Here is a 71,032-nt window from a genome sequence, read left to right as displayed (position 1 = left end):
AGTAAATTAAAATAATAATTAGTTTGATTGAGTTAAATACACTATTAATGATCTTATTAAACTAAGATAAAAAATGACTTAAATAACATAATTAACATGACAAATTGTAAAACAAAAAAAATAATATAATAGTAAGCTTACAAATAAAAGTCATATATTTAATAGATTAATTAATAGATATTATATTATTTAGTAATATGTATTTAGCATCATATATTGAAAATTGATTAAATAACTTAAATGTTTGCAATGAAATCACTTACATACAAACATTTTCTCACAATCACGTATTTTGTTGATACATAAGTAATCTATATATATCTACCTTCTAAATGGGAAAAAATGTTTTATATGACCTTAATATTTATTAATAATTTAATTTTATTCAATCACACTCATCTCTATTTGTTTTCTCATTATTACATTAATGTTCGTAACATTAACAATTTATTTAAATTTATAATATTATGATAGTGATTTTCTGTGAATTTGATGTCAATGTAAATATTAAAATAAATAATTAAATTTAAAAATAAAAATATATTAATGATTATTATTAAATGAATAGATGAAAAAAACAAAAAAAATAAATATGTAATTATGATAGTGATTTTATGTGAATTTGATGTCAATGTAAATATTAAAGTATTTAATTTTAAATTTAAAAATAAAAATATATTAATGATTATTATTAAAAGAATATATGAAAAAGAAAATATGTAGTAATTAATTTTAAATTTTAAAATAAAAATATATTAATGATTATTATAAAATGAATAGATGAAAAACAAACAAAAAAAATAAACATGTATTTATGATAGTGATTTTCTGTGAATTTGATGTCAATGTAAATATTAAAGTAATTAATTTTAAATTTAAAAATAAAAATGTATTAATGAAATGATTATTATTAAAAGAATATATGAAAAAGAAAACATGTATCAATTATTATTATTAAATGAAGGTAAGAATATTTAATTAAATTATTATTATTAAATGAAGGTAAGGATATTTATGTAAATTCACAATTCACATTCATAATAAAAATGTATTAATGAAATGATTATTATTAAAAGAATATAGGAAAAAGAAAACATGTATCAATTATTATTATTAAATGAAGGTAAGAATATTTAATTAAATTATTATTATTAAATGAAGGTAAGGATATTTATGTAAATTCACAATTCACATTCATATATTTAGATTAGTATATATAGATATAAATATAGATTAAACATCGACATATAAATTTATAATTTCTTATTTTCTGTTTTGTTAAACATAAATTTTTTTTTTGTATTATTTGTAAAAAAACTAAGATTATGAAAAATATAATTAATACATAAATTGTAAAAATAAGTTCGAAACCTCTGTTAGCATAATTTTTTGTATTATTTATTTTAATAAAAGAATGTATAACACTATTACTATTATTTGTAAGGTATTTTCACAAAATCAATTAATTTTATAAATAATATTATTACATATTGTTTCGAATCATTAGTTGTTGAATAAATACTTTGATATTATTTGTAGTCATGCCATGAAAGTGAGTGAAAGAGTAATAAATAATAATCAGTCAATGGATTAATAATTAACTAATTACATAAAAGGAAGAAAAAATATCATTAGAGTACAATTTTAATGAGGATAATAGAAGAAATTCACAATTCAATCCGTATATTTATATAGATATAGATATAAATTATAACATTATGATAGTGATTTTTTGTGAATTAGTATAGATTAACAATTTATTTAAATTTTTAACATTATGATAGTGATTTTTTGTGAATTTGATGTCAATGTAAATATTAAAGTAAATAATTTTAAAATTAACAATAAAAATATATTAATGATTATTGTTAAATGAGTAGATGAAAAAATAAATAACCATGTATTTATTTATAATAGTGATTTTCTTGAAAAAGTGAGTGAAAGAGTAATAAATAATAATTAGTCAATGGATTAATAATAATAATTAACTAATTACATAAAAAGAAGATAAAGTGTCATTAGAATACAATTTTAATGGGGACAATAGAGGAAATTCACAATTCAATCCATATATTTATATAGATATAGATTATCTATTCAGCTTAAAATGATATGTGTATACGCAGAGGTATTAAAACTTATCTTTAAATGTCTATACTTTAGTTACGGATGTTTGCTTAGCCACGTTCTTTGTGCATTCCGGTCTATTTTCCTGTAACTTCGCAAGAGAATTTCAAACTAGAATTGAAGCATGATAGATTGTATTACACATGGAAATCAATAAGACTCTTGAAATCTTGATAGGATATTGTGACTCTCTGCCTTTTTAAGATAAAAAGTCATTTTGGTCAGAGTTATACTAGGGAAATGGGGTTTGCCAATGCTACCCCATCACAACTCTCTTCCCTCAGTCCTTGTGATGCATATAGTCTGTACCTTAACATCTATTCTCACTACCACTTAACGATTTATTGAAGTTCATCAATCCTAGTATGCTAGTTGAAATGATCAGCTCAAGAGATTGGCTTCCAAGTGATTATTAATATCTTCTTTTTCTAGAGTTAGTTCCTTCGCTCTGCTGGCTTGCTGCTCCCAGTTTGTGTAAAACAGAGTGCAAACCATCATGCATGTACATGAAACTTCTGCTGCTGCAAGCCCAAACCACAGCCCAATGAAGCCCATATTAAATCTGAAGGCCAACAGCAGTGCAACTGGTAAACCAATAAGATAGAAGGACAAAAAATTTATGTTGCATGCCATTTTTGGCCGAGCACATCCTACTAAAATCCCACATGCTGTTGTCTGGGGGCTGTTACCTAGTTCACAAAACCCCAATATAGGAAGAGTGATGGACGTCAAATAAAGAATCTGTGGTTCACTAGTGAAGAGTTTTCCCCATACATCTCTTACTGCAATTGTGAAAAGGAAGGCCAGAATTCCCCATAGAATTGCTAGAGTGAGTCCAATAACTGTTGTCCGTTGAGCCTGTCTTGGCTGATCAGCCCCTAATTCGTGGCCTACCTGTATTGAAAGACCTGTGCTCAAAGAAGAAGGAAAGATATAAAGCAAGCTCGTGGTTTGGATTAAAATTCCCATTGCAGCCACATTGGCCTGTGGATCATGTAATAGACTGCAAAGCAGTAACAATATTTCGTAACACCACCACTCTAGGCATACCGACAATACACTTGGCACTGCAAGTGCTAGGAGAGGCTGCCAACCTTCCAAAAATTTGTTAGATATGTCTCTGTCCCAAGGTTTTAAAGAGGTTTTTGATAGGAGAAGGTAAATTAGCAGCCCCAGATTTACATTTAAAGTGTTCCAAGCGGAGGCTAGGGCAACTCCTTTCACACCCATGTTTAGATGAACAACAAGAAAGTAGTTGATTGGACAGTGAAGAAGCATTGCACATATTACTGATGTGGTTAGGGGTCTGTTAATGTTTTGGGTCCTCAAGAATGTTCTCAGGGGATGGAAGTGAGCCTGAACAATCAAGTCAGGAATGGAATACTTTATGTAGATCTTGGCCACTGCGGCAATGCTCTCATCTTGGCCTAACCATAAAAGGATAGGTTCTATGTTCAACCACAAGAAAGAGATCGGAATGGCTGCAACTAAGAGAAGAAAGAGAGTCTTTCTGTATGTTTGACTTAGAATTCCCCATCTCTTTGCTCCATAAGCTTGATAACATATTGGCTCCATCCCCATGGCCAGTCCCTTGAGGACAGAGTAACCTGTTATATTGGCAAAGCTAATTGACAGTGAACCACCAGAAAGTGCAATGTCCCCAAGATATCCCAAGAATAGCATTGATATGAAAGACTTGGAATACATAAGCAAGCCTGTTATAAGAATAGGGCCTGCAATACTTGCTACTGTTGCTAGCTTCTCTGCGATCTGCATTGTGTTAATATATTTAGTTAAAAAAAGATATCCATATCTTTCCAGTATTGAATATGTGAATATGGTAAAGTATATTGTGATTTCTTTTTTAGCTGTTGCATGCAATTACCAAGAATTTGAGCAGCATGATGATTCTGTATTGTATTTGATCTGTCTGAAACTCCTCAACTTTTTTCATCAAGTACACTCCGTTGTGATTGTTGTATCATGATCATTTGGCTAAACTTATATATAGTCTACCTGATAACTGAGTGCTGAATAGTCTTAATATAGATGTTTATGCAACTCGCAAACCCCATAGAGAGAAGAATGAAAGGGAAACCTCACATCATGCATGTGTACAACGTGTAGTGTCTATGAATATTTGGGATATATCTTATTTGTCATGAATGGCAAGGATGAGTTATAGATATCCACGGAACACAGCGTCGTACAACAGCTTCTTTTAAGAAACTGATGCCAGTTGGCATTTTGCATGCTGCAAAATCAATTTATGTTTATCTTTGCATCAAAGTCTCCTGTTTCTCCATTTGCCATTTCTACTATGGGAAGAGGATAAAATTAGGTATATAATCTGATTTGAAAATCTAAATGTTACGTTAAATTATTTGGTGTTTTGTCTGCTTTGATAGATATTTGATTTCATTTGCTGAAGTTAAGTTTTCTTATCAAGTGTGATAAGAAAAAACAAAATTGTTTAACAGACCAAGTAAAATGCAGTTTCCAACTTTTGTCTTGTGGCAAAAACACGTGAACTGCTCCACATTGCATCTTTTTTCATAAAAAGTTATCTGATTCCTTGATGTTCCTCTCTGTGTGAGTTTTATTTTATTCGCCAAGTTTATTCAGTTTTGAAATATCAATCATAAGTAACCAATAAAACTTATAAAGTCTTGTGTTTTCTTGCATATGAATTCCACGATACTTAATTATTCTCTGGCTAAGTTGGCTAACGTTCCCGTTTGCTTTTAAGTTGGTCTCGTGATGAAATTTGCATTAATGCACGAGCAAGAAACGTGCTTTGTGCATATTACTCTTGACCTCTGGATTATTTATAATTATTATTATTCATGTTTAACTTTCATGTACTGTTTCACCTGTTTGGTTAAAACCGGATTTATAAAATTTAGAGTTCGGTAATACATGTACTTGATTAGATTGGCATAAATACTTGCAACCTAGTTCAGTGTTAGAAATGAAAATCAAATGATCATTGCATGTGTTTTAAATGAACAAGTGGACAATTTTTTCTCAATGTTCTTCTACCTTTTCCCCTGTGAGAAGAAGGATAAATGCAGAGTGGCCAGTTGTAACTAATGGATGAAGGGACTGGGAGAGAGTATCTTGTATTCATAGAAGGACAAGGAAAGATTTGTTGCTTTTGCTCACCTGTGTATATCCAAGTTCGTTATATATTCTATCTCATCTACTTTGTGCTGTTATGTCTAGTCATTTTAACAATCAAATTGTTTCTTTTTACAGTGGACAATCTATGAGTTTTAACTTTGGGATTTTGAATAGTTATTAACTTTTGGGTTTGATTTTTCAAGATGGAAAGGGAAATAACTCAAATCCCTGCCTGTTGAATTTTTTTCAACGTGAAGGCAAAGGGTTGTTGTATAACTTGTATCAAACTTGATTTAAGTTTAGCGCTTACGGCTTACCTGCTTCAACCGGTGAGTTTTATAAAACGTGGTACTTTCTCCATCCCATCCATCATGCTCACATTGTTCTTCGTTGTCTGTGAAATGAAAGACCTCTGCTTTGTGGGACTCACATGTATAGTTCATTGTAGGCAGTGTTAAGCGCAGAGTAACATTTCCCATGGTAACGATGGTAGATTTGACTCTTGGCTGGAATGAGATTGAAGTGTTTTGAATTTGTTTTCATGCCTCCTATTTAAGCTTGGAAAAGCTTCGCAGTGGGAGATTTTATTGAGGTTGTCTTTGTGTATTAAGTCACAATTGTCGTCATTACATCGTATCTTATTTGGTCCAAGGAAAACATCTATGGGTTTTGGATATATTAGTAGGACAAAGTATGATGATGTAAAGCTTTGGTAAATAGCAATTGCTCGTGATACTTCTGATAATGTAGTCCTGGAGGCCAAATTTCTATTGCCTACATAGAAATCAGTATAATTAGTGAGTGTGAAAGAATCCAGTCTGCTGTCATTTGAGGGTTAAATTTACCATATCCAGATACCCTTTTCATATGAAGCCCTTGTCAATAAAGTGATGCATTAACTCTTGATTATTGAAACAAATTTTCCCCAATTATTGGTGTTTTATTTTCTGCCATTATTGGTGTTCTACTTTATTTTTCAGGAACCAGATGTTCGTCATGTAAGTATGTTACGACGTTTCTCAAGTCCTAAGAAACCTTTTATATATTGGATGCATAACAATAGTATCCAGTAAACGTAGCAAATGATATAGTATCACATCCTGTAGCTACATGGAAAGGCGCTCACTGATGGTGACTACGTGCAAGCGTCTCCTCAACATGACAAATGATTTAACATCTAGTGTTGTAAAGGAATCGTGCCGAACTTGTTCCAAATGTGTAAGAGAACTTGAAGAGACAAAAGTAAGAAAGAATTTTGTCATTCTCTTACAAGCCTCCAAAAGTTTTTGGGCATTCAGTGTGAGAATAAGGCAAGGTTTTCTTGGAATTGCCTGTGTCCATTCTTAGTGTGGTGGTTGTGTTATTTGGAATTACATGGTACACTATGCTCAAGCTTTGTTACTCAAGCTGTCTCAATAATTTTGACTATTTCTTCATCATTGTTGTTCACCATCATCACAAGACTATACCATCTATATATCCGAATCACAAGTTGTGCCCTCATTCAAGCCAATGGGAACAAAAGGAAATATCTAGGCCTTGGATGGATTTTTTTTTTATATCAGGAAAATGGTTAATGAGATGCTACATGTAGGTTACGTTATATTCAATAACTATCATTGATCCAAATATATAAGATCGATATTTGAAATCAAATAAACGTTAGATTTATCATGGGATGTTACTCTCATGTGAGTTGAACTCAACCGGGGAGAATAGTTGTTTTGGGGAAAAGAATTTGAGAAATTGTAGCTAAATTGTGAAAGTTTTTATTTAAAATATGATATGATATATTAATATGGTATTTTTTAGATATGGTGCCGGATAAGTAATGATTATTTATTACCAAGTTGAGTTGGTCTCATGTGAGACCGTCTCACGGATACTAATCTGTGAGACGGGTCAACCCTACCCATATTCACAATAAAAACTAATACTCTAAGCATAAAAAATTATACCTTTTCATGAATGACCCAAATAAGAGATCCGTCTCACAAATTCAACCCGTGAGACCGTCTCACACAAGTTTTTGCCTACCAAGTTTTAGCCTGATCTAGACAAAAGCTTGGTAGGTTTGGTATGACCTTATTTTTAATTGCAAAAATCACCACTATTTATTTTGATGAGTATCATTTCACCCTTTAGCAATAAGTCCATTATTTTTTAAAATTCAAGCCGAAAACTTCTAGATATTTTCGAGCCAAGTAGTATCGCTCACATTTCTTTTAAGATTAGAAAGTAAGCTTATAGTTTTAAAATTATATTCGTATATAAATCAATTTTGTTTTTAAAAGTTTCGTTTAAGTATGAGTTTTTCTTCTGTATCATGTTGAAAGTACTATGTACTTTGAGTAATATTAAAATTTAACTCGATATAGGAAAGATTTCATAACTATGATATTATGAGCTATTACTCAGTGAGATTATAATCATTATATTACATCGTTCCCTTAGAGAATTAAAATTAAGGACTGATATCAGTAAATCATAGAAAATAAAAGAATTTAACTGTTTATTATGATTTATGATATGACGTCAAAATTACATAGTATGATGTGTTTCATAATTCAAGTTATGAGATGTTATGTCAAGACTTCAAAATTTTATATATGTGTGTGTTGTTATATATTTCAAACGACTTCTACTTGTTGAGTAATTCACAAAATACTTATCTTTTTCATTATCACTTTAGATAAAGACGAAGAAGAGATTGAAGAGGAATAATACATTTGCTACGGTGATGAACCCATGTCCCATCAAGACCAATATTTCATTTCTATTATTTGAATTAAGTTGTAAAGTTTCTGCATTCGCATTGGCATTCATTTTGGAGTTTTCAATTGTAAAAAAATATTATTTTATGTTATTTATAAAATAGACTGATTTGATTTACATTATACTAGAAGGCTCGTTGATTTTTGATTGTGTTACTATCCAAAAACACCTACGTTGACGTGCATGGGTGGGCGTCATAGTTTACCCCTATTTTGCAAATTACAGTGGTACTCGATACAAATTTCCCTTGTTTAATTAGTTTTTATATTCATAGGAAGATGAATCAGATCATAATCATTAATGATTTGGTTTTCAATTTCAAAATAAAATAGGAAAATAAACTAATAATTACAAATTAATATTAAATTGAGGTTAATGGATTATCATTTTATATGGCGATGTCCTAATATTTTATTTAGAAAAACTAATCAAATTCGCCCCTCTATGTTTTCCTATTTTTGTTCTTTTTAGTATTTTAAGTATTTGAAATTGAGTCTTGGTTGTGTACTTTTTTAAAGCTTTTGGTATTATTCCGTCGAAGTGCTTGGATGAAAATTTTTAACATGACAACAAACACATTAGCACTTTTCGATACCACGTCAATGGTTTCAGTTTCCTAATGAATAGTGTAAGGATAATTCCGTCCGACAGATATCAAAATTAATCAAAATATCAGAATATGATGTGAAATAGTAAATTTGTGTTTTGTCAGAATTAGGTGTTGTTCTAGATGTTACTACATCTGAGACAACATGCAGCGGAACATTATATTTTGTAACACAAATTCACTTTAAATAAATAGATGGACTATATTAAATATGCACAAGTATAAATACTTGTGCGGTATAAATACTTGTGCGGTGCCTTATGGCAAAAATTAATCACTAGAAAACTTAACCGTTCACAAAAACATATCACTAGTGATTTTTACAAAAATCAATTTACTCAACATTTTGAGAAAATAAACATTTCTAAAAACAACCAACAATATTAAAACATGAATAAGAAAACAAAAACGAGATCCCTAAAAACACGAGCAGCTAAACACGATCTTCAGCCAACATCGTTACGGATGTTGTCTGTAGATGTTGGCAACATTCAGGGCAACACGAAAACCAGCACTCTTCAAAACAGCAACGTCTCTTGAATAAAGTTTTCTCTTAAATTCTGAACGTGCACATGTGAGTGAATATTAGACCGAGGAAGAGAGAGCCACGAAAATCTCCCACGAAAAACTCCCACGAAAATCACCTCCACGAATAACTATCTCCACGAAAATCTCTTCCACGAAAAATCTCTTCCACTAAAACTCTCTGAATTTTTCTTTGTCTCTCTCTCTATTCGCCCTCTTCACCTCACGTTGATCACCTCTTATTTATAGCTTTCATCTCTCCTAGAGTTTATCTTCCATAAAGAAATCAATAAGATATGATAAACAAGAATTATATTAGAAACAAAATCAATAATACCATATCTCATTAAATCATTAGCATAAATATTATATCTAGAAGATCTTTATCGTAGAGATAATATCTAGAAAGGTAAAACAAAATATTTCACGTAATCTTATCAATATGAAATTAAATTTAAAGAAGAAATTATATCACAATAAAATCTTAACATAATTATCTAGAAAGGTAAAACCACAATAAATATTATACTCAATTAAATCAACAAGGAAAAAATAATATTAAGAAGATCAATTTAATATGAAAATTATATTTCCTTTTCTCATGAGCCAAAAATACCCAATTTGCATGGCAAAATTTGACTCCAAAATATCTCTGATATCCATTATTATTTAGCCAATTATGCACTGCTGATTGTGGTAAAACCAAGCCCAGAAATCAAAACATGACACAACAAAGCCCAGAATTGATATGTCAAAACTGGAGGCCCATGAATGTCATGAAGTCCATAAGCAAAAGACTGTAAAACCAATAGATCAATCAGACCTACCTAAAAGGAGAATGACAAAAACTTGTGTGAGACAGTTTCATGGATCGTATTTTTTGAGACGGATATTTATTTGGGTCATTAATGAAAAAATATTACATTTTATGCTACAAATATTACTTTTTATTGTGAATATGAGTAGGGTTGACATGTCTCACAGATAAAGATCCGTGAGACTGTCTCATAAGATACCTTACTCATAAGGAAAATGGACCTCGTGGCCGGTGGGAGTTATGTGGCCTAAACAAGGGAAAACCCAGCCAAATTTATATTGAATAGGGAATACTTTAATACATAATATTAGTTTAAAATATTTATTATTGAAATAATTTTATTTTATTATAATATGTTTAATATGAAAATTATGATTTTTTTGTTATGCTTTGATTACAAATTAATAAATTTTAATTTGTCATATTTTTTCTAAAATATTATTTATATAAAGTTGAAAAATAATTTTGATTATTTATTAATTTTTATTATGTAGCGATTAAAATAAAATATATATAATTTTTAGCGAGTTCAAATCAAATGAAACTCAATGAGTTTGGAGATAGGATGGATCTTGAGTTTGATTAAACCTGCTCCAAATCTATTTCGTTGTCATCTTTTATAAAAAAAGTTGTTTTGATTATAATAAAATAATATCACTATTGTTTCAATATTTCAATTGTAGTTTGATATTAAATAAAAATATATATATATATATATTTATTGATGATTTATAGACCATCTGAAATCTAAAATTTGAAAAGATTTCTCAAATTCGAGAATGAGTTGTAATAAATCTATCTCCAACTCAAATTTTTACATAAAATCTTTCTAAAAAAATCCATAAAATCTATTTAGAATATTATTAATAAACTAATTTAAAAATTCTATTTTAGAAATAAAATAGGAATCATATAAATGGTAGATGATCCAGAGCCAAGGGGGGCATAATCGTCCTTTCGTGGCGCAAAAGATTTTGTATTTAAGTTTCATCTGGTTCACCTCCTAGTATTCTCTTCTCAGATTACTTTCTTTTTCCCCAATCTTTCTTTTATCTTTTGTTCGCTTCGCAGATAATTCTTTATTTGTACTATCTCTACGATTTTCTTGGCGTTTTCCCACCAAAAATTAGGGTTTTGGGGGGTTAATTTTCATCCATATAGTTGTTCGTTTGCCAGTTTCTCTCAATCTGTTTGATTATTTTCCTGAGTAATCATTGCAGTGAGTGGTTCTGTAAAGATGATGATCAGAGTCCGGAGCCGTGACGGGTTGGAGCGGGTCACGATCGACAACCCGGTTGCGACTGTCGCTCAAATCCAGGCGGCAATTGAATCCCAGCTTCGGGTGCCAAGACACGCTCAAATCCTGTCGACTAACCAGAACTTGCTTCTAGCAAAGGTCGCCTCCGATTTGACCAGATTTACTGATATGTCGAACCCGAACACCCTGATTTCGTCCCTTAAAATTGGGCATGGGTCAATTGTTTATCTTGCTTACGAAGGGGAACGCACCGTTGCGGGCCCTGCTTTCCAGCCAGCTGGGTCGTTCGGCAGGAAGATGACCATTGATGACTTGATTGCCAAGCAGATGAGAGTTACTCGCCAGGAGAACCCGCACTGTGAGCTGGTCTCGTTTGATCGTGATGCGGCTAATGCCTTTCAGCATTATGTGAGTGAAAATTTGGCTTTTGCGGTGAAGCGCGGGGGTTTCATGTACGGGACAGTGTCGGAGGAGGGCAAAGTAGAGGTAGATTTCATTTACGAGCCGCCGCAGCAGGGGACGGAGGATAATCTGATGCTTTTAAGGGATATGGATGAGGAAAAATTAGTTGAGGCTATAGCATTGGGGCTGGGGATGAGGAGGGTGGGCTTTATATTCACACAGACTATTAGCCAGGACAAGAAGGATTACACATTGTCGAATTCAGAGATTTTGCAGGCAGTTGAGTTGCACGCCGAAGGGGATTTGAAGGAGTGGGTGACTGCCATGGTGAAGCTGGAGGTGAACGAGGATGGTGCTGCGGAAGTGCATTTCGAGGCCTTTCAGATTAGTGATATGTGCGTTCGGTTGTTTAAGGAAGATTGGTTTGAGCGCGAGGTGCAAGAGGAGGTTGATCCTAAGCTTTCAAGGATGAAAAAGGATGTGATGGTGGGTGTAAAAGATACTAGGGAAGTGGACAATGATTTCTTCTTGGTGGTTGTCAAGATATTTGATCATCAGGTCCGTAGCATGTTCTTCCTTATTTTAATATTAATTATTTGATACATTGGAGTTTTGTTTTGTAAAAAATCAGTCTTTATTAAGTTCTAGTTTGAAAAATATGATGAGGTAGAAAGATTGTATTATCTCAAGATCCGTCTCTTTACAATATTCCATAGGATTAGGTCGCACTATTGTCCAACTCCAAATTTGATTAATTTTGTGTAAAAGTTGAAGTGATAAACCATTTCATACCTGTGTTATTTGTTGCATTACGTTACTTTTGGAAGGCAAGAGAACACTAGTGGTTCAGGAACCTTCGGCCGGTTATTGTGTATTTTATTCCACAAAATTCAGACTTGAATTTGATGCATGAATGAATTTTCTGCGAGAGACTGTTCGCGAGTGGCTGGTTATAATGGCATGGTTTTTGTTTACTGATTTCTGTTAAACATCTATATCGCAAGTGGCGTTAGCTTCCTCCAATTAAGCCCTGTTGTGTACCATAACTGGTTGACACTGCATATCTTTGACGTTTCAATGAAATACTAAGAAGAGACCTTGATTGCTTATCGTACTCTTTTGCATGGTGATGCATTTTAGTTACCATGAAATATGAATTGCATTGCATTTGAATTTTGAAGTGTGATGGATGTTGGCTGGTGCTTCTAGATCTGGGATTTGAATGCGTTTTCAAGAGATTCGTTTCATTTACCGTTACTCCCTTCTTGTCTACAGCATACTCTCGCAGGCAGCTATCTTTGATTGTTTCCTCCTGAAATTGCAAGACTTCTATGAATGCTTCTGTCTTCTTATATGAACTTTTTGTGTGATTGCAGGGCCCTCTCACATCAACATTTCCCATCGAGAACAGGATGTCACCGCTAACAATGAATGCCCTAAAAAATCACCTGGATCGAACAAAAAGCCTTCCCTTTGTGAAGCGAATCTCTGATTTCCATCTGCTGCTCTTGGTCGCCAGGGTTTTAGACATCAAAACTGATATACCTGCATTAACCGGCTGCGTACTGGCACAAGCTACAGTGTCTGAAGGATACCAGCTGCTAATCGAATCCTTGGCTGGTGCCTCTTGATCGAAACCGAAGCTCATTGCAGGCCTATGGATTGATGGGGAATGATCTTTCTATGAAAACTAGCCTATTTGGAAACCTGAACACTTTAACTTCTGTGCTCTTGATTTGCAGTGTAATTTAAAACCGAGCTTTATATATTGCCTTAATTTGTTTTATTTATGTGATATTTATACTTTGTTTCTTTAAATCTCCTGGTTAAGGTACTCTGCATTAGTTCCGAATTGCTTTGGGATATATTGTTGGGCCAACTCGTTGTTTGAAAACTTCATTTTTTATTAAAAAAAAATTATGTCTTTACTATAAAACTAAAATTTAAAATTAATGATATAATTAGTTTTAAATGTATAATTGAGATAGTGACATTTGTTATACAATCGAGTGAATTTGATTTATTTATAATTATAAGCTTTTTTATTATTTTGAACATTATTTTCATAAGTTCATTTAAAGGTCTCGAAATTGGTTACTTTGTTTTCTTTCTTAATAATAATATCTTGTGGTATATATTATACGATTGTTTTTGATTTTGAGGATGATGTATATTTTTTAAATAACCACAAGTTTATTTTGAGCTTCCTTCATCTCTTGCGACCTTTTTGTATATGACAATCAAAGGGAATGGTAAAACTTACTTTTAAATTTTAGATAATAAATATTTGATTGTATACAATATTTTGACGACGACAAATCTTAAAATTAAATCCCTTCCGTCTTTCACCCAAAGTTGAACCCCAAAAGCTCAAGCCCTTCCCCTACATTCGTATTCCTGAAAAAGAGTCCATTATTCTTTTGGGAATGAGACACCACACATCGGAGCAGCTTGTGGGACGACTAAATTACAATTTTAGTCTTCTATTTTTTATTTTTTTTAAAAAAAATTTGATCATTTTTCATCAAGATGTTGATGTGATATTATAGAGTCAGTACAAACACTTATTCGTTGTCACGTCGGAAAATGCCAGAAATTTTTTTAAAAAACTTACAAAGAGAGCCGATTAATACTAAAATGTGACAAGATATATAATCACAGTCATAAAGAGACAAATATACAATACCAAAATCGCAAATTTTCCAAAATATTTTGTCATAATATATTCCTCATGGATTTAATTCTGTGAGAAGGTTCAACTTTACCGATATTCACAATAAAAAAATAATATTCTTAGCATAAGAAGTAATATTTTTTCATGGATGACTCAAATAAGAGACCGTCTCACAAATACGACTCGTGAGACCGTCTCACACAAGATTTTGCTTTTCTAACCACCTCTTGTCCTAGAAAATCTGGACTATTTAATATTTATATTTTTTTAAAAGGAACATTTATAAATGATTTTTCAGCTCGTGTTCTAAATTTATGCTACGATGATCATTAAATCATTTAATCTTTTTTGAATTTCAAAATCCATCTCTATTATTATTGTTGCTATTATTATTATACGTATTGGTTTACTAAATGATAGATAATTAAATTTTACAAGTTAACTAAGAAGTCTATTTAAAACGAAGCTGTGATTTAATTAATTATTACAAGGTTTTAAAGAATAATAATCCTATATGAAAATTAAGTCTCAAGCTCAAAATTATATTTACTGATTCGTACGTATATATTGTCTTAATTTTAAAACACAAATTATTTGCATACAAAACACATATCAACTAATTGACAAAAAAAAAAAAAAAACTTGAATACGCATAGATTCCGGACCATAATGTTGTCTTTGCATTAAAAAATATATCAAATTATTTTAGATGAAAATTAATTTTTGGATTTGTGCCATAAATTTATAATGTCTCTTTTTCAACTAAAAGCAGGTATCCTCAATTAATGGCTGCTCAGGCGTTTCAACACTAACCTGCCCAGGTTTGGCGACTAGTGACATCTACGTGAAAAAGAAAATTCAAAATTAATTAATTTTTAGGTAACTGAACACATCCGTCGTTTACCAAATACACAGTCGAAAAATTAATAATTTCGGATTCCTCCGCATCCAAAAAAACTGAAAATCGATTGATTTTTCATATGATCATTCATCAAATAAATTTTCAATATTAATTCCTAAATATTTCGCATCGGTCTAATTCGAAATATGCATATGATCGTGATTTTTATACTCAATTATATGCATGTATAGGAAATTCAATATTATATTTTCTCAAAAAACCTAATACATATTGTATTTCAAAATAATCCAAGATTTATGTCAAAAAAAAATCCAAAAAAAAGAAGAAGAATTGATTATTATATATCATGGTTGGTGAAATAACCTAAAGATATTGTGTTAATAAAAAAGAAATCGAGGTAAGAAACTTTGTGACAATACGAACATCATGTTGATTACAAGATCAACAAAATTATACTTCAATTATGAGTTCTTATACGGAGTTTATTTGAAAAGCACATATTTACTCACTTTTCACTATCACCAAAAAAGAAAAAAAGAAAAAAAAAAAGAATGAACAAATTCCAAAAAGGGAAATTCAACCCCGACCATAAAATCGAAGCAAATCGAGATGAACCATATATAGTTTTCCTCTATCTCTAGTTGTTGTCATCGTTGATCCTCCGGCTCGGACCGGATACCGGCATTTTCCCCTTCGGCAGCATGCTCATGAGTAATGGGGCGTATCCGACTCCATGACTCTTCACAACGACTCGGAACTCGGAGGTTCTTTCCGAGGAATTAATAGGATCATCGAGGCCAGAATTCGATACTTGGATAGGATAAAACGTCGTACTTTTACATGGTCGAGCATATGTTAGTTGAAAACTGAATAAGGAAACGAGAAGAATCGTGGCGAGGAGATGGGGAAATCTTGATCTTGCCATGAGAGGAGTTGGTGTGAAATTGTGTGAGAAGTTTTTTGTGCAAGAAAATGAAGGGAAATATGGGGTTGGACTAGGTTTTTATAGAGCGTGGATTTTATTAATTTTGTAATAATTTATTGTGTGCCGTTGAATTGCTAAAAAGTCAGCTTATGAATAAAAAGTCGTAGGGTGTTAAAAACGGGAGTCTGAACGCGTTGATTTTCGGTAACATTTGCCTGATTTTAAGTGATTTTATATATTTTTTTTTGCCTTTTGCAAATTCACTTAGTCTGGTCAAATCTTAATTTTAGTCTCGTTTATTACATTTTATAACTTTTAGTCATGAATCATTTGCTGGATCGATTATAATATGAGTAGGTCTCTTATGAGACGGTCTCACAAATCTTTATATGTGAAACAGGTCAATCTTACTGATATTCACAATAAAAATTAATACTCTTAGTATAAAAAGTAATATTTTTTCATAGATGACCAAAATAAGAGATTTGTCTCACAAAACATGACATGTGAGACCGTCTGTCCGTCTCACATAAATTTTTGCTTTATAATATATAACTTATTAAGTTTAGTTTTGTGTGATAAGTAGATTTACGATAATATAATTTTGTTTATCAACAGTTGATTATTGAATAAAAATAATTAGAATTAAATAAAAAATCGTACCATGAAACTAAAATTTAGTTAGTATAAGAGACTCGTGTTTAATAATATAGTATAGTACATAAAATGTATACAATATAATTTACTATTTATAAAGTGTATAGAAATCAGGTTATGTTATTACAACATGAACTGAATTTTATGAAATCATGTTATTTCAAATACTTCAACCCAATTTCATATTTTTACAATATATACTATTTACCTATAATATATTCGATATCATTTACTACTTTTAACTCTATTTTATAAAAAGAAGGGCTAATAATTTTTCCCTAAAATAGTCCACATTTTTTCTTTTGATTTTAAATTAAACAGAGAGTTTTCACAGATATTTTTTTTGTCCACTTTAATTTAATTTAAATGGTAAAATACACAGTTATTCCAATTCCAAAAAAAAAAAAGGTATACTAGCAAGTGAGTGAGGCAGAGCTGTTGAAATTTGAAACTCGAAATTAATTTAATTGTAACCCCACGGGATGGCCAGTAGCGCGTGGGCAGTATTCTGTGGAAATTCTTGGGCATTTGACGTCATAGCGTGGCGAAACCGCAACTGAGTGGCTTCACCCATAATCTACTACCCGTGACGGTGCATCGCCGGATCCAGCTTCGAGCCCCCTAACTTGCTGTACAAGTACGCCACTGTTACCGAATTACATTTCTTCCAATTCTCATAAAATATTTTAGTGGATATATATACAGGAAACGTCCTCCCGTGGAGCTAGTGGTCCGGGTTAGAATTTTAAACTATAGAATCTTTTAATATTTGAATTGATTTACCCATTCTAATATCATAGTATTCCAAAATTATACAAAATTTACATATAAATTTATACAAAAAATACTTATTGACTATATCTAACAAAAAATTAAATTCTATATGTCATAAACGATAAAGACAAAACTTGTGTTAAACGTCTCACGGGTCGTATTCGTGAGACCGATCTCTTTTTTGGGTTATTCATGAAAAAATATTATTTTTTATGCTAAGATTATTAGTTTTTATTGTGAATATGGGTATAGCTGACCCGTCTCACAGATTAAGATCCGTGAGACGGTATCACTTGAGACTCACTCAACTATAAATTATGAGGGGGTCTCATTTGAGACCGTCTCACGTATCATAATCTGTGAGACGGGTCAATCCTACCCATATTCAAAATAAAAAGTAATAGTTTTAACATAAAAAGTAATACTTTTTCATGGGTGACCCAAATAAGAGATCCGTCTCACAAATACGACCTGTGAAACCATCTCACACAAGTTTTTGCCATAAATTATATAACTTTAGAAATTGATCTATAATATTTCTCCAGAAGTTTCTATCCTCGAAAGAAATAAGAACCCGTAGTTCATACAGCAAACAACGCAAATGGCCACGACCCAACCTGTTCCCCGTGTGTGTCGTTCACATTAATAAAAAATATTTTAAAATTAAATTATGATAAAAATTAAATATATGAATTTATATAATAAACCTCACATGATCTATTTACTGATCAACTTTCGTTTTCTACATCAACTCAAAATTGTTGTTGATGTATTACGTGATTTTGTTGGGATTTTTCTGATACTCGAGGCGTTGCGAAGTGATTCTAATAATATTCAAAAAAACTCCTGTGAGACGGTTTCAGGGTCAATTTTGTGAAACATATATTTTATGTGAGTCACCCACGAAAAAATATTATTTTTATGTCAAATATTATTAATTTTTATTGTAAATATAGACAAGATTAACCCGTTCTCACGAATAAATATATATGAGACTGTCTTACGAAACATCTACTCTTAATCTTTATTATTAGGGAGAATCGATTGCTTCGGATCCAAGATAATTCGTATAATTAATCAACGAAATGACGCACGGATCGAGGATATATCTCACGAAATAATATTGATAGCAGAATATGTTTAATTAGTTACGTTTAATTAAAATTCCCACCCCATCGTAAAAAAAAAAGTTACTAATATATCATTTTTATATATCCTATAACATTTATTCAAAATAAATGTTATGATATTACATTCAATTTCTTGACAAATTTTTTTTACAAGACTATATCAATTTTGTGAGATATTTATCCGACTAACTCACAAAAAATTATCTTTCACTTTAGATATAGATCAGATCGACAAGTCTCGTAGATTGTATGATACAAACTGGTAATATTTACAAGAACCATATATATGTAGGACATTATTTCTTGTCGAGGTCTTAATATAAATCCAATAAGTACGTGCATGTTCTAATGCGTCGTCACATAGTTATGTATAAAACTAGAGAAACTCGTTTATCTAATATACGACTTACCACGGGAAACGTCACTAAATAAATGGTAATGAAAACATGTGAACATTACTCGCACAAATCAAAAAAGCAAATTTGACCTAAATTATTAAGTACTTGGATGAAGATATTATGTGATGTGTGGCAAGAATTTTTCATAAATGACAAAATAAAGCATGCTTATTGCACGAAATAAAGGTTACTTTATAGCTACATATCAAGAAAATTCAATCAAGCAATAGTACTAGACTAAATGATGGTGCTTGACTTGATTTTCATGTACATGCTGGTTAATGGTAATTTTTTGAAATGACAAATTAAATAAATATAAAATTTTCATACCCGCGAGACGTAGTTTAGTGCATGCGCACGAGGTAAATATTTTCAATTTTTTTTATATAAAAAGATAAAATTATTTTTTTATTGTATGTATATCTATCCTCATAAAGACAAAAACTTGGGTGAGACGGTATCACGGGTCTTATTTGTGAGACGGATCTCTTATTTATATTATCCATGAAAAAATATTATTTTTTATGCTGAGGATATTACTTTTTATTGTGAATATGGGTAAGGTCGACCCGTCTCACAGATTATGATCCGTGAGACGGTCTCACATGAGACCAACTCCCTCGTAAAAGTCTAATAGCAAGGAACATGGAACGTCCGACAATACATAAGTAATATTAATGATGATAGTGTTAACACGACAAAATAAAATTTATAGTTAGAGCAACATCATGAGGGTAACTTGAAGTCAACACTTTTCAAGGAGGGGACTGGACGTATAACGAAAATCTTTTTATAGAATTTGATGAAAATATTTATATTTTGGAAAAAAATTAAATCTGAAAATTAAGATATTTCCTCGAAGGGGAGTGTTCGATCATCCATATTCGTGACTTTGCTGTCTGAAATCGTTGGGCTCGTATCGGATTCTTGATACACAACTAGTAAATATTGGCATGTCATGTGAGCAATTTATATGGTTTGACTTTGTTGTGTGAAACCGTTGGGCTAGTGTCGGATTTTTTAATATACAACTAGTAAATCTATTGTCCATTTAGAATATATTTTAATATCAAATATAATTTATATGTTGCAAAATATATTATAAATTTGATGTTTGAGTTTCTAATTTTTCCGTTATGCATGTGTGTTTTTCTTAAACAATGGTATTATGGGGTACCAACTTTTGGTCTCACTTTTCGTAATGAAATTTGTGTCCCAAAATATATCTTCTCCATTAAGGATGACAATTATATTTCTAGCGAACTTGATGGAATATCCGATACTCGGCTCGAATGGATGATATTATGAAGACACAAAAACTCATTTGAGACGATCTCATTTGTCAATTTTGTGAAATGTATATTTTATATGGGTCATCCATGAAAAATTATTATTTTTTATGTCAAATATATTAAATTTTATTGTAAATATAGACATGATTGATCCGATCTCTTATGAAAGAGGTTTTATAAACGGTTAAATAAATGATTTTTCGGCATGCTGATATACGTGGAACTGAAAAATTAAGTTAAAGATCTTATAAGGCTTTCGGCCCAAGTACTTTGGAACAGATACTGGGCCACGCCCAGTCTTTTCTAGCATAGGCTCCTGAGTCCGAAGCTAAGGAAACCGACACAATGGGTTTCGATTTATTACATAGTCCGTGTCTATTGGCCCACTCCACAAATTTTTTTCTTCCAAATATAATAATAAGATATATCATTATCATTTTAAAATATATGCTCCATTTGAGTAAATAATTATATTTGAGCAATTTCAACATTAAAAAATCTGATTTTTTTTTTAAAAAATGAAACGAAAATAATAAAATAAGAATCTCCTAGCCATTACCCTCAAACATTTTCGATTAACAATAGTTATATATCATTAATACAGATCCATCTATTAATACATTTACAAACATATAATAAAAGATAAAAAGTGAAGTAATATTTCAATTTTATATCTTCTGGTCGAAATTCCAAGTATCATGTCCTTTTTTTATATTTACACTTGTAATGATAAAAAAATCGTATAAATCACAAATTTTACACAAAAATTCTTATGAGACCGTCTCACGGAATAAAATAAGAAGAATTTGGAGGAAAATCGTGTGAGAATTACTAATAAGCTCATACTATCAAAGCCGAATACAGATTATGTAGTGATAAACTAAAATAAACTTCGGTGTCACATTGACGTACCGAAGTGATTACTATGTGAAGCTCGAGAATTATTTGCGTGGTAATATGGTAGGCATTTTGATCTCCTAAAAAAAATCCATCGTTGAAGCTTATTTGGTGTTTTGTAAACAAGACTAGAAAAAGTTTGGATGAAATGAAAAATTGGGGAGTAAGTTGAATCACCCATAGATAGTATTTTGGGTTATTATTTTGAATAGGCGAGCAACAATTATTGAGTTAACCCTACATATTGCTATTTTGACAGGATAATTACAAAAAAATATTGGCATTTTGATAGGATAACTTAGGTCTACAGAAACCAAATTTGACTTTAAATAAATAAATACATTAACAAAATATTTCTACAAATTAATACAAATTTTTTATTTAAATTAATAAAAAATATTTATTTGGTAGAATATTTCTACATAAAATAATATTTTATGGTAATAGTTATTAGTTGTTTTATTTAATAATATATATCATTTAACTCTATATATAGTCAAATACTTGTGTGAGACGGTCTCACGGATCGTATTTGTGAGATGGATCTCTTATTTGGGTTATCTATAAAAAGGTATTATTTTTTATGCTAAGAGTATTACTTTTTATTGTTAATATATATAGGGTTGACCCGTCTCACAGATTAAGATCCGTGAGACGGTCTCACATGAGACTCACTCATATATATATATGGATAGGGTTGACCCGTCTCACAGATTATTATATATATATAACTCTACCCATATTCACAACAAAAAGTACTACTCTTAGTATAAAAAGTAATATTTTTTCATGGGTGATCCAAATAAGAGACCCGTCTCACAAATACGACTCGTGAGACCGTCTCACGCAAATTTTTGCCAAAAAAAGTTATATTTTTCGCACCTTAGGAATACCGAATACCTAATAGATCTAAAAATAGACTCTTCAAAACTCATTGACAAATTCTTTTACCAATTTTTTTCCAATATATTTGAAAACAATGTCTGTTGAATAGGTGAACTACTTTTTTTTTTCAATATATTTGAAAGCAATGTCCGTCCAATAGGTGAATTTCTGACAAGCCATTGATGAATTCAATTTTTTTTACCAATAATTTTTTTTTTATTACCGCAGCTACGGTTCCATCCTCTAAATAAAAGTTGAATTCCGCTGTCTTTTATACTGATATTCACACTAGAAAGATTCAGTTTTTGAAATGTTAAATCTGTGAAATCACAGCAAAGAAGATGAAAATGAGGTGAAAAGAATTAAAGCAAGAAGTGGGCTACCAGCACTGTACAAAAAGTTGATAGAGTGGGGGTCCATGTAGAATCACGTGATGCTGCGTCCTACGAAAAGGACACTCAAATTACTGGTGTTTTTCGAACTTTTGCGAAAAATCCTACTTTTGTTTAAGACCTTTGTTTTGTGATTCAGTCCCATTATTTCTTGCCATTTTTTAGTAAGTGGGAAAGTGGGTAGCAAAAATTGAGGGGGAAACAGGGGAAGAACACATTTTTATGAAAGTGATGGCATTTGTTTGATACTTCGATTGAGCCATTTTCAACTTTTGAGCTGGTTTACATTTGTAATCAATATGCTGGGGGTGAAAAAGTGGAGTAAAATTTTATAATCTTCACTTTTTTTTTTATTCTTGATTCAATCCAAATGGGCACGTTTTCTTTAGCCCGTTCATTATCTCTCCGTAATGTGAGCTGTGAAGTGATTGAATTTTGTGTTTGATTGTATAAGATGCAAAAGTTATATCTGTGAATAAACAACTATTCCCACTAATATAGGCTGTTGTATAATATACAATTCAGGAGTATCTCTCGGGCATTGAAAAGCGGGCATTTTCTTGAATAAAATAGCTGCGGGATTTACTTTAAAAGTGTAAATTTACCCTTTTAATTTAGCTTCCAGTCCATAAAGTTGGTTGGAATGTGTCATGTCATTCCTTAAAATAAAGAAATGAAATAGAAGATGCTAAACTTAAAGAAATAAAAATAAAGATGATCAACAAATGTGTATATGTGTGTTTGCGTGTGTGTTGCGCGTGTGAGTGTGTGTTTTGCCGGAATATGAAATTAATATATTAATGACCTTTAAATCGCCTTTATTCTTGTGGGCTCAAGTTGGGTGACGGATATGATAATGCAAGTGTTGTTGAATCATGTGATTTTGGTTTTCCTGCCACACTCATTGTACATACCTTCTTCTTTCTTCACTAGACTTGTGTGTTATATCAAGATATTTTTTTAACAATTGTTTACAGTAATGCAACTCTATGAGTGAATACCGAAAGATTAAACTGTAAGGATTAATAGGGTGTTTGTTTACCTTTTTGCACTCTACTGGGGTAGCACATTTCGTATTGCTTTCTTGATTTGCGTGTTTCAGGGTAATTATACTTGTGGTGCTTCCTTGTTATCTATCCATAAAAGAAAGAAAATGCAGAAGAAATGGGATTAGTTTCGAATTTCAGTTCACTTAGTACTCACGTTTTCTACATGATTAGGATTGGAAAAGATTCATGTTCTTTCAAGTCTCCTCATTTCTTTTTCTCGCATAGTGCAAAACTGTCACTTTTCTGGAATGCTGAAGGGGTGGATGTGCCAAATGGATTAAATCAGAAGTGGGCAAAAGTTTGGTGTTTTTTTTGTATATATTTTTTTTGTTTCTGGTTGGAAATTAGATTTATGAGTCGGTGGCATTTAGTTGTTTGTTTCATTACAGCATCAGCTTATTAATTTTATTTTTTGTTTGTTTACTCTGTTAATGTGCGTTCGTTCTTGGTTTTTTCCAATCTGGATCTGCTCCTAAGTTGTAAATTTTTCAGCAACTTAACACAAGATTGACATTCAAGAAATATGGATCTTGTCCATGGGAAGTGTTGGAGCTCTTCGAAGGTTTGTTCAGTTCCATTTCTTGCTCCATTTATTCAAGTTTTTGGGTATGAATACCAATATCACTTTACAGTCGCGTCCTTTTCTTCTTCGAAATTTCTGTTCTTTGGCACATTATAGTCTATTAAAACTAAGATTGATTCTTGGAAATATTTTAATTTTAGTATTTCATGTTATTTGTTGATTCCATTTCAGAAGGATTCTTGGAAGAATACTCTTTTATTAGCTTATCAGAGTCTTGGCGTAGTGTATGGGGACCTTAGCATTTCCCCTCTATATGTGTACAAGAGCACATTTGCCGAGGACATTCAACACTCAGACACAAACGAAGAGATTTTTGGTGTTCTTTCTTTTGTTTTCTGGACATTAACTTTGGTCCCCCTGTTCAAATACGTGTTTGTTGTTCTTCGAGCAGATGATAACGGAGAGGGTAAGTGATAGTTGTCAAAACTGAAATTTGTAAAACTGTGTCCGATCAGCATATTCAATGTTGCAAAATCTGTTATATATGCTTGATTTTTGCAGGTGGTACTTTTGCCTTGTATTCTCTGATATGCAGGCATGCTAAAGTTAGCCTTCTTCCGAACCGTCAAGTTGCCGATGAAGCTCTGTCCACCTACAAACTCGAGCATCCCCCGGAGACGAAAAACAGCTCGAGGGTTAAAATGGTGCTCGAAAGGCACAAATCCTTGCACACGGCTTTACTAATTTTAGTTCTCCTAGGCACTTGTATGGTTATCGGAGATGGACTACTCACTCCAGCAATATCTGGTGATTATATATTTTTTTTCTTGAATTTGCTTCTGTTGTGATGATAAGTTGATCTTAGGTTACTGATGAAATAATAAGGTGATTATTTCTTGCAGTTTTTTCAGCTGTTTCTGGTCTCGAGTTATCCATGTCCAAGGAACATCACCAATGTAAGATTCTTATTTCTATTCCTTGTGTCATATATTTTGGTTTCTCGTTCCCAGAATCAAATGTGAGTGTTTTTCTTATACGGTCCTTAGGGCCTACCGACATATTTGTGGATTTTTTATTCTTTGGTTCACTACATCTATCAACTTCACTACTTTTGATTCTTTTTTGTAACCGAGGCATCTGATTGTCATTGTGAAGTTAGTGTTTCTAGCACAAGATTGTATTTTGTTTTAATGTTTAATGAAATAGTTACTGATTTAGAAAAATCAATCCCTATCTTGGAAAAGGGATTTCGCTGTTTTGGGGTTTCAAACTGATTCTTACAGATAAGTTACATAGCCGTCCATTGGGCCCGCCTTTGACAAGCGAGTCTTTGGTTTGATAACTCTTGTCTGCTTTCTGGACCCCCATTGTCTGACTTCTGGACAGGAATAGTCAATGCTGAAATAGATGTTGCTTTCTCAATTCTCTTTCATTTATAGATGTAAAGTATGTAATTGTCAAATATCAATGTTTTTATTGAAAGGATAAATGTTTTTTATTAGCTAGAAGAAAACAACAATTACATTGTCAAGAAAATGAACTAAAATGGGACGTAAGTCAGGTTCTCTTGCAGAGAACTATAAATCGAGTTACTGTTAGCTGTTTTATAATCTTTTCTGAGGAAGCTCCTAGAGATAACCTTCAGTGTTTATGATCGTGGACGAGATTGTAATCATATACCATGTGGCCCAAGAAGCAGGACCACGAGTTGTCCAACTTGTGGCTGAAGTATCATGCCTGATCTTCCTCACTCGTTTGAAAAGGACTTGAAAATACTTTATAAACTGAGACCAACAACTTAATCACATACATGAATACAGTTGTAAAAGACTGTTAGCGTTTCCATTTCATCGTGAGTGTGGTTTAGGCTTAGTCTGAAATTAAAAGGATATGTAACATGCCCTAGAGCAATTGCCACTTAAATTTTTACGATAGGTTTTTGGAGACAATCGTTCGAACACATATGATATCAGTACAGATCAAAAGGCCCTGTCATTAACAAAAGTAAGAGAAAGACATATAATGGATGCAAAGGTGACAAGTTGTGTGAAAACCCAAGAGGTAGACTTCCTGGGGTTTTGGGGGACCGGGACCGGGACCGGGATTGTGGGTGTATGAAGAGAAGACAAGTGCTATGTTAAACATAAAAAAATCATTTTCTTGCTTCAGGGATAAATTTCGCCTTCTCCGCCGAATCATCTCTATGACACCTGAGTTATGTCAAAACATTGCGCTATCAATGTATCAATTCCAAGTTTAAAAAATGTGTATTCTGATCAACCATTCTCGGGGAACTGAAACTTGATTGTTTATGTCAGTCTCACTAAAGTTGTTTCCACCTTGATTTATGAAATTGTGATTCCCGGGGGACAATAAGCGGCAGGGAACATGAATCAACCGATCTCACAGCGGAATAAGAGATATTCCAAGACTGTGAAGGAATGAGACAGTGCAGTTAAGGTGAGCTTAAAAGATTTGATAGGTACTACTTATATCAAGAAGATATATCTTCTTTTTGAAAGCTTTTCACATAAGAATTAGCTTGACTTGAGGCGATTGAGTGACCCATTGATGAGTTTCATAGGCTGCGTGCGAGTGAAGACATAAATCACGTTAGAAAGGCTATCTTGGTATAGTGGAGACAGTCGTCGAATGTGAGGTGTTACAGAAATATCTATCCTAACGTATGTGGGCATTTGAGATATATAGATTATAATTATCAGTGGTAGACTTTTTCTTTGGAATAAATATGGTCTCTCCGTAATGCTTGAGATTTTTACTAGATTCGTTGATCATTTAAGCCAGATCAGCTTGACATCTATATTCATTTTTCTTTTGCAGATGCTATGGTTCCAATTACTTGCTTCATATTGGTGTGCCTGTTTGCTCTACAGCACTATGGCACACATCGAATTGGTTTCTGTTTTGCACCAATTGTCTTCACTTGGTTACTATGTATCAGCGCTCTTGGACTGTTTAATATTTTCCACTGGAATCCACATGTATATCAAGCTTTATCCCCATATTACATGATAAAGTTCTTGAAGAAGACGAGGAAAGGTGGATGGATGTCTTTGGGTGGAATACTTTTGTGCATTACAGGTAAATTTCTATTATGGTGGGTATGCGGTGAATTTTGAAGCAGTAATTTTTATGAAGCAGGAGTCCTAAAAACTTGTACTTACGGGCTCGTTGATTTTGGGTTTGTAATTGTTTGCTGTCACTCTATATGTAATGCTCTCATTGTTTAATGCCATTAAATGGGATTTTTGCAGGATCAGAAGCAATGTTTGCTGATCTTGGCCATTTCTCGTATGCAGCAATTCAGGTGTAACCGTTAGAACCAATTTTTTCGGAAACTTATTATTGTTATTTTTTAATAGAAAAATGATAAATGTATAAGAAGGATCTGTACATGGTTTTTAATGGCTGTTCATGGCACATTTTCTCTGGCAGATAGCTTTCACGTTTTTGGTTTATCCAGCCCTGATATTGGCATATATGGGTCAAGCAGCTTACTTGTCAAAGCATCATCATTCGATTCACAAGATTGGCTTTTACGTCTCAGTTCCAGGTAAGGCATGCCACTATTTTTACAGGAGAAAGAAATATTGAACACTAAATTTAAATTTTATAATTACTATGGTGATCTGTTGATTTGTCGAGCAAATAGATGTTTTTTTTCTTTGGTCGAAGTTGGAGATGGGATATTATGTCATGACGCAAAATAGCACATTTTCATGGAGAATTGTGATAGTGAAATAGACTAGGAAATTGTTCTTATTGTCTCATATCACTGATCTCACTTTCTCATGCAGAAAGTGTAAGATGGCCAGTGCTTGCAGTAGCAATACTCGCCTCAGTTGTCGGAAGTCAGGCGATCATAAGTGGAACATTTTCTATAATCAACCAAAGTCAATCACTCGGTTGCTTCCCACGAGTCAAGGTCATTCACACATCTGAAAAGATACATGGCCAGATTTACATTCCCGAGATAAACTGGATGCTCATGATCCTCTGCATTGCTGTAACAATTGGATTCAGAGACATAAAACACATGGGGAATGCATCAGGTACGTCGGAATAAACCACACTCTTCTTGGGATCTCATTTCTTTTCACCGACTATACAAAGGTTCATGTTTTATCAGTACTTGTGGGGACTTTTATCTGCAGGATTGGCTGTGATGGCAGTGATGCTAGTGACCACTTGTTTAACATCACTTGTAATTATCCTTTGTTGGCACAAACCACCAATTGTCGCACTATGCTTTCTACTTTTCTTCGGTTCCATCGAACTACTATACTTTTCCGCCTCTGTCATCAAGTTTCTTGAAGGTGCCTGGCTTCCTATCCTGCTCGCCCTCTTCCTAGTCACTATAATGTTTGTCTGGCACTATGCCACCATCAAGAAATACGAATACGACCTCCACAACAAGGTTTCTCTTGAATGGCTATTAGCCTTAGGTCCTAGCTTAGGCATCGCTCGGGTCCCCGGAATTGGGCTTGTGTTCACAGACCTGACATCTGGTATTCCAGCCAATTTCTCCCGTTTTGTAACCAATCTCCCGGCCTTCCACAGAATCCTTGTCTTCGTGTGTATAAAATCTGTACCCGTACCCTATGTCCTCCCGGATGAGCGGTACCTCATGGGTCGTGTGGGCCCAACAACTCATCGCTCATATAGATGCATTGTCCGGTATGGATATCGCGACGTACACCAAGATGTCGACTCCTTTGAAGCCGAACTCATTACCCGGCTGGCGGATTTCATACGCTATGACTGGTATAAAACACAGGGAATCTTGGATACACATAAAGAAGACGCCACCAGCGGCTCAGTATCTGGTGCATCATCGAACGAGTGTCGCCTGGCGGTGATCGGGACCATACCAGCCTTCGAGACAGATAACAGCCTACAACCAGAGAGCGTTTCCATTGACTTTCCGACTATTGATAGCATTACCGGCATCGAAATGGAACCCATGACCATACCCCAAAGAAAGGTGAGATTCACTGTTGAGAACGAGTCCGAGATCGATGTGGGATCGGAAATGGAGGTTCGGATGATGGAAGAGTTGCATGATTTGAATGAAGCTCAACAATCAGGGACTGCATTTATACTTGGGCACTCTCATGTCCGGGCAAAACAAGGGTCGTCTCTGTTGAAGAAGATGGCGATTAATTTCGGGTATAATTTCTTGAGCAGGAACTGTAGGGGAGCAGATGTGGCTCTGAAAGTGCCTCCAGCATCACTTCTTGAGGTTGGGATGTTGTATGTAGTGTAAGAATGTGTGTGAAACTTGCAAATTTGGTGGAAAAACCAAGTTGTCTGTTAACTGTAAAGGCAAGCACTTTTGAAATAGTAGCATTTTCTATTTTTTATGCAATGAAATTTAAAGAGTGCAGAGCATAAAGGAAAGGGGTAGAATATGAATCGTTGATCGGAAAATTTGTGAGACGAGCAACTGTACCGATATTCACAATAAAAAGTAATATTTTTTCATGGATGACCCAAATAAGAGATCCGTCTCACAAACTACGATCCGTGAGACCGTCTCACACAAATTTTTGTCTTAAAAACTGGACAAATTTTCTCAAAAAATGGGCAAATTTTATTTTAAAATCTAAACTTCTATACATATTATTAACCTAACATTCTTATTATAACTACACTAGTTTTGTATCATACTAATTTTTTTTAACATTAAAATCTTAAATTTGAGGATATTTTGAAATCAAGATTTAATTATAAAAAATTTTTTGATTAAAAAACATGACATAATAAATATGAAACTCAAATATTTACTTTGAACAAACCAATTACTATGATATAATCACATAAACATGTATTATACATAAAATTATATTTTATATTAAAACCTAATTTAGATTTAGTTTATATAATATTTCATAATTGCAAAACAAAAGGAAACAATTAGCGTAAGGATCAAAGGTAAATAAACATTTCAATTCTCATTCATTCATTCTTCTTCTTCCTCCTCCGAGATTTCTTGAATTTCAATTTCCCCATTTTCTGAAAATTCCTAAATACGATCAATGTTAATTGACAAAGCTCGAATTGAGCCGATCATTTCATGGTTCGTTACAGTTCATCCCCACGAAACCTCGGCGTTGATCTATTCTACCTCTTCTTTCTTCTTTGTGAGATTCCTTTGGTCTTGAATAGTCTACGATTGATTCTGTTGTCATGTTGCTAATTTTTAGTTTGATTATGCAGATTTTGAGTGCGTATTTTGTGGTTCTTCCATTACGCGATGAAGGGGCGATTTCATTAGGATTAGGGAATCTTCCAGGACTTTTTGTCGGGTCTTTGCTTCTCACTCTGGTTGCCGCCCCGGTTTCAACTCTTATTTTTTCATTGCCCAATCTCTCCAAAGGAAAGGTGTGAATTAATGAATTGAAAATGGAATTAGCAGGACTTGAATCAGTTTAAACAATGTTGTGATATAAAAGTTTTTGCTTTTATGTCATTTTGGATTGATGGCCTTTAAAGCTTTTTTTTCCATGATGCAAAATCAGAACGTGTTGCTGCTACGTGTGATTTGACAGTCGAAGGGTGTTCATATTATGGGCCTTTGGGATTGTTTGCTTGGTCTAGGATCTGAATTTCTCTTCTTTATTCACTATTTAAATGCAACTATTAAAATGATACCGTTCTTAACTCGACATAATAGTTTTCGAAGTCATTCTTTTCGCTCCTTTAAAGCATTTGGATGTCAAAATCTTGGATTAGGAACAGAGCAAAAACCTCCACTCAAAGTAAGTTTTTAGAAATGAAAAAAATCAATAATCTGTAACATGTAATGTTCCTTTGGTTTTATTGACTTCTTATTCCTCCATTTATCGAATTGGTTTGTTACCGATGTTTGGAAATTCTGTTTGCTTCAGGCCTTGGTCTTGATACACAGGTTTTTTAGTTTGTCTCTTGTTGTATTCTTCATTCTATGGGTTTTTTCTACTCCTGGAAGCTCACCATTCAGTTTCAAGGCAAGAGTTCAACACATAATCTAATACTTGACATTTCAGCTGTTGGGTTTTATGATTTCTCTCGTGGAATCATTTTGGAGTACCTGTTTTGTAGGGAATGCTTCTGGTGAACTCGACCATAAAGGAGGAGTTGAAGGTTACACTTACCGAAAGCCTTCCAGCTAGTTCAGCTAGCTGGGAAAGACAGGGATGGTTTTACATCACTGTGAGGATTTTCTTGTTCCTCTGGGTAAATTATGACTAGCTTTTTTCGTTAAAATTGAAGTGATACAAGTTAAATTTGCTCCTCGTATATTACATATACAAGTTATCCCTCGAGACTGATTTTCCTATCTCTCTTGATTTCTGCAGGTTGCTCTGCTTAATCTTATTACTATCTCTTCAACTTGGGCAAGAATAATCGATGTGATGGATAGCGAGGTCTGTATGCTGCCAGCCATATATTTGTATTTTCTATTTAATCCAATCTAACGGTTAATGAAGTGTTAAGATAGTTATGTTCAAATATTAAGTGAAAGTTAGAGCTCTGAAAGTGTTGGCATGACTTCCAAGTTTCACATAGATGCCTGGTCTCTATGCTGGTTTAATCTTGTACTATTAGGACACTTTATTTTGTACACTATTAACTCACTCGAATTCAGTCAGGTTCAAGATTGTTTGGATTTATTGGTGCTGGTGCTACGCTGGGGCAGCTGTTTGGTTCACTGTTTGCCACTGGAATGGCTTGGTTAGGCCCATGTATGTCTCATTAATGGTACCTTCTCTCATTTCTTTGTTTCCTCTCCAATTTCTTGTGACTTTAATTTGTTTTTAGATCTGCTCCTTTTTGCTGCACTTTTGTTGGAATTAGCTGCGCAGTCTTCAAAAGGAATTGACAAGCACATTTCCCAGAATCCAGAAGAGCTCATTCCCATCCGGTTATTTTTCTTTATCTTATTGTTCATTACTTATGATAAATTGAAATTATTTTCTTCGATCTAGTATTTCCCCAGTCAATCGAAAGATTTGTTACAAGCCACAATACAGTAATATTCATTTTCTCTTATATTATTAGGAGTGATATAAGTGAGGGGTACATGTGTTCTCTTTGTTGAATGAATAACATGTCTCGTTTTTGTGGGATGTGTCATGTCACTGGGGACTCTGCTGACAAATTCCTGATTTGGTAACGGCTAAAATAATGTCTCAAAAGATTTGAGCTAAAATCAAGTGTTGATGCTTAAATTCCTTGTAGTCCCTTATCATCTGTACCACTCAAACTAGATAAAAGAGCCGTGGACAAAAAAGAGGGCTTATTAATGTCTGTATCTCATCAAAGATAGTCAAAGGATTACATATTGATTTACATAAGAGGCTGAAAAATGCTGTCAGTCGTTAATCGTTATTTTGCAATACTACTTTTCCTTCATGCAATAAGCTTTAGGAAGTCAGTTTCCGAGGATTTCTGCGAAACAGAATATCTTATAATTACTTTCCCCACACATGCATTTGGCGAAGAACATAGATCCGAATAAATTTTTTTTTTTTTTCATATCTCGTTCTTGTATAGTATGGCTCTCCACTTGTATTATTGGGAGACTTCTTTTTGTTCTTTCATTTTTGTTCCTTCCAAGGCAACAAAAATTTCAGTCTACTGAATTGAACATGTGCATATCATTTGGACGAATTTTTTATTTCTTTCATCCTCAAGGCATATGGTTGGCTTTCAGCTTATTTACACTTCAACTATCTCAGATATGAATGAAGCTTCTCTTCCAAATTGCACGTCGGTTTATTTTCGATAACATTAAGCTTTGTAAATTAGGTCCATTGCATTACTACAAGTCTACAAGGTAAAAACATGAAGTTTCTGAAAGAATGCCTTGAGACAGAAGTTCATGCCACTGTCTCAGTGCTCTTGATCGATATGGAAAGGCTGGTTGAATACTTACTTTTTCGGGATATGAGTGTTGATAACAAACTTAATATTGTATATCTGATTGGATATAAACTTGATACAGATTGGCCATCCCTTCATTATATAAAATGTTTAAAATAACATAAGAAGTTTCTGTTCAAATTAATAATTTCGTATTTCTCAGACTTAAATAGGAGTTGAAATGATATACATTTGTTTCAGTAAGTTACATTTACTGTGAAAGAGTGATTTATTTTGAAACCAATTTAGACATTCTTAATGTTGTGGAAATAAGAATCAAATAATAGGAAAAGAGAGATATTATGGTCTGGTTTAGCTGGGAGGAAATAATATATTCAGACTATTAAAAGTTATCTTGAGTCACAGCATCATTTTAACATCTTCGAAAGTTCTAATTCTTTGTTTAATTGTTGTGGCTTGTAGAAATGCTGATACCGATGACGTGAGTGAGAACAGAGATCAAAGCGAATCTAATTTTAAAGCTTCTTCCAATTCTGCGGCGAGACCTCAAATCTGGCCTATATTAGAGGGACTTCAACTTATATTATCATCATCTTATTTATTACAAGTTGCATTATTCATGTGGCTAAGTGCAGTAGTCTCATCTTTCTTCTATTTCCAGGTGAGGAAACAATGACTTTGGACATTTTATTTATTTGTTTTGGCATGGTCTTTGAGAGGTTTCTATATTTTGTATGGTTCAAATATATCACACATTTAACCAAAATAACTGGAGCCTCCTTTTCAGATTTCATGTGGCATGGCCAGTAATTAAGTGTTTCTTAGTATGAAGTGAATTCGGTTTTTCATGGTTATGTGAATATATATTCACATCTTCACGTATTCTAATTACTATAATTGTGAAAGATACAAAATGGAGTTGTCATTCCAGTTACTGATATCTGTGTTGGTTACTTATTTAGACTTCTTATGTGACTGCAGAAAGTAACTGTCATTGCCAGTGCCGTGACGACTCCTGTTGGTAGGAGGCGATTGTTAGCACAAATCAATAGCTTCATTGCAGTTTTTATCCTTGCTGGGCAACTTACTTTAACGGTGTGGATAGATTCAGAATTTAATGTTTTTGGGCATAAGAATGTTCGTAGTAGCTGAAACCCTTTACATCTTATTTCTAAACTCATATTTAGATGGATTTATGCCGGAACTTTCGCTCTATTTTACTCAATTCCTTTTGTGTTATTTGCTTTCATTTGTCCACTTAAGGTCTTTGAGTATATTTACTTGTATCTGTTACAGGGCCGCATCCTTACCGTTGCTGGGGTCACCACAGCTATTTGTTCTTCACCAGTTGTTGGCTTCATGAATCTAATTGCTTTAGCTGTGTGGCCATCATGGATTGCAGTTGCCATCTCTGAAACCTCACGGAAGGTTGCTTTACATTTTTTCATTCAAATATTTCCATATGACCAGTAAAAAAAGTGTTTGAATCCTTAACTTAATTTTGTTCTCATGTAATAAAAGGCAAGCGGATTGAAGTTACCGTTTCATGCAAATTAAACTTTTGCTTCAGGTGGTTACATATGTTGTTACTAGGCCGGGAAGGGAGCTTCTTTTTACAGTTGTTTCACAGGATGAGAAGTATAAGGCGAAGGTGGGGAAAAAATTTACCGTTCTTATTTTTGATTCATGTTAAAAACTGCTACGGATTGCAGTGCATAGAAATTAAATGAATGAAGGTAATTATTCAGTAATTAGTAATATAATAATGATTTACGACTATCAAGATCATTCCCCATCCTCAAAACTTGAAGAGCATATATTCTCCTTTCTCATTCAGCACATGCTCTTTTGTAATTTAAATCAAATAGTTATTCAAATGCCATGTTTCAACCTCTGTGTAACAGATGTTAATGAGAATACTTGCTGCTTATACTATCGTTAGTAGAAGCCCACAAGGCATGCACCTAGGTTCAAGGCTCAATCCTGTGCCTTGACACAAATATGAGACACAACCCTTCAATGAAACATGTCTTAACCATGATCCCACAATCCTTGGTGTGCCTTGTGTTAAGCATACGGCTGAACATTGGGACAGGGAAAAAAAACGGAAATGCAAGACAATAATAGCATTCAGTCTTGGCTCATATACAAATGATTTGTTCTATTTCCATTTAATAGATTCCAAAGTATATTTTGGTTGTATGTGATGATGTTTTTTCAAGTCGTTAGATAAGATACATCATTCCTCTATGCTCCTCTCTTCAATAAAGGATGCCTTAACTTGCACATCGGGAATAGGTTGTCATATCCATCTGTGTTAGTGTGCCATGGCTTCTATTAACTTTTACTTACAAAAATTAAATAATCCACCCAAGGAAAGCTCCAAACAAATTTAAAACTGTGACGTTAACTCCGATATCAAATTTCTGATTGAGTGTAACCTTGTTCTCATCTCTTACTACATAAGTCACGGTGAACATGAAATTATAGGTATGCATTGATGTGATTGTTCAAAGGCTGGGAGATGCCACTGCTGCTGGGATGTATAAGCTGCTTTTCACAACACTACATGGCAAAGTCTCCACCGTCTCTCTCTATGCATTGCCTGTATGTATAGGTTTAAACGTCAATTTATAACTACTTATAAGTTGCACGGCCCTTTTAATTTTTCAAGTTAGAAAAGATTTCATGCTTACTTATGACTCTTTTATTAGGCATGTTGTATATGGATAGTGACAGCATACCACTTAGGACGCCAGCAAACAAGACTAGCTAAATACAGGGCGTCTCCACCACCAGAACCATCATAAAGATTATGTTTGTAGATTTCTTGATCAAGTAAAAATTCCTCAAAAGAGGAGATTGCTGCAAAAAATTTCAACTGCTGATCCTGGGCATGGCTACTGGTTCATGTTGTAAACTGCACAGAATATTATGATAATTGAAGTCAAAGTTAGAGCGTTCCCATAAATAGTATCATTTCATTTCATGGAAGATTCTTCTTGTTTGTCGTCCACTCACACACACAAATCAGAACTTCAAAAGGTTTTAACCACCCCTTGGTTAAATTTTGCAACCAGTTTTTGGCTGGAGTTTGTACAGTATATCAATTTCAAAATGCTTGGTTTGTCCTAAAGAATATGAATTATGAGCAACGCCTGAATGCCTTAGACACTCTCTCATATGACAGTCTCAGATGAACTGACAATGTCGCCCATTGTTCGTTTCCAAAGTGGCAAAGCATGTGCTAACCATAGCAGTCTTCAAATTCAAGTACACTTTAATAAATGCCTCCAGTTGTTGAAGCAAAGAATGTAAATCCCACAACAATTTGCTCTGATATTAATTTATTATGGCCCTGGCCTACCAGATAATGGATATTGTTAGGACGGTGAATGGACCGATCGACCCTAAGATCTTTAGATTTATTGGACTTTCTTTCTTGTTTGCCTATTTTCAAACTTTAAGAGAGAACTCATGAACTAAGGACAACCCACTTGAGGATTGAATCAATTTGAAAATAATATTCAAGCTGTCATTTTATTCAGAGTTACTCCCTCTAAACACAGAATAATTGTTCCTAACTTGACAATTAGTCATCAGAAAATTCTGCAGAGATTATCTTGACCATCATCTCAAATGGGATACTGACGTGTTAACTTTTTATTAGAAAAAAATAAAATAAAAATCCGCACACTCCCTAACCTAATCATTATCTGACATGGAAATAATGATGAACCATCTTTTATTTGAAAAATAAATATACCGACTCTTAGTCAATCAATAGATAGAGTTCCATCCCCTTGTGCCAGCCATGTGCACAGTACCGTTTCCCAGTATCAATGCTCGTTTGCCGAACCATTTTGCTGTTTCTTTGGACCCATATGGATACCAGTATTCTAAAGAAAGCTTTCAGAACCTTACAAAGTCATGTAGATGGTTCTTTGTTGGGATTGAGCATAATCTTTGCTTTTCATAGCACATTCTATGATCTCTAACCAACATGTATTGTAAAGAGACAAATCTAGGATGAAATGTAATTAATATGGCTAAACTGCTGGTATTCGTACAACTGAAATTCTTTAAACATTAAAATACAACTAAGATTATTCCATCCGGTATTGTACTGAAATCTTGAATGGATACCAAGCTTACAGAAAAAGTTTCGCCAAAGTAGTCAAGTTTCACGAAGGGCAAGCACACGGTCTTGGATTAGCTTTCTTTCCCAGTCTGCTATACCTTCAAATGCAAATTCTGGCAAACTCTCAAAGGGTTCCTTCGAAGGATCATTTTTAGCCAAATCATATGTTGCTCCACGAATAGCTCTTTTCTTTGGTCCACAAGGTCTCTTCGAGGTAAGTGTATCATAAGCTGTATTCAACTGCACAATAATATACCATCTTCACAAAACAATGATTTTTCATGAGCTTGAATGATTTCTTCACAGCAAAAAGAAGAATGTTAAAAGACGTGTCTCACATTCATATCGCAGAACCAATACATGTAAGCAATGACAACAGCTGGTGCCCTCCCCAAACCAGCAGTACAGTGCACATATACTCTGCCGTTTCCTTCGGAAATCGCCCACTCCAACAAGGAAACGGCTTTGGGTAATCCAAGTCTCAAAGACTCTGGATCAAAATCTTTTGCCTGCAAATATAATATGAGTTGCTTTATTTAATCTCTAAATTAAAACTAATTCCATTTCAATATGACAGATTCTGATTCCTAGACATAAATTTAACAATTAAAGAACATATGATAGAAAACTCATGTCAAGTGCATATGATAACAACAAACAAGATTAGCTTACAGGCCTTCTCATGTGACGAATTCCAAGCTTCGTGCTCCGTTTTATGATAGATTGCAGGTCAATTCCCCAGTACTCAATGTCTCCGTCTTGTTGCAAGTTGAGAATGTATCCCACCTTTTGTTCTTCTTTCAAATGATCGATGTCCTCAGCTTTCTGAGGTTGTGACCCGACGATAACATCATCAGTTATCAATGTATAGTTCATGCCTGATGCTATACTTCTTGTCAGATACCATGCTAAACCTCAATATTATCAAATATTAGCAAAACTAAATCCCATTACATTCTAACAACTGGCAGTTGCCATAAACTGAACCAGATGCAGAACCTTGCAAAAAAATGTACTCTCGAGTTTCTTTTCCATAGACATGAGAAATATAAACAATCAAAATCTGCCCACGTGATACAGTGATTTAAAAGGTAATTATCAATCAAATCATTATTCGAAAAGCCGGGCTGCTTATGTTACAAACTTTAAGTTGGAGGAAAATATTCTTTAGAAATTGAAGTTAACAACCCCTACTCCAAAATGTTTGATACGCCTGATTGATGCATATACTTCGGCATTTTTTCTTCATAATTCCCATGAGATAAAAGGGTAAACTAATCTCATTCCATAAAATCGATAAATTCATGAATACGTAGATATTACTGTTGATTCAAGATTTCATAAATGGATATCCAAAAAGCTTCAATAATGAACATACATTGTTTAAGCTTCTTTCACTTAAAGTTGAGTTACCAAATCTTATGTTCACATCCCTACAAGCGCAATTTACTCCCCAAGAGAGCATTTTACAGAACTTCAAGAACATCGCAGAGCACAAATTATCTGAACTTCAGAAAAGAAAGTCACACAATCCCAGTAAAGATTTTTCACATCCCAATAAAAACAACTTCATGGACTTAATAAATAGTTAAGCAAGCAAAAAAGAAAACCTGACCAAGATCGTGATGATATTCATATGGGTTCCTCATCAATGTCTTCATGGCCGTATTATAGTCCTCCATTTTGTTCTTAGAGGTGATTCTTGGCACCATTCGGCTTGGTTGATTTGATTCAGTTTCATTCCCGGAAAATTTACAAAACATACAGGGAAATTTGATGAAACATGATGTAAATTTCGACTTGTTCTTGTTGGAAGTGATTTGTAATGGAGGTCTGGAGAACAAACAGGTGTTGATTACACCTGCCATTGACGTATGATCTTCTGATGCCTTTCTGTGTAGCTTTTCAATGTTCTCGAACTTCTTCTGACTCGTGCGTCATCAACTGTTCCACTTTTGGTCCCAATTTTTTTTTTCTTTCTGAAATTACTCAAGTTTTTTAGAATATACGATTCTAAAAAGTATATAATTGGTCCCAAAAATTTCATTTGTTTTTGTTTTGAAATTTTGAATCTAAAAAGTATATCAGTGACACATAAATTTGCTATTCAATTATAACAATCAATTTAATAATAAAACATATTTAAAAGCAAAATATCAAATAAAAAATTTCTCTTTTCTTCCAATGTTTTTTTAAAAAATTAATAAACAGAATATTTTAAATATCACAAAGTACAAACCACCAATACATTTTAATTGGGCTGGTTGGTTAAAAACCGACACAATTTATTGGATGTTATTAGGCCAAGAGGCCTTTGGTTCCTTTGTTTTCGGATTTCATGGGTTCGTGTGGATTCAAATCCAAGCATCTCCCCTTATCATGAAATATTTATGCCAATGCACCATAGATAAAGTGGTTGACCCCATTTTGAATGTACAGAATATGGATGTGATGTGATATATTTGAATTGTAACCTAAGTTAAAAAACAAAATCAAACTAGTTTAATTTAGACCAAATTATGTGATTTTAAAATGTGAAGTTTGACAAAAACTTGTATATTGAATGAGTGTATGAAACAGAACCGGGACAAATGGCACAAACAAGCCCTTGAAGTTATTACATACACGTCTATAATGTAGAGCTTCTGCACAGCCTCTCAACTGATCGAACAAAAATAAATACAAATACATTTTCCACGTGAATGCTTCTGAATCTTTGACATATAAATATGCTCTGTATCTCAGTGGTTTCTTCTTAGCATATTTGAGTAAATTGCTCAAATTACTGCCGAAAAACTAAGTCAGCATGTTAAGCAGACTTTATGTCAATTCTATAACATCAATGCAACTCTGATAGTTTGATACTAGTCCATTTATAATGCTGCCTATTTTGCAGAAATCAACAAGGAAGCGATGGAAGTATCTGGCTTGTACAGACTGAAACAAAGACCAGGACATGAGCCAAGAACTTGAAGTACCAGACACAGTTCTGTGATTTTGGGTTTCAAAAACTGCAAGATCGAAAGCGTTAGATGAGGACAGATGCAAATTTTACAAGAAGTAAATGAATGCTCCAAGTTCAGGTAAAAATGGAAGTTATAGATCCGTGTTGTTGTTGAAAATGAATAAAATTAAAAATTAAATTTGAAGCAACATAAATTCCATATGCAGTCAATTGAAAACGAAAGACTAATATCCCGGCTTTGGATCAAATTTAGGTATACTGACGATTACCAAAGGGAGTTACAGAACTTGGGAAGAACACTCCTGCTTTTTTCGCTAAAAGCTAACACAATCTCAAGGAATGGTACAATAAAGTTCAAATGTTCAAACAAGAAATGCGAGACAATGATTGACAGCTTTGTAAATTACATGCATTTTCTATTCACACCTTTTATGAATTCACCAAGCAAAAGCAGCTAACACACATCATAGGGCTTTTCATGGGTGGCAAAAGATTTTGTACATCTTGTTTGAACCACATACATGCCAAACAAACCAAAAACAACTGAAAGGTTTTGCACATACCCATCATCCACTACTTGTATCCAACTTGTAACAGCAAATGCCTATAGCTACGGCCTCGTATACTGCGCTGCCAGTGGTACTGGAACTTATTCTTGAAGCTCAGGCTCATGCGTTCTTGAACCATCCTGCAGCACTTACCCAATGTCAGTACACAGTTCCCTTCACCTTCTTAACTAATTTCAACATTTCTTACCATCTAACAAGGCATCTCTCAATACCACGGGAAACTGGACGAATGAAGGATGGATCTCGCTGGGCATACAGTAAACCGACCTAAGAACAGAAAAATTCCATTAACATCTGTCAAACAGCTTGACTTGAATCAAGAGTATTACATTTCTGTATAAACGAGTACAATATAAGGATCAGCATCCACAATTTATTTTCACAGTCTCCATTTCCCCTTTCTCAACGCTGCTTTTGCAAATTCACCTCATCCAATCTTTCTGTATATTTTTTCTTTTTTCTAATTTTCAGTAAAAAAAGTTTTACGAGTGCAGGAAGTTTGAGAGAGAGCAGTAGAAAGACGATGTACTGCCTAAGCAAAGGCAAATCAATCGAGCTACAGTACCTCCAGCATCGCAACAGCAGAGGGATCATCAAATATCTCAAGGCTGCAATCTGCAAGATAGTTAACCTGCATTTGTGAAGGAAAATTTTCAAACGGAAAGAAAGGATAAATCTAATTGAACCAAGTTGATGTCCATTTCTTTAAAAGCTAGCATTGACTGAAGAAGGTTTTGTGATTGAGTCAATGCTTATATGGATGCAGTAACTATTTAGCATCCTATGGAAATGCAATATCAAATGCAAAAAAATTGCAATATGCAATTTCGTAGTTGAAAGCAAGCAGCATCACAAATTCAAAAGATTTAAATACCCCAAACTCTGCATTAACTAGAGATTGAACAAAGTCCATCAACTGAACTTTGGCCCATGAACTGACATTTCCAGTTTTGGGGGGATGCCTCCATGGTGCACCAAATCGCAATTTATCTTTCGGGATTTTTCCACTTTGTGCATCAACAGCAAACTTTTCCAGGTGCAGCAAAGCTTTATGCATTGCAGGATTAACCACATTTACCTGTAATACACAAGTTAGGTTGGCATAAAAAGACACAAAAAGTCCACTAAAAATTTATTTTACAACACATTTTCATTTTTTTCCCACCTTCTAACAAATACTTCACAATTTTCTTCATAAAATAAAAGAATTACTGACACATGAGTCAAGAAAACATATATTTGGTGTTTTTGAAAATTGAAAATTGAGGGAATGAGAGTATTTTACCATATGTATATCTAATCATAGTGACACCCAAGAATTACCATAACAATGTAACCACCAAGTGTATATTTTCTTGATTTATGTTTCATTTATTCATAATTTGTAGCAATTAGTATCACAGAGAAATGGAGAAGGGCCCCACATAGAAATTGATATAAGAAAATCATATCCAGGTAGAGGCAAGCAACATTGCAATACTCAAAAAAAAGATGAAAATTAACGTAACGAGAATCAAAAGAAGAAAAAAAAGAAAAAAATGGAACTAAAAATCATGTTTATTAGGTATCCACCTGTAAATAAGCCAAATATACATCCACGAGGTCTTCAAATGTGCTTCCCTTGTCACTCATCAGCCTGTCATTAAAAGAGTACACTCATTTGCCATGACATGTAAAAGGTAAAATGTTTTCAGCAACTGTGTGCACAAAAAGTAGAAATTATCTTTTATATTTTTCAAGATTTCAGGAAAGATCCGTTCAATATTCAACCACTAGTTTAATAACATCTCAAATCTCAATAGACATTCTAGCAAACCCGAATCAGAGCCATTATAGCAATCACTTGGATGATTTAGCAAACAAAAAGGCTAAAACAAACAGGGGCGGAGTCAGGATCTTGGTTCAGGGTAGGCAACCATATATTATAATTAATAAAGCAAAAAAGAGAGCAATAATTAATCGACAGCTAAAAATAATGTGTCATAAAGTTTGAACACAAGTTACGCACAGTCAATAGAATTGATAATTGATGAAAAAACGTCAGAAAAATGAGGAACAACGATGTGTACAAAATCCGAAATCAAAACAAAATATGATATAAAATATATGTTCGAAAAATAAGCATTAATTCATTATCGATTGGAAAAAGCATAAAATTATAAAACAATAGAATGATTGACAAACATTGAACGAAACAACGAACCTAAAATTTGGTAATAGTTTGGATTTTTTTAGAGATTATGAAAGATTAAGCAGTAATGAAAATGAATTGGAATGATTGTTACTCAAACTATATGACGTTTGTGACTCGAGAAAAAAAACACATACAGAAGGCTATATAGAGTGTATACTAAGATACTAATAACAAGTAAAAAATTGAGTCTAAAATTTGGGTCTACAAATTATTAAAAGAAAATTGGATCACTATAGACAGCTAAACATATAATAATAACATATATAAATTAAAAATTTAGACATAATAAATATATATATATATATATATATATATATAAACATATAAAAAAAATTTGGCCCAGTGTAGGCAACAGCCCACACTGGGCATATGCTGGCTCCGCCCATGAAAACAAAGATTATCTTTCAGACAAAATCAAGGGTGACAGAAAACGACATGATGAGGTAATCGGATAGTGAAGAAAAGGCAGTGGATGAGGGAACTCAAAAGAAGACAACCACATAGAGAGGGAGAGAGAGAGAGCATAAGATCCATCGACAATACTTACGTGTGGTAGTAATCGGATAGCTTGAGCGCATAAACCTCAAAAAGATGCCGTGGATGTGTCCCGAGTACCTCAACAACTAAATCCAACTGTAAGTTGAATAAGAAATGTAAATATATATACGCCAGCCCAAATCACTAGTAAATATGTCAGGGCCTATGCAGCATGTATTTATGATTGTGCTGGGGTGTAAAGTGTATGTAAGGTTGCCAGTTGGGCATCGTTGACGAATATGTTTGCAGATTTCAACTGTTTAAGGCTTGCCCGTATTTAAGGCTGTTGAAGGTCTGCATCTAAGACCTGGTTTGATTCATGGATAAAGGAAATAATATATAATATTGGCAAAAGTCAAGAATGGTATCTGCACACAATCAACCAAATCAATTTGTATCTTCTTTCTAAATATAATTAATGGGACGAAAATTAACGTTTCCGCTTTCTCCAGCAACTATCCAATTTTTTTTTTCAAGATTTTACCCTAATAAGCTACTCAAGTGAAATATACCTAGATGCTACATAGTTCTGGTGCCTTCATGATTTTACAGTCTGGTTTTTTATGTTAAGAAACTAGTGCTAGTACTTGCAAACTATTTCAATTAAATTTCTTACTACAGAAACAAAACTACTTGCTAAAAATAAGTAGTCCAAAAGTTCGATTTTTATATGAAATGACTTAACTCTTCAAACACAAGATAAACAATCTAAAGGAATTAATACAATTAAGCAGCTGGCCAAATAAAGGGCAGGCATCTGACAATGGGCAAGTAAAAAAGAATCTGAACTAAGTATGGGACATCACTTATCATGCAATGGTACATCATATTTACTTTAAGGGTCATATTTTCTTCATTGAGTTATACCTCAGACTGACTAAAATAGTCGCCGACCATATGCATTTTTGCTGCTGCTCGACTCCATTCAAATGTCTGAAATTAATGTGGCACACGCCCAAATAATTCAAATTAGACAGCTACTTTACAAAACCATATTTACACAAAAAAATTAATGTTGTCAAAAAGAGCCAAATAAATATCTACAATAAAACGTATCTTAAATAAGATGCTTTGCTTTTAATTTAATACGTCAAAATATAAAATGTTCCACTTTCTAAAATGATTATTTTCTTTTTCAAAAGTACTACTCAAAAGTTGTGATGTTTCCATCACCAACCCCCATAGTCCAGCAGCTACTTTCAAAGAGAAAAAGGATGACCAAAACTTCAGTTTAACTCTCATTTAAAACTCACATATATTTGAATTAAGCAACTAGAATTGGGATGAGTGACTGTTGTAACAATAGTATTACCTATCTCAATTAGTTCAACACTCAAGATGCTTTCGTGTCTCATATGTTTTGTAAATAAAACCACACTCATGATTTTTCTCTCAAATTGAAGAAAACTGGTAACCTCAGGACAAAAATATGCCAACTTTCAAAGTACTCATTGCGCACTGTTGTCTAGTTATATATCCACTCCAACTTAAAAGTTAAATATACACTGGTCACCGAAGACCTGTTACTTTAATTGGCATTGCCAAAATGTATAAAGAACTTGCAATTACTGAATACATGAGAAGTGGTACAATGATCTACTTACATCAGCCTCGAGCCTTTTGAAAATATTTTCCCTAAAATTTTATTTACTCTTTTTAGCTTCGAAACCATATTAGTCTAAATAATAAAAAAATCAAGGGACATGTTTTCACCCCAATAAGCATTTTCACACCATGCCTTAAGTTTTCTACTCTTTTTCATTATGTTCATTCTGTTCATACAGGTCGTAATGTAAGTTTTCTACTCAATTTGTAGATAACTGTTTTTTTTTTTTTACATTTAACTTCATGTTTTCTTATGCTGAAGGAATCTGCATTAAACCACGTAAGTTTTCAACTGCATCAACATGTGAATTCCCAGGTTAATTACATCATAAATCATAAAACCACAGAAATGAAACAAACAAATTTTCATCAAGCCACTCAATTGATACAAAATTTTCAACCGAGCAGTTTAATTTTAGAAACCTAATGTAATAATGAGAACAAAAACAAAAACAAAAACAAAAACTAAAAAAAATACAAAGAGAGGGGCGGGAGGAAGTGAAGGCTACCTCCCGTGAGATGAAAACATCCGGATATCCAAAATCCATAAAGGCCCGGTATGAATAGTAGCTGTCAAGTTATTTTACAAATCTTATTATCAAGAATGACAACAATGTACAAAGAATTTCTGGGCAGAAGGAAAAAAATCTTGATTAGAAAAAAGAAATGGAATGGCAGAGTAGTGATATTCTTAAATATAAATCAAAGTAGAAATTCAGTTACAATTATTAACAGATGGATGGATGGGTTCTCAATTTGCGGAGCAGGATCTCATTCAGCATTGTTTTTTTGTTGAATTTAAATTGTGAAAAGAAAGAGAGCACACAAAAAAATTAAGTGAGAAGAGAGTGAAAAGAAAGTGAGAATGCAAAAAAATTACATGGTTTGATCTTTAGGCATACATTTCAAATCAATGACTCAAACTACTACAACTCTTTCATTTTCTTCTCTTGGTTCAGAGTCAAATCATTAGCTCTTTTAACAAGTGAGAATATCTTGAGTAAATCAAACGATGGGAAAATCATTCCAACTAAATCACAATAAAACAAATAGCAGGTTTATCAGAATTCTGTGATTCAGACAAATCGAAATGGATTTCCAACATTATCCTGAACACAGACATGAATTGAAAATTGTCCAACTTAAATGAAAGAGTTTTTAGAAAAACCTTGAATTCCAAACTACACACAGCTAATCACCAGCACGCTAGCAGAAATACAAGTTAGCAGAAATAGAACAGAATGGCACAAGATATTTTATCATAATGTATGCCTCAAACGTCATTTTAACACGTGAATCACATAGAATGAATATCATGCAATAGAAAAACAGAAAAGGAACAGGTTCCATAAAACTGCTTTTGATACCAAGCTAAATTTATTGGAATGAGGTAAATGCACAACGCATAAAAATATAGATTTTGCAGCATTCAACATGAGACCAATCATTACACGAAATATCATTTCAAGAAGAAGAATCATTTTCAGAAAGGCATGAAAAAGAATTGAAGAGAGTGTTGGTTTTGTAGTTTGTTAGAAAGGGAAACATTACGGTGTCTTGAATTGCAAAAGTTGGAAGCTAACATCATTTATTGACGGGACACTGGCTGTTCCCTTGTTTTTGGCTTCTGAATTCTCTAGCATAAGAAAATCAGTACATATTTACCCACACATTCCTTGCCCTACATGGTTATGTCTTCAGGTAGGTAAAATTTGGTCTTTCACTTTTGGGAGGAAACTTGGATGAAGGAGATAATCTTGCCTCAACCATATATTTTTCCAGTACCATCTGTATCTATAGTGCTCTTATTTTCTAGTTTCCTAAACAAAAAAAGCCATTTCTATGACTTTGTGACATTTCACATGCCTCGGATATACTTTCCTTCAGTTCTCCACATGGTAAGAATTTTATCTCATTAACTCATGTATATTCTGTAAATTATGTTGGGGCAATTAGGAACGGAACTGCATATGCACTTCTTATATTCTCAACACTTACATAATTGCTTGTTTGCTTCTGTTATGCCTACATCTATGAAGATTTTTCCTGTATCATATCTTGGGGCATTGGAACTGGTAAGTCTTTGACGACTGGATCTTCAAAATATTATGCTGAGGTGGATTTTCTACATACCTATACCTTCAAAATCTGTAAGTGAGAACCTTGGTCGTCAAAGATTATATATCTTCCTATGCATTAAAATAAAGTTTTCTTCATTAAAAAACTCAATAAAAATCAATCCTGATTTCATCCAAAGGTCTGAATCATTCATTACTCTCCAAAAGGCGAGTATAAAAGATCATCAACGTGATAATGTTTGGACAGCCCAGCTAATCAATTACTTTAGGTGAATCTGTGTTTTAATGCTTCACCAAATAAACACCCATCAATTAGGCAACTGGGACTCTACTTTTACATCTCAGGTCGCGTCTCCAACAAAATTGTTAGCATAGAAAAGTAAGTAATCACGGTCTATCTGAGCACCAGAGTAGCTAAATGGGGAGATTATTTGAGTATTAAGTCAAACGAGAATATTTGGGGCTTCCAGTTAGGGGTGTCAATTTGGGTGGGTCAGGTTGATCAATAGTACTATTCAAAATTTGCTCAACCCGAACCCGAGCCAATCCGAAAACTATCAACCCGAACCTGAACTCGATTAACCCTTATAACCCGTTTTGGAATTTTTTAAAGAAAATTAAAAAAATTCAAAAAAAGAAATTTAATTTAAACAGATAATAACAAAATCTCTCTCATATATATGATTTAAATTTGAAAGTCTAATCGTAGAAAAATAAAGTATATTTACTAAATCGAATAAACAATTATTTAAAAAAAATGTTCAAAAAAGATATTAAATTATGAAAATTTATGATATAAATATACAATTAATATTTTTTCAAACATACAATATATGAAAATGTAGGCAATATTTATTAATTATATATATTTTTAAAATAAAATTTTCGGGTCAACCCAACCCAACCCGATCATTATTTTCGGTCAGCTATCGGGTCCAACCCGATCTGACCCGAACCCGAAAACTCCAAACCTAAACCTGATTTTTTCGTGTATATAGGTCGTGTCTAATTTTGACACCCCTACTTCCAGTTGCTACATTCCAAGCGCGGACACAAATATGTATATAAATAATATGCGCATTTGCGTTAGTTACATTCATAATGCCACCTATGCCAGGTACGGGAGTTAGCATGGATCCTTACCATTATACACACTAAACAATTTTGGAAGTTCTGAATTGAGTGTATGGAGTTTTAACGGTAATGAACAGGAAATCAAGTGTCAAACTACTGATTTAATGCCTTAAGACGCCATTATAAATTATGATCAGCATTCTGATGTAGGAAACCTATAAGCCTGGTTACATAAGACACCTTCAATTTTCTTCTTGTAGTTATTTCACCTCAGACAACCAAAATCACAGTTTCCTACAAAATGGTTCATACTGAAAGAGAATACTAAAAATTCCAATATATTCGGTGCAGTAAGACAGAATATATAGATTAATTATCATTCTTAATATTTCTGAATAGTAACTAACAAGCACTGGAAAGAAATTTCCCTCATTTTATTAAAGCATACCACCAAAACAATCTGCATTAAAAGCACTATAGCATTGTACAATAATATGTTCGAAGACTCTTCCTAACAGGGACAACAAAATACAGAGCACAAAAAATGTCGAAAGAAAATGTATCTGATTGAGAAACCATCTATGTGTCAAGCAACACTTCAAGTTCAAACAGCAAAGGAATAGAATAATTACCTATCAGATGATACAAAAAGAACCGGAAGACATGTCTCATTTGCACCCAAAGCTATAATTCTCCAAATCAAACTATCATGGTACATGGATCCGCATATTGTTGCATCATCCATTACAACAGCATTCTTCAGAACCTCGATGTTATTTATCACCAGCTTTGGCTACTTAATTTCACAATATCCAAAAAAACGAAAGAGAGAAGAATGAGAATGAAAAGAAAGGGGCAGAGCAACAAAACACTATGCAACTTCACTCATAACAATCATACAAAAGTGTCACTGCTTGATGGTTTCATAATTTAGAATCCACTTAAGCATGTGAGTCTCATTTCAACCATTCATGGCAAACACCCTCTTATAAGAGGTAGCTAGACTCCAATAAATTGGAAGATAATACTTCGAGTATAAAAATCATATACTGACTTCCGACAGAGACCAATTATTTCTCAAGAAAATATACAATCCGATCAAATGAATCAAAGTCAAAAGACTTCTAATTCACAGTTTCATTGATACAAGGCTTTTTTAACAAATAACATTGAAATTAACCTTTGCAGGCAATCTCCTCTTCCCTTTCTTGTTTCGTTTTGGACGCAAACTTGCTTACTCAATGGAAAACACAACTGATACACCGAGTCAATTCATGAAATCAAAATCTGGAATTTTCTGCTAATTACCTGAAAATAGTCCATTTCAGCAGCTAAAGACAATAACTCCAGCAATAAACAAGGCCAATCAGTGGCTGAATTCGCTAACGACCGTGAAAACCCACCCTTACTGTTCAAATCTCGAATTGCATTCACCCTCCACTTTGCTTGAGCCTTGATAACCTCTTTCGCCAACTTCAATGCAGCCATCGCCTCCTTGTAATATGATCCCTCCTCCACATTAATGGAAGCATCAAAGTCCCCATTCATCTCCTGCTCACTAAGTCCAGCAGATAATTTAAAAACTGCACTATCCCACAAATGTGATGTAGTAACCCTGTTCTTATTTCTTACAGCCACTCTGTAATTCACAGCATCACCTTTGAGATTCAAAATTCGATTGAGGGCAGTGGTTGGACTGTGCCATTTTGTGAGAATGGTGAATATTTGCTGGGAGCTGATGGTCCCAAGCTGAATGGCCTTTTGAGTCATGGATTCCAGACAGTTTTCAAGCTGAGCCTTCAATGTTACAAGTTTAGGTGCTGGACAAATGGACCATGAGGTCCATGGAAATGATTGACCTTGCTTTGGATGGTGATCTTCAACTGACTCCGCAAAGTCGATATAGCCAGTAATGTGAGGACTTGTGTTCCATTTATCAAGCAGACCTGTCAAAGACACCAAAATGTATAATGATTAGAAGGAACAGTACCAATCAACATTAATTCTACGGATTATTTCCCATGGTAGGAGGTGCCATATTTATGACCTTACAAAGTACTTGAAGTATGCAGCATGGGAAATATGATAATATATCATACCAGGAATTCATTGTTTGTCCACCATTCAAGTTACACAAACCCATTAACACATTAGCCTTGATCTTCTGCAATTGGTAGCAAAATGAACAGATTGTACTATTTTATTATGATCAATCATAACTCAGTGAATCTTCATATGACTGCTGTATTCTCCAAACTTCAGGAATATATATAATTGAGTGATGAAATTCATTATTACTTTTTAAAATTTCAGCTACAGATTATTGATAATTTCTTTTATTCAATACCTTCATCATTATTAACCTACATTTCGTTAAGAATCATCGCTCTAACCTTGGCAGAGTTAAAAATATTCTCTGAAAGGCAGAAGTTTGATTTTTATCTGTTTCTCCCTGTGTCACATCCAAAACCAAACAGCAAAGTAGAAAGAAGAAACAAGCAACAAATTAGTCATTGAAATGGCTTCCGATCAGAGTCCTCATATCACCAGAAACCCCCACAAAAAACGGAAAAACTTCATAAAACACCCATTACCAGCGCCCGGATACACCTCTCGTGATTTTCACCCTCTTTCACAAAATCCCATAATAATAAAAGAAGCCCTACTCATTCATCAAAATTCAAGTAAATAAATGTACACAGATCGATAGAAAATGGCTTGTTTGTGACTTACGTTCCAGGATCAGCGTGGTTTTGCCGACCCCACGAGGGCCGTGAAGGATGAGGGGCTGAGGCACTCGGTGATGCTGCATGTGGTTGTTGAGGATGGTCTCCAACAGAGGTCTTGGGATGATTCGCCATGCCCTGTTCCGCACCATAGATATCTACTCTGCAATTGCCCAGCTTGAAGGAGGGTAGCTGCTTAAACACTTTCAGTAAGCCCTTTCTATTAAAAAAAATCCATAATTATTTAATTTAATCAATTATCAATTATATATATATATATATTAAAAAAATTCCATAACTATTTAATTTAATCAATTATCAATTATATATATATATATATATATATATATATATATATATATATATATATATATCTATCTCAGTAAGCCCTTTCTATTAAAAAAATTCCATAATTATATATATATCAGTAAGCCCTTTCTATTAAAAAAAATCCATAATTATTTAATTTAATCAATTTTATATATATATATATAAAAAAAATTCTCTCAACATATTTCGAGTGTCTATAAATAGCCCAACAACACGGTGTACATTATATATATATATATATATATATATATATATATATATATATAATTCTGATATACACCGCGTTGTTGGGCTATATATATATATATATATATATATATATATATATATATATATATATATATATATATATATATAGCCCAACAACGCGGTGTATATCAGAATTATATATATATATATATATATATATATATATATATATATATATATATATATATATATATATATATATATATATATATATATATATATATAATTCTGATATAATGTACACCGCGTTGTTGGGCTATTTATAGACACTCGAAACATCTTGAGAGAATTTAATGTCGAGTGTTTCATGAACCTCGGAAAGATATTATGGTAACCGTCGATGTAACATTTCACAAGATTTTCGCGCGAACATCTTGTGATACACATAGTTAGTTGCTCACCTAATGGTGAACCTTGCCCCCATACATCCTACCTTCAACACAATGAACTTGCCTGAAAATCTTGTGATACACATAGTTAGTTGCTCACCTAATAGTTAACCTTGGCCCCATACATCATACCTTCAACACAATGAACTTGCCTAGGAGCATATTTATATAATATTTTATGTCATATACTATTAATTAAACCAAAGGATTCATTGAAAAACATTTGCCTTGTAGACAACTCAACTCATTAAACCAAATGATTGATTGAACTCAACGTGTGAAACTCTCATACATATTAAGCACATGGGTTTGCATGAACAACTCAACTCTACCACCCTTTTTAGCATAATGGGTAGGGATGTTTTGCGAAAGATGTATGTGTAATGTCGATTATGTGAGTCCTTGTAGACAACGGATACTGTACTGATATGCAGGGCCGTAACTCTTGTGAGGCGAGAGAGGCAATCGCCTCAGGGCCCGGCCCTCACAGAGGCTAAAAAAAAATCATAAGTCTCATATTGTTGAAGCATGCACCTAAATAGTATGTGCAATGGACATTTAAAAAAAAATTGGGCATTGATCCATAGAAAACATGATTAAATATGATGAATGTGTTCCTTGTGGATTTAATCAAATATATAGAGCCCAAACAATAAGGCTACACGGCTCATTAATTAAATTTTTAAAAATTTTGTATGCATAAAATGATCATGTTTATCCAATATATTTATTATTTTATCTTGTATCAACTCATGTGTTAAACTTTTATACTTTACTTGTCGATTATTTGGCATCTTTTCTTGAATTTATGTGGTTGGACCCATTTCAAAAAATAAAACACAAAAAATTGTGATACTTACCTATTTTACATATCTTTATTTTCTATTTTCTTGAATAAAATATTATATTTATTATTTAAAACAAATCATATATTTTTACAATATTGACTCTTTATATTTATCATTTTGTTATTTTGATAGTTTATATTGATAAATTTCAATTTTGGTAACATATCTTACAATTTTTGCCAATTCAATCTTTTTTCGATATAATTGTTCATATGATACTGCATTAAGTTAGAGTCATGCTGATGTTGTGGCGACTGACGTACGAAGAAAAAAATCGCAAAAAGATAAATATATAACTCGTAAATTATATTTTTCTTATATCTATTGTTTGATTATTTTTAATTTGCAAAATGAGCTTTACAATTATTCATCACAACAAGATTTTTTTAACATATTGCCTCAGGCTTTGTAAACCACAGGTACGGCTCTGCTGATATGACAACATGTCTATCAGAGATATTTACCAAATCTTGATCATGGATCACTTCCTACAATTTCTGCGAAAATTGGTTCCATAAACTTTTATTCTCTGAGTCATCGACATCTCATGTAATGAAGTATTGACATAAATCTCCATCTTGGGCTACACAAGAAGCAAAAAACCTCTATATTTTGCCTTTAGAAAATTTTCATCAATTACTATAACTTTTCGCATTTAAAAAACCCAGATATTCATACCACATAAGCTAGGAATATGTTTAAATCTTCCAATAGAGTCTATCTCTAAACGAGTTACAATATCTTTGTACACTTTCTTAACAATGAATAAATAAGCTTGCAATGTTCCGTAACACTCTTCTCGATCTCCCATCAAATGATTAGGAGCAAGTTACTTCTCTTATAAGCTTTGTAATAGTTAAGACCAAACCCTTTATTTTCCACCATTTTCATTATTGTTTTTGGTGCAGAGATGATTTGTTGTCATATCAAGTTTTTTAGCAACATATTTGCAACTACAACATAACTTGCTTGTCGGTTCTTTTGTCGTTTGTCAAAACAAGTATGTGTTTTACAATATATATGAATTCCAAACTAAGTGGAAATCTCTTTTTGTGTTGCTCGCACTCTCGGACTGCATTTTTCTATAATGCATCTCACTACATAAAGTTTTTATGTTAACTTTTCAACATTCATTTCAAATTAAGCATTCAGATAAATCTTAGTCAATTCTTTCTTAAGTTTGGCTTCTCAACTTTTGACCAACTGATAAACTCGATCCATTTGTGTCACCATCTCTAATTGACAAAAAAAATTGTGTGTTACCTTCACTAAATCAGAACGATAGTAATCAACATGTGAACTTTAGGTTCTTCGTAGAACGAAGACATAATTCTAGCTAGATCAAGTTTTCGTTGACATTATTTCTTTTATTGTTTCAGTCAATTCAAAATCGTCTTGGATAAAAATATAACCAAATTATTCATCAAGTGGACACGGTTTAAAAGCATTCATATCCAAATCAATTTTCTTTCCTCCACATTCTACATTTGTATCAAAATCACATTATCTTCTTCTATACTAACGTTTATATCATATTAATAGTGCACATTCTTTTCTTCTATATTTTAAATTTATATCATAATTAATAGCACTACCCTTTACATACCCGAAATGCACATTATTGTCATTATTTTTTTATTTATCAACTCTAATGTCACAAATCTTAATGACTTTCATATCATTAAAGTTGAAAGACTTAACATATAATCAGATAACATAACATATAAAAGTGAATGACCGAAAATAATACTTAGCGACTGAACAAAAGAATAAATATATCTATATATATATATATATATATAATTATGTTTACAATATACACATAATAATACAAACCAGTAAAGTGATTTAAAAAATATTTTGAGAAGCATTAAAACTTATATCTTATTTAATTAAAATATTTTACAATGTTGTGAAAAGTTGAGGAAAACAACATTCTCTTGCTTAATGTAGAGGAAGAACTAAAAAAAGGAGAAAATCAATTAGTGAAGATGGAGAAAAGAAGAAGGGAATGAATGGAATAACTAATGAACACATTTCATGTTTTTTTACGTTGTTTTTATTTCTTAATATAATTGGCTTTATATTTTGTTTTTGTTTTTGTTTTGTGCCAATATTTCAATTCTAAAGGTCTAATAATTCGAAAAAGAAACTCATATGTTAAATACTGAAATTAATTACATTTAAAACTCCGTGTTTTAAAAATTAGACATAAAAATCCTTATAGAAATAGGGTAAATTTGTTTGATTTTTGTAACATATGGATTAAATGAATTAATTTTCTTTTTTTAAAAAAAAAACAAAGGGTATGTTTTACAGGATTTTATGTCATTTATAAACTTTTCAAAAAGAGTCGATAAAATTTACGATGTTTAATATTTATATAAAACAGCTAATATATATATATATATATATATATATATATATATATATATATATATATATATATATATTTGTTTGAATAATTTTTTTACATTTTTGAATTTATAATCAAGTTTATTTTTCTCGATACTTTAAAAAATCTGAAATATTTTAAAAATAAAATTTATTTCGAATTAAATAAAAAAAAGTAGAATTTGTAGGCCAATATGGTCACGTTCCACGCGGCCAGAACCTGTCATTGGGTACTTTAATTCTTGCATGTAACCAAATATATCCTTAACTTCTGTTTGTTGAGCACAAACACATTTAGGTGGGGGCCGAACATTAAATATCACAGGATTCCAAAAAATAAATCTTTTATTATTTTTATATTATATTTTTTGAATATTTAGTTTTATAATTAAGGTCAACATCATCTCGACGCACTTCCTGAAATCAATAATCGGTTTGCATTTTCTCCGGGCATCCTTCTTATTTTTAAATATTGGCACGAGCCTCGCAATAATTCTACACACATATATTACACATTATATATATAGAGTTGATACAGGGATCAGTTGCTGCAGAGATGCATTTATGTGAACCTCATTACGTCACATATTGTATAGACTACATATTTGTTGGTGAGCAACTCATGGACACCCCAACAAGATATTCATATGAACATCTTGAAATAATATGTAACAGTTTTCTTGAGACATGAAAATTTGGACAAATTGAGACGTTCCACAAGATATAAACATCTTGTTGCATTAGGTGCGTGATATATCAAAATTCATACGAACAACTTGTCCGTGCCCATGAGTTGCTCATCAACAGGTGTGCAACACACACACACATATATATATATGTGTGTGTATAATTAAACAAAGAGCGAAATGACATTTTTTTAGAAATAAATCAAATCTAATTTTTTCTCAAATGAGAATTTTAGAATAGGCTGATCTAAGATTAAAAAAAAATTAATATTTTTGTTATTGTATTGTTTTTAACATTTTCATAGTTAATTGATTAAGAGTAGAAATGAATCAAATTAACATAAATTGATTGATTTTTTTTATGATCATATAAGCTTGTCTCAAATTTCGAACTTTATAAAGTTTAATCGAACCAGTTAAATAAACTAGTTTGGTTTTTGTTTGAGTTTGAGTTAGCTATGTTAGGTTACACAGACCATATCGATTACCATTTGTAAACAAAGATGAGTCGAATTAATATAGAATTTTTGATCCGACATATGTGATGTGACCAAATTTTGTCTGTCGATATTACCCACATAACATCGAAGAAATCCTCTACTTATTACCTATTAGGTTGGCTTACCATACCTAAAATAAACGCTTTCTACCATAATAATAATAATAATAATAATAATAATAATAATATAAATAGAGTAGGTCTCTTATGAGACGATCTCACGAATCTTTATCTGTGAGACGGATCAACCCTACCGATATTCACAATAAAAAGTAATACTCTTAGTATAAAAAGTAATATTTTTCGTGAATGATCAAAATAAGATATCTGTATCACAAAATGCAACTCGTAAAACCGTCTCACACAATTTTTTGTCATAATGATAATAATAATCATCATAATAAAATATATTAAAACGAAGAGCTTCAATTTTTTTTGGTAAAATATTTTGGATAACCAATCATAATAACTATTTAAATAGTTTTTTTAAAAAAATCCATATATAGTGTTCATAATATAGAAAATTATGAATTTTTTAGATCAACTGCGATTATGATCGACACCATAAATGGTTGGTCACATCTTTAATATCTGTATTTAATATGTTACAATGTAGTATAGAAAATAGTAAAATTGGTATATAAATTTGCTTAATTTCGATTTTAGTTTTATAATGAGTGGAATCTCAATATCAGAGCAATAAATAACTTTTCTTCTTTCACAATTTTCTTATATTTTTTTTATTGACAATAGAACCCACAACTGCTATATTTCGATACATACGAGATACACAATTGGATTAATACAATGACATGCAAACTTCGTTAGTTAGGCAATATAAAATAGTTCAAGAAAGTGTTGATATAAGTGATCAAACTCCTAAATATTAATCAAATATTCACTTAACCACCAACTCAAATACTTCCTCAGATGTCTTAGCAGCACAATTTTATCATTCGTTATTTACATATCTCATGCTATATCAATATTTCAACAAAAATGTCCAAAAGATGTCTAAGTTGGTAGAATAGAAGAACGTTTGACTAGTGGTCAGGAAGTCGATTTCAGAAATCAAAACACTTTTGAGCAAATTTATCTAATATGATTTATATACCAAAAAAAAAAAGATTGACTATTCTTACATCATAAAATATATCCAATATTATTTTACAATGTTTTTTCCCTAGACTAGACACATATATATCAAACTCATTTACGCAACTATATATTTATATTACGTATGAAGGCTTTGTCTTCTTACTAGATATTGGTACTATTAAAGTCCACTAGGAACTCACTGCTACACCGATCTCACTTACCACCTCCGATTTGTCTGCAAATCTTCCGATCTACACTCAAATGCTAGCAACAATGGCGGAAGCAAGATCGAAAACGCTAAAAAATGGCGGAAACTCCCCCCACCCCCACCATGACACCTTCTTCTTCCCCAGGCTCTCGTACAGAGAGAACTCCATCTCTTCCACCCCCAACGGGGACGGATCTTTCCGGGTCCTGTACTACGGCGGCGCCGGTTCGGTTCCTTTCACGTGGGAGTCTCGACCGGGAACTCCGAAGCAGACGTCCGAAAACCGCGCGCGCGCGCCGCATCTCACTCCCCCGCCGTCGTACCAGCTCGGCAGCCCACGAGCGAATCACCCTTCGCGGAAAAAGCATCATCATCCTCCCAAAAGCTCCAAGATCTGCAAGTCCATGTTCTCAAGAAACAGGGCTTCGAAGAAATCCGACGTCGTGCCCACGTTCTCCCCCTCGTCGTCGCAGTCGTCTTCCTCGTACTCGCCGCCGAAGTCCCGATCCCCATCGGCGGCTCGTCTCGAGCCTGATCCGAGCTCTCCTTCTTCAACGATGTGCTTCGGCCCGAGAAGTAACGGGGATTCGAGGATGATTTGGGATTACTATGATCCAATCAAGAATGTGAAGAAGATGGTGCTGTCCATTGTGGGGCATGCAAAGAATAATTAAGAATCTTAATTAATAGGCTCACTGAATTATATTTTTTTCGAATTTTAGCAGCATAATTTATATTATTATTGAATTATATGATTCATTAATAACATATATTATGGTCTAATAATTCGATTCATATGTAATTCAAAAATATAGAACCAATTAAGTTGCGTGGATGCCGCAATAGTTTACATAATCCAATTAAAACTTTATTATTAAGGTTAATTAATAAGGAAATGTATTTGAGTATTTTCCTTTCTTTTTTAAAAAATTTTTGTGAATGATCCAAGAAACGAGTCAAATCAAAGGTCTATTTGATTTGTTTGTCTCTATATTTCGTGCATTTAATATAATTTAAATTTTATGGATTTTTTGGTTTTTATTTTCTGTTGACCGACACTCTATTTTGAATTTATTTGGTAAAAAAAAATTTCGGATCCCTTTTATTTAGGGGAATAGGATAGGCCGGGTGGCTGAGTTTGATCCATGGATAATGAATTATACCTTTTGAGATATTAATTAGAACTTTTCAAAAAGCATTATTATGATTTAAAGTAAAAGTAAAAATACATTGTCGCTGCAACCAAATGTTAAATTCAAGAGTAGTTATTTTGTGAAGGTTTAACGGATTTTTTTCATAAGATAGGTTGACCTAACACATCATTATGATGAAAATTAGTTTATTTTTGACAAAAAAATGATACTTTTTTATGAGTTGAATCGGATTGGAGATTCATCTCATAATTCGAAACAATATTGAGTAACATTTGTCATATCCCGATCCCAGAACGTAGTAGCATCACCGTGTTCAAGTAGGGATAATTGTATATAAATTTAGAAGATTAGCCTTTTACTCCATATACAAAAAATATGCTTATTACACCAAAAAAAACACAAATAAAATTATTTGAATGAACCTTTTCTATAATGAATAAATTAAATATATTATAGGAAGATTAATTAACAAAATGACAATAGCATAGTATCATAAAACAACAACAGCATCAGAGATGAGATATATGTAATAGTAGGAAATCACCTCTCCCAATATTTCTCCTGATCATTGATATCTTATTTGGGAAGTGGGGTAGGGGTACAAACATTATACAATCCAGTATTAGAACATGAATAAAATGGCTAACAAAACTCAAAAAATGATATAAAAATACACGTTATTCGTGGTTTAACTGATATCAAGCTCCTAAATTTCTTTTCGCGGAATTTTCTTAGGATTGCTTTTTTATGCTAGCCTTAGGGCACATCCGACGATAGCGGTTGTAACGGGTAAAATCAAAATCAAAGTCACAAGCTTATATACTAATTGGTATGTCACGTATCTTTTTGTTTAAACCATCTTTCAAGAAATATCACAAAGACCTTGTGATCCAGATGCTTCAAAATTCAGACGCATATCCATCACAAAATTCTCAAGTTGATCCGGAAGTGACAAAAGCTCAACAGGTGGAAAATATTTTGGGTAAAATTGAGCTAATGTAAATTGGTAATTTCACGTCTGAATTCAAGTGGCGCAGCTGCCCCCTTTGCCTCTTAGTGGAGCTGCCAGTGTTCTTATTCAAGCCATATAGAAGACATGATATTTCTGCAACTCGTTCTATATATATATATATATATATATATATATATATATATATATATATATATATATATAAAACTTTTTTTTTTAGGAATAACAACTTCATTGATGTCCAAAACAAGACATTAATATAATAAAGCAATCGAAACGCAACTACCTCCAAAGACTTATTAAATTAATGATCCAGTCTTCTTTATATATATTAGTCAATACTATTAGTTAGTTTGATTCTCCCCCAACATTTGTTTGGGTAAGTCTGTCGCATATAAGTTACTCAGTACGGTTTATCTTACAAACGTAGTTTGAAATTACTATATTAGACCAGAGTCTACTCAAAACACACCAAATGATAAAAGCTACAAGTTTCATCATCATTTTTTTTTTTGAAAAAAAACAGTTATTTAGTTTAATAAAATATTTGAGGTTTGGGACTCGAAAGACCACGTGGTAGAAATCCAAGAATTATAATTATTATTTCCGATTATTAATTAAAAATAATAATGGATTCGTAAAGACCCTTAAATTATGCGTCTTTAATCTGATAACTGAGATTAAACAAAGTGTTAAAATTGCAGATCTGCAGGCTTCATCTCACTTGGGCGAACTGTTTGCCTTAATGTTCGGGTCAAACAAGAATGCGTATATATTTTATTCAGAAAAATGCTACTTATATTCTCCAATAATCGATATACAATAAGCGTAAGATTTACATAAATATTCTTATTTTTTTCACACAAAATTATTATAATTTACTACATTTACACAATATTAATCGAGAAAAAATCACTAACTTGTATTGTGGGCTTTCATCTATAAAGTATTCAAAATTTGGTCATGATGGAACATCTTCTATTTTGTTAGTCATATTTTGCCGAGTGATGGTGTGCTTGTCCAACGCTATGTCAGCTAATGGTGTCAATTCGGGTGGGTTGCGTCGGATTGAGTAATAGTATTATTCAAAAATTGCCTAACCCGAACCCGAGCCAACCCGAAAACTCTAAACCCGAACATGAACCCGATTAACCCGATTTTGAATTTTTTTAAAGAAAATTAAATAAAATTCAAAAAAATAATATTTTAATTTAAACACATAATAACAAAATCTCCTCATATATATATGATTTAAATTTGAAAGTCTAATTGTAGAAAAATAAAATAAATTTACTAAATCAAATAAATAATTGTTTAAAAAATAAAAAAAATGTTCAAAATAGATATTAAATTATGAAAATTTATGTTATAAATATATAATAAATATTTTTTTAGACATATAATATATAAAAACGTAGACAATTTTTATAAATTATATTTTTTAAAGAACAAATTTAAAATTTTCGGTTCAACTCGTGTCAACCCGAACCCAACTCAACCCGATCATTTTTTTGGGTCAGCTATCGGATCCAACCCGATCTGCCTCGAACCCGAAAATCCCAAACTCAAACCTGATTTTTTTCGGGTTGAACCGTGTCAGGTTGGTGGGTCGTGCCTGATTTTGACACTCTTAATGTCAGCCGTCAGACTAAAATAACTAAAATATAATACATAAAAACCTATATTAGAATATTTACTATACCAAAACATAAAAAATAAATGAGTGGACAAAAAGTTACATTCTCATCATTAATTGAAGCTTATAGTTGAATAACAGTTGTAAGATTATAATCGATTTCTATATAAATTAAAGGCACGTTGCAAAATTTACTTTTAGATTTATACATCATTATTACACAATATTTTATACAATAAATTTTGAGATGAAAATAGATTGGTAATATACATTTCAATTTATTAGTTAGATCACAATACTTGCGTTTAGTCAATTTTGTTGACATGTCCAAGATCGAGAAATTTAAGTGATAAAATTTGAATATGTATATTAAAGAACTAAAATTTATATTTTATGCATGAGATGTTAAAAAAACGTTAATTGTTACGAATAAAATTGACATTTTGTATGTAATATATTAGGCAAACATGTATTATATATATAAGATGAAATGAGTTGAATTTTAAAACTTGAAGATGTTTTATGTATTTATAAGTAGAGTGAGTCTCATGTGAGACCGTCTCATGGATCTTAATCTGTGAGACGGATCAACTCTACCCATATTCACAATAAAAAGTAATACTCTTAGCATAAAAAGTAATATTTTTTCATGGATGACCCAAATAAGAGATTTGTCTCACAAATACGATCCGTGAGACTGTCTCACACAAGTTTTTGCCTTATAAGTTTTGGTGATGTGTTTTAAAATAATAAAATATGAAAAGTATTAAATCAAACAAACAAGCAATTTCAATTTTCAGCACAACCATCACGCATATATCAGAAGATCTACGTTGAATTACCGAGGGTCTAGCAAAGTTGCTTCCAAGGCACATACTCCATTGGATTTACATGTCAAGGATGAAGTTGCAAAGTCTTCTCCAAGAGATAATTAATAAGCCCGAATCTTATAAAAAAAATTAAAGATTTTTTTATAAATCATATTTTTGTTTTTATCTAGCATTGTTATCTATTATTATTTCTTTTTTTTTATTTGATTTTATCTTATTCGTAGATTTGACAAAAAAAAGTGAAGAAGTTTAATTTTAGAGATAAAGTCAAAAAATCTTGATAAATAATGAAATAAATTATGACGATTTTTTCTTATTTTTCAAGGTGATTGTATACGACTTCAAAGATAACAAAATATCATTTTTTATTTATGAAAATAACGTGAGAGGAAGATATCAACAAACGCCAAAATTACCGAGATTTCTCTTAATCTTTCTTGATAATGTTTACTTCTATAAATTAATTTAAACATGATTTTTTTTGCTTTTGTTTTACATTTTGAGTAGGCTTTCGTATACTAAGACCACGATATAACGAAATAAGTTATTTTTGATGTTTTGAATTTGATTTGATTAAGTTATCTAATCAAATAAAAGTTAAGTAAATACATATAAAATCATATATGTATTTGCCAATGTTATTCGTTTCTAATTGTTTTTTTTTAAAGATAAATATGAGATCAACACAAAAGCTATCATCTTATAAATCTTATATTATAAATAATATAATAATATATTATACATATAATAAATGTAACATAACCTAAAAAAATTAATGGAATTGGTATATTTTGTTAGGTTAGTGAAGTGGTAACATACTAACATAATAATATTTTCTTTCTATATTGCTTAGACACCTGTTTAACTGCAAACGGGGGCCCGGCCTGGAACTATAACCGGGTCAACAAGCCAACTACTCTATGTCTCAGTTCTACGGGCCCTATCCACATGGGCGGAGCCAGCATATGCTCAGTGTGGGCTGTTGCCTACACTGGGCCAAATTTTTTTTATATGTTTATATATATATATATTTATTTATGTCTAAATTTTTAATTTATATATGTTATTATTATATGTTTAGCGGTCTATACTGATCCAATTTTCTTTTAATAATTTGTAGACCCAAATTTTAGACTCAATTTTTTACTTGTTATTAGTATCTTAGTATACACTCTATATAGCCTTCTGTATGTGTTTTTTTTCTCGAGTCACAAACGTCATATAGTTTGAGTAACAATCATTCCAATTCATTTTCATTACTGCTTAATCTTTCATAATCTCTAAAAAAATCCAAAATATTACCAAATTTTAGGTTCGTTGTTTCGTTCAATGTTTGTCGATCATTCCATTGTTTTATAATTTTATGCTTTTTCCAATCGATAATGAATTAATGCTTATTTTTCGAACGTATATTTTATATCATATTTTGTTTTGATTTCGGATTTTGTACACATCGTTGTTCCTCATTTTTCTGACGTTTTTCCATCAATTATCAATGCTATTGGCTGTGCGTAACTTGTGTTCAAACTTTATGACACATTATTTTTAGCTGTCGATTAATTATTGCTCTCTTTTTTGCTTTATTAATTATAATATATGGTTTCCTACCCTGAACCAAGATCCTGGCTCCGCCCCTGCCTATCTAGTAGTCGGTTGGCATGGAAGTTCGAACTCCTATGAACCTGGCCTGTAGTTTGTAAGTCTAACTCCCGACCAATGAGCCAAAGGCCTCGTATAACTTGCTTGGTTAATTGGTCTGTAGATTCGGTTTATAGCTCCAAATAGAAAGATTTCGCGTGCGGATCAACTGTTGGTCTGTAAGATTTGGGGTATGGCTCTGAATTTTTATGGCAATCAAGAAGTATCATAGCACTTTGCTCCACTTTTTCCGAAAGCCTTTCGATGATTTATAGCTTCGGCCAAAACAAGAGTCAAACAAAGCAGAGCTGATATATCCCAGGCTAGTGTCTCTAAGTTTCTAGGTTCAGTTCTGGAGATGCAGTAATTATCATCATGAATGGATAAGTGTATACTTTATATGTCGTGTCATACTTGTAAGCATTGAGTAATCAACATATTCAAGTAAGATCACTTAGACAAATATATAATACATGTAAATATACAATTTCATCATTCTTTTTAGTAATAATGTATATATATACACAAAGGGATCGATACTGCATGCTAGCAGTTTGTATTTTGATGTTCGTGTTCTAGATTCTTTGCTGATATTTAGTCGAAAATATCGATCTTTTTTATATGCGCGTGCCGAATCAAGATTGGATCCTGATGCCATCTATTATTGTCATTAGTCTCACATGGTCATGTCATCCAGGACAGTACTTGCAGTTATTATTGTCCATATTAGCGTACTAATTACCTATTTAACATAAATTTAACCGAAACATTTGTCTAAAAGGCATCACTAGTTAATTAGTCCTATAACCTGTATCTATCTCTACTCGCTAAAGCCTAAACGAAAAAGAATCGAGATTACTTTAATGACGTTTCAGCTCCTTGACGACACAAATTAGGATCCGGATTATGTTAATCATGATGTTTTGTCCTTGAAATTGTTTTTTTTCTTAATTTCTTCATGTGATAATGTGTATCGAGGAAAAATAAGTAAAGATAATCAGATTCATTCGGGATTATTCCCATCAAAATTTGTGATCTTTGATCACATATTATAGATGCCTAATAAACAAAATTAAAGCAGCATATGAAGATATGTATATTATAAATGCCTGCCAAAAAAACATAATTATATATAGCATGCCATATATATATATATATATATATATATATATATATATAAATATATATATATTGGCTTTAATTATGATATTATTCATTATTTTCAATCCAATTCTTGACAGCGTTCGAGATTCTTCGTTTCACCTTCTGAGCATTAATTCTTTCTTCATTTTCTTCAATCTGTCAAGAGTTTATAAATTCAGTAAAAGAATTAGATTTCTGCCCTTGTTTATTGATGCTAATTAAAAACATAATTAATGGGCTATTTAAAATATAAAACTTAATAAAATTTATAATTTGGATGGGACAATTTAAAACTTTCAAACACATACTTAAATTTAAGTATTTTTCTAGTTTTGAGATAAGAGTTATTACTCTACTCACCCTCCTTCCGATCCATATCAAGAATAACAATACTCCTATAGAAATAGAGCAAGGATTTTGCTCTTTAAAGAATCCGCCATATGTCTATGAAAAATACTAACGCAAGACATAACCAAGAAAATCTGATTTCAAAAGTATTGCTGTTTGAAGAATATCAGTCGATTCGCAATCTCGTTTATCATATATATCTTGGTTAGTTTTTGTGGCCTTCTTTGATTTTTTGTGTGTGTAAAATAAACCTTCTCATGCATAATAAATTCATAATAGCACTAAGCAGAAGACAAAATTAAAAGCTAAAGACAAGTATATCCTATATCAAAATTTTCGTCAAGTAATGGTTAAATTCTCTAAATTCTCCTATTTAAGTCTCAGAGGACTAAACAGGCATTGTCGTTAAGTAAGACACTCTTCATAATTAACTTCAAAATCTATAATATATCTGATTTTTTTTCCATTCATTTTACGTCCAAACAACGTTTGCATCGCGACCCGTAAATAAATAAAGCAGGAATTTATATAGTTTTTATTTTATCTAGGTAATTATTAAAAAGGGGTCGATGTTTAAATTTCTTACTTCTCCACCAATGGCTTGTAAATGGAAGTTATCAGCACAAGAAACCCTAGCTTCCACAACGGTCAGACCTAGCTCTTCAAATGTTTCCAATATGTAAACCAGAAGCCCCGGGCAGCTTTTCAGTGCATGCACGTTTACTAAAAAGCCCTTCTCTAGGGCTTCTACGGTAACTTGCTGCAACGAAACATATGGAAATTAATTCATGAAAGTGCAACATTGATTGCACAAGGTACTGCATTGAATAAATATTACCTATGTTACATTTTTAAAATAGAGGGAAATTGTGTTTCTCATTATGTGTATTGCCTCTTAATTTATGAATAAGGTCCTCTGTATTGTCTAATTTCAATCTTATTACACTATCTTCATTTTTTTTCTGGTGCAATTTTAGTATTTTAACATGATACGGCAATGATGTATGTACTATCATACAAGCTAGCACTTCAGATGAAAAATGATTAAAATTGTTAAAAATCGAAATATACAAGACTAAGAAAAACACAAAATGGTAAACATACATAATCAAAAATTTAATTTGCCTTAAAATAAATAAATAATATATTCAAACCTTTACTTAGTTCCATATTTAAAAACATCATAAATACTACCCCCTTTGTCCGGGAATCATTGTTTTAATATTTTGTGGTCAAACTGTTAATTTGACTAACTCGTATTAAATATATATTTTGATAAATTCAAGAAAACTTTCAAATTTAATATTTATTGTTTTGTTGCTTGTTGGTGTATATATATATTGAATCTTTTCTACATAGAGAGTTATTTTTACATTAGTACTTGCTCTTCGATCCGTACGTTCGTGAAATTTTAAATCAAGGATCTCAAATTTATCTCTAATTTGTTTGGGAAAAATCCACTTAAAATAGATTCAAATCCTAACTACTTATTTGGATAAATAAGAAGTCATTTCAAATTTTATCACAAATTTACTTAAATATTTTTTTTCCAACAATTATATAATTTGAAAATTGATCAAAATTTAACCAAATTATTTCTTATATATAAAATATAATATAAAAATATACCTAGTTTAAAATAAAAAATTACACATTATTACTATCGTACGATCAACTTAACCATTAATTTCATGTTTAATAGTTAGCCTAGTTGCTTATTTATTCTACAAGTGGTTTGATAACATGAAATATATATGTTAGTTATGATAATATCAAAATAATAAAGTAACAATTTTAGTTAATGAAAAAAATAAGCAGGACTTTAAGAATGTGAAATTAAATAAAGGGATAGATATAGAAAAATAAAATAATAAAGGTATAAATAGTAAAAGAAATTAAAAGGTTAGAAGTATTACTGGCCATGGATTGATGCGAGTGTTTGAACTTTGTGCAGTTGCTCTGTCTTGGTTGAGTCTGTCTACTTTATTCTTCAACTCTGTGATGTAATTTGATGCATCCAATACTATTGAGGCTTCGTTCATCTAGTATCAACAAATAATATTAAAATCATCAAAATTAGTTTTGTAACAAAACTACACGATAAAATACAAAGATTTACGTGAAAAATCCGAAACGAGTAAAAAATCATACAGATGGAGGAGGAGAATTTGCCATATTGGAAATCAAGAACAAGAGGAAAATGACATCTTACACACACATATTAACCACAAACCTTAATTTTTCTTATATAAATATGTATGAAAAATCCTATTGATCCCATCTTTATATACACTAGCGACTATGTACACGTGATGCGTATATACAAAATATCAAAGTAAAAACCCACAAGAAATCTTAGGAACCACGATTCTAAAAAAAAAAATCTGCCCATAAAATTTTATTTCTTCACACACACACACACACACACAAAGATATATATATATATATATATATATATATATATATATATATATATATATATATATATGCCAAAATCCAGGAGTTTGATCTTAATCTGTATTCCAAACTACAGACACCGAGAATTTCAATGTGGAAAATCTATAAATATATCAGATGATATGATATGATCGATTCATATATGTGTATAGAAGAATGAAATGATGGAAAATGGAAGGAATTGAATTGAATAACATAAAATTACTGCATGAGAATGAGTGATTGCACGAAGACGCTGCAGCTTATCATGAAGAAGTGCTTCTCTCTTTCGCTCCCTCGAAACCATTTCCAGCGATTTTGATTCTTTCTGAGAATCGTGAAGAGCTACAGCCTTTAAATCGACTTCATTTTTTTGTTTGCTTCCTAAAATATCAAATAATGAGTTTGCGAAGCTGGCCGTTGGTTGAAAGGACTATTTTGCTCCTGGAAAATTCTTTTTAAAAATTGTTTTTATTTTTTGTATTAATATGCCAGCAACATGGACGATGCAGCATTTTTAATAATTATTACAATAGTGTTTCAGACTTTTTAGTTATTGGATACTTTGTGATCATATCAGGATATATAGCGTTGATGAACGAAAGAGAAAATTGTATTTTTGGTTATATATATTTGTTGGTTCATGGTTTAATCTTATATTTGTCAAATTCTAGTCTTAGCAATCATGTTTTTGGACAATTTGCCATGATAAATAAATTTATTTATTTTTGGATATTTTAAGCTTAATAAATGAAAATTAAGTAAAGACGGATATAAAACTCGAAACAGAATATTGAAGGGAAAACCGACGCTCCCCAACAACGAGAAATGCACCAAAACGCCTTAGAGGTGCCTAAGTCCTTCCTTTGTTCCATGGAATTTCCAGAGCAAAGAGGGAGGCGCTTAGGCAGATTGTCAAATGTTGTGAGTTTTTATGGTACTCTGCATTTAAATGGTGTCTTTTGATGATTTGTAATATTTTTTTTTTTTTTTGGATGAATGGACATTTTTAAATGAAACAACACGTCTCTAATGATTGATTTTTATATATACATGATCCAAGACAAAAATAAAGAACTTTTGAGGGAAAAAAATTTTTGATCATCGGATTTTCTTGCACATTTACATTCACATCGAGTGTCTTCTTCTTCTTCTTCTTATTTCTTCTAGACAAGAGACAAGTCCGTCATTGGAAACACCACTTCATGTCTGACTTGTATGTGTTAAGCATGCTGCTAGGAGTTTATATCATTTCATGGTTATGTAACTTGTGATTTTTAATGCTACTATCATAAGTTGGAAGTTGTTTTATCTTGGTAGATGATTGTCATATCCTCGTGAGCACCAAGTACATGACAAATTTTTCTTAAGGACAAAGAGATATCTCTTGACTTGACTTCAAATTTTCTAGCATTATTTTTTATTATGGCCATCTTTAGATTGCAAATCCCGCCAAGATGTTGATTGGAGAATCCACACCAACAATCTTAAGACATATTTTCTATTCTTTGGATTTTTTTTCTTTGGTTTACAACTTTGAAGATGTATGACCACGAACGACTTCAAATTATGTAGTTTCACGACTTGTGAATATCTGAATTTCCAATACTAGGTTTTGAAAATTTTCATTGTTTCTTCTTGTTATAGTCCTTAAATATGACGTTCTTTCAAATTTTTTGATTGAAAAACTAGGAATATGTTAGTTTTTCTCTACAATAAGCAAAGATTGAAAATTGTGAACCACGAGGATTATGTTAAACACATGAATATAAGTAAGTCCATTCAAGTAGTTTCTGCCTCATTAATTCAATGCTTTGTGTATTGAGTGTAAGAAGATTCTTGACACTAAAGAAACAAAAAAATTGGAATGAAACTCGAGTTCTTAAATTTAGACTATGGATTGAAAAAAATAATCAATCATATGTCTAAAATTTTACAGCATTAAATAAGATATGCGTTGAATCATAAATGGTCTCAATCCATCTACTAGAAAGTTTTATGGCTCCTTAAATAGGGGAAAATAATATTTCATCATATTCATTTATGACCGTACATGTATGGGATGTATATCTTTTGAAATGAAAAATGAAGCTTTAGTGGCTTCTAATTGACATAAAAATGATATTGCAATTATATACATTTGACAAGTTGTTGTATTCTCTATTGTTTGGTTCCAATTGAATTTTGTAAGATGTGTATGATTAAAACTTTTGAATTTTTAATATTTAAATCTTGAATTAAGTTTTATAAGCTTTTATGCTTAAAATTCAATTTTTTTATTGAAATTCGAGATTCTAAATTTTAAATTTTGTAAAGAAACATGCTTAAATCTAAATTTTTAAGATATATAAATATTTAATTTAGACTTCTAAGTTAAAATGCTTAAAATTTGAAAACTTGGAAGTTTCAATACAAATTCAACTATAAGTGAAGTGATAGAATTTGTAGGACCGAGCGCTTGCCGCTTTACCAAAAGCTATAGCTAGTAATAATAGTGCAACTCAAATCTTTTAAACCACACAGCAGCTCAAGCACCACGATTCGATCGCTCTACTAAGTAGGGACCATTATTGCACCCAACAATCTCCCTCCTAATAATTGCACTCCTTGCAATCAATGAGAATCGAACCCATGACCTTGGCTCTGATACCAATTGTAGGACCGAGCGCTTGCCGCTTTACCAAAAGCTATAACTAGTAGTAATGGTGCAACTCAAATCTTTTAAACCACACAGCAGCTCAAGCACCACGGTTCGATCGCTCTACCAAGCAGAGACGATTATTACACCCAACAGACTTGAAAAATATAATGTTGTCAAATTTTATAATAATGTACTTGATTTGAATTCTTTAAGAAAAACGATTAATTCAAAACATAGAAAGATATAAAATATTTAATTTGGATGTATAAGTTATTATTGCTTAGAATTTGATAAAGTTATGCTTACTTAAATACGTGGGGGAAAGTCTTTGATATTGGGTATAATTGAATTACATCATTCTCATTTCTCTCTTTTTTTTTAAAAAAAAATAATTAATTCTACATGCAAATTTTTAAGTTTTCACACTTAAAATACAAAATTTATAAGATATAAACTCTTGAATTTGGATTTTTCAAGTTATGCGCTTAAAATTCGAATTTTGTAATTATATTAGAGAGCTATTTTGAATTCTTTAAACAATCACTTGTAAATCCAAGTTTTCGAGAAATTAATTCATTGATTTGGATTTAATGTTTTATCACTTAAAATTCAAATTGGATAGGACTCTATACATTTCAAAGTTTGTGTAACTTCAAAAATGTCAT

At 32.3% G+C, this 71,032-nt stretch overlaps 7 protein-coding genes across 18 annotated transcripts; 3 read left to right on the top strand and 4 right to left on the bottom strand.

Moving 5' to 3' along the window:
- Nucleotides 1-2,094: 2,094 nt before the first annotated feature.
- LOC140825348 (protein DETOXIFICATION 53-like) lies at nt 2,095-5,729 on the bottom strand. 2 transcript variants are annotated; one of them, XM_073187084.1, is made up of 2 exons: nt 5,568-5,729; nt 2,095-3,897 (listed from the first exon to the last, which is right to left on the bottom strand). In XM_073187084.1, the coding sequence occupies exons 1-2, from the start codon at nt 5,727-5,729 to the stop codon at nt 2,509-2,511; spliced, it is 1,551 nt and encodes a 516-aa protein (XP_073043185.1). In that variant the 3' UTR covers nt 2,095-2,508. The 2 variants fall into 2 exon arrangements, with proteins under 2 accessions (XP_073043185.1, XP_073043176.1); XM_073187075.1 differs by lacking the exon at nt 5,568-5,729 and adding an exon at nt 4,013-5,554.
- Nucleotides 5,730-10,980: 5,251 nt separating this feature from the next.
- Nucleotides 10,981-13,420, top strand: LOC140825340 (NPL4-like protein 2). The gene is made up of 2 exons (XM_073187064.1): nt 10,981-12,192; nt 13,011-13,420. Exons 1-2 carry the CDS (start codon nt 11,212-11,214, stop codon nt 13,263-13,265), a joined length of 1,236 nt encoding a protein of 411 aa, XP_073043165.1. The 5' UTR covers nt 10,981-11,211; the 3' UTR covers nt 13,266-13,420.
- Nucleotides 13,421-23,306: 9,886 nt separating this feature from the next.
- LOC140825312 (potassium transporter 2) lies at nt 23,307-29,494 on the top strand. 7 transcript variants are annotated; one of them, XM_073187019.1, is made up of 10 exons: nt 23,307-23,426; nt 24,062-24,131; nt 24,324-24,558; nt 24,654-24,899; nt 24,995-25,048; nt 26,934-27,194; nt 27,368-27,420; nt 27,549-27,666; nt 27,911-28,165; nt 28,268-29,494. In XM_073187019.1, exons 2-10 carry the CDS (start codon nt 24,093-24,095, stop codon nt 29,377-29,379), a joined length of 2,373 nt encoding a protein of 790 aa, XP_073043120.1. In that variant the 5' UTR covers nt 23,307-23,426; nt 24,062-24,092; the 3' UTR covers nt 29,380-29,494. The 7 variants fall into 7 exon arrangements, with proteins under 7 accessions (XP_073043120.1, XP_073043111.1, XP_073043125.1 ...); XM_073187010.1 differs by having other exon boundaries at nt 23,387-23,535; XM_073187024.1 differs by lacking the exon at nt 23,307-23,426 and adding an exon at nt 23,439-23,623.
- Nucleotides 29,495-30,028: 534 nt separating this feature from the next.
- On the top strand, nt 30,029-36,087 carry LOC140825294 (uncharacterized). 3 transcript variants are annotated; one of them, XM_073186990.1, is made up of 13 exons: nt 30,029-30,256; nt 30,333-30,497; nt 31,004-31,102; nt 31,197-31,331; nt 31,454-31,522; nt 31,744-31,840; nt 31,953-32,019; nt 33,444-33,642; nt 33,963-34,076; nt 34,278-34,409; nt 34,552-34,632; nt 35,472-35,588; nt 35,696-36,087. In XM_073186990.1, exons 1-13 carry the CDS (start codon nt 30,152-30,154, stop codon nt 35,789-35,791), a joined length of 1,476 nt encoding a protein of 491 aa, XP_073043091.1. In that variant the 5' UTR covers nt 30,029-30,151; the 3' UTR covers nt 35,792-36,087. The 3 variants fall into 3 exon arrangements, with proteins under 3 accessions (XP_073043091.1, XP_073043083.1, XP_073043100.1); XM_073186982.1 differs by having other exon boundaries at nt 31,917-32,019; nt 35,696-36,084; XM_073186999.1 differs by lacking the exons at nt 30,029-30,256; nt 30,333-30,497 and adding an exon at nt 30,834-30,874 and having other exon boundaries at nt 31,917-32,019; nt 35,696-36,081.
- A 919-nt stretch (nt 36,088-37,006) lies between these two features.
- On the bottom strand, nt 37,007-39,121 carry LOC140825283 (phosphoglucan phosphatase LSF2, chloroplastic). 2 transcript variants are annotated; one of them, XM_073186970.1, is made up of 4 exons: nt 38,733-39,121; nt 37,795-37,947; nt 37,461-37,631; nt 37,007-37,362 (listed from the first exon to the last, which is right to left on the bottom strand). In XM_073186970.1, the coding sequence occupies exons 1-4, from the start codon at nt 38,988-38,990 to the stop codon at nt 37,159-37,161; spliced, it is 786 nt and encodes a 261-aa protein (XP_073043071.1). In that variant the 5' UTR covers nt 38,991-39,121; the 3' UTR covers nt 37,007-37,158. The 2 variants fall into 2 exon arrangements, with proteins under 2 accessions (XP_073043071.1, XP_073043062.1); XM_073186961.1 differs by having other exon boundaries at nt 37,795-38,000; nt 38,738-39,118.
- A 573-nt stretch (nt 39,122-39,694) lies between these two features.
- LOC140825268 (uncharacterized) lies at nt 39,695-51,091 on the bottom strand. Of its 2 annotated transcripts, none has more exons than XM_073186949.1 (12): nt 50,878-51,091; nt 49,453-50,090; nt 48,777-48,937; nt 45,502-45,562; nt 44,255-44,320; nt 43,398-43,483; nt 42,229-42,292; nt 41,531-41,734; nt 41,222-41,287; nt 40,844-40,923; nt 40,651-40,775; nt 39,695-39,901 (listed from the first exon to the last, which is right to left on the bottom strand). In XM_073186949.1, exons 1-11 carry the CDS (start codon nt 51,020-51,022, stop codon nt 40,661-40,663), a joined length of 1,686 nt encoding a protein of 561 aa, XP_073043050.1. In that variant the 5' UTR covers nt 51,023-51,091; the 3' UTR covers nt 39,695-39,901; nt 40,651-40,660. The 2 variants fall into 2 exon arrangements, with proteins under 2 accessions (XP_073043050.1, XP_073043041.1); XM_073186940.1 differs by having other exon boundaries at nt 39,799-40,133.
- A 13,709-nt stretch (nt 51,092-64,800) lies between these two features.
- LOC140810805 (transcription factor bHLH61-like) lies at nt 64,801-68,109 on the bottom strand. Its single transcript, XM_073168700.1, has 4 exons — nt 67,953-68,109; nt 67,207-67,332; nt 65,877-66,050; nt 64,801-65,098 (listed from the first exon to the last, which is right to left on the bottom strand). The coding sequence occupies exons 1-4, from the start codon at nt 68,031-68,033 to the stop codon at nt 65,009-65,011; spliced, it is 471 nt and encodes a 156-aa protein (XP_073024801.1). The 5' UTR covers nt 68,034-68,109; the 3' UTR covers nt 64,801-65,008.
- Between the last annotated feature and the right edge of the window lie 2,923 nt (nt 68,110-71,032).

The sequence above is a fragment of the Primulina eburnea genome, chromosome 1 (genome assembly GCF_022965805.1).
Source record: "Primulina eburnea isolate SZY01 chromosome 1, ASM2296580v1, whole genome shotgun sequence".
Lineage (NCBI taxonomy): Eukaryota > Viridiplantae > Streptophyta > Magnoliopsida > Lamiales > Gesneriaceae > Primulina > Primulina eburnea.
Note: the sequence above shows the minus strand (reverse complement) of the source record. Positions and strands in the feature narration are given on the sequence as shown.

What these genes read in the sequence shown, in the direction of transcription:
- LOC140825340 (XM_073187064.1), top strand. Translation starts at nt 11,212, where the DNA reads ATGATGATCAGAGTCCGGAGCCGTGACGGGTTGGAGCGGGTCACGATC. An exon ending in TCAAGATATTTGATCATCAG is followed by an intron (nt 12,193 to 13,010) that starts GTCCGTAGCATG and finishes GTGTGATTGCAG; the next exon opens with GGCCCTCTCACATCAACATT.
- LOC140825294 (XM_073186982.1), top strand. Translation starts at nt 30,152, where the DNA reads ATGTTAATTGACAAAGCTCGAATTGAGCCGATCATTTCATGGTTCGTT. An exon ending in CTACCTCTTCTTTCTTCTTT is followed by an intron (nt 30,257 to 30,332) that starts GTGAGATTCCTT and finishes TTGATTATGCAG; the next exon opens with ATTTTGAGTGCGTATTTTGT. An exon ending in CATCTTTCTTCTATTTCCAG is followed by an intron (nt 33,643 to 33,962) that starts GTGAGGAAACAA and finishes ATGTGACTGCAG; the next exon opens with AAAGTAACTGTCATTGCCAG.
- LOC140825268 (XM_073186949.1), bottom strand. Translation starts at nt 51,022, where the DNA reads ATGGTGCGGAACAGGGCATGGCGAATCATCCCAAGACCTCTGTTGGAG. An exon ending in CTGAAATGGACTATTTTCAG is followed by an intron (nt 48,938 to 49,452) that starts GTAATTAGCAGA and finishes GAAATTAAGTAG; the next exon opens with CCAAAGCTGGTGATAAATAA. An exon ending in ATGTTTTCATCTCACGGGAG is followed by an intron (nt 44,321 to 45,501) that starts GTAGCCTTCACT and finishes CATTAATTTCAG; the next exon opens with ACATTTGAATGGAGTCGAGC.
- LOC140810805 (XM_073168700.1), bottom strand. Translation starts at nt 68,033, where the DNA reads ATGGTTTCGAGGGAGCGAAAGAGAGAAGCACTTCTTCATGATAAGCTG. An exon ending in CAATCACTCATTCTCATGCA is followed by an intron (nt 67,333 to 67,952) that starts GTAATTTTATGT and finishes TGTTGATACTAG; the next exon opens with ATGAACGAAGCCTCAATAGT. An exon ending in TACAAGCCATTGGTGGAGAA is followed by an intron (nt 65,099 to 65,876) that starts GTAAGAAATTTA and finishes AACTCTTGACAG; the next exon opens with ATTGAAGAAAATGAAGAAAG.
- LOC140825312 (XM_073187019.1), top strand. Translation starts at nt 24,093, where the DNA reads ATGGATCTTGTCCATGGGAAGTGTTGGAGCTCTTCGAAG. An exon ending in AGTGTTGGAGCTCTTCGAAG is followed by an intron (nt 24,132 to 24,323) that starts GTTTGTTCAGTT and finishes ATTCCATTTCAG; the next exon opens with AAGGATTCTTGGAAGAATAC. An exon ending in ACACATGGGGAATGCATCAG is followed by an intron (nt 28,166 to 28,267) that starts GTACGTCGGAAT and finishes TTTTATCTGCAG; the next exon opens with GATTGGCTGTGATGGCAGTG.
- LOC140825348 (XM_073187084.1), bottom strand. Translation starts at nt 5,729, where the DNA reads ATGGGAAATGTTACTCTGCGCTTAACACTGCCTACAATGAACTATACA. An exon ending in AAACTCACCGGTTGAAGCAG is followed by an intron (nt 3,898 to 5,567) that starts GTAAGCCGTAAG and finishes AACACAATGCAG; the next exon opens with ATCGCAGAGAAGCTAGCAAC.
- LOC140825283 (XM_073186961.1), bottom strand. Translation starts at nt 38,990, where the DNA reads ATGGCAGGTGTAATCAACACCTGTTTGTTCTCCAGACCTCCATTACAA. An exon ending in TGAATATCATCACGATCTTG is followed by an intron (nt 38,001 to 38,737) that starts GTCAGGTTTTCT and finishes GTATAGCATCAG; the next exon opens with GCATGAACTATACATTGATA. An exon ending in ATTGGTTCTGCGATATGAAT is followed by an intron (nt 37,363 to 37,460) that starts GTGAGACACGTC and finishes ATTATTGTGCAG; the next exon opens with TTGAATACAGCTTATGATAC.